Here is a 72,089-nt window from a genome sequence, read left to right as displayed (position 1 = left end):
ATTATATAACGGAGCATTATTGTATGGTGTTAAATACAATTGTAACTTTTTGAACTTTCTATTGTACTCTTAGTCGTATAGGTATGTGTCCACAACCTCTTTGATTAATCTACCTCCATATTGAGTTTTAAAAATTTTAATTCAAGAATAGATAAGCCCAAGCCAAAAATCTCAAAGGATTTACCTCAATCCCAATAAGCGACTACAGCTACTTTAAAAAAAAAAAAACTAAAATCGATCAATACTAGAACCAAAGAGGTAATAAGAGAAAATAGCAAATAAGAAAAAATACAAAATGGACAAAGATGAAAGATCAATCAATCACATGGTTGAATATTAGTATCGGAAGAAAAAGGAAGGTAAGCCAATTCTAAACAAAAATTCTAACAAATGCTTAACAATGTATACATTATTTAAATATGCAAAATTACTTTTATTTTTTTTTTGAAAATAAATTACTTTTAAACTTAGTCCATAGGCAGCACTGAAGGCATAAAAGTAAACAACTATAGCAACGAATAAATTATAAGAAAAATGAAGGTGAGGCAATTCTGAATAAAAATCCAATAGATGCAAGCTTAGACATTGAATACACTAATTAAATTAAATGCGCAAAATTAGTTTTAAATTGCAGTCCATAGATATTACTAAAGGTATAAAGGTAAATAACCATAGCCAAAGATTAATTTTTCATTTAACCCTGCAACATCGTTAAGTGTAGTTAAATCCAACAAAGGACAACAAAGTAATTTTGTCCAATTACCAAGCTTCCATGAGCTATACCAAACGCTGCAAGCAAAGCTCAATGTCTGGTAAATTCCAATACAAATCCCAAACTGTATGATTAAAATTCGGAGATGAATGTGACTAAAACTCATTATAAATATACGACACCATTTCTTTACAAAATTGGTGACATGTTTATTAACATATCTAGTTTATTGGGGAATGCCAATGTTTGCGATTGATTTCAATTGCTGATTTATTAAATATTTTTTGTTACTTTATTTTCTAAATTTTTATGTCTAATTATCAGCTATTTGAAAATGGCGCATCACTCTAAAAAAATGGTTTTTTCTTTCTTTGCAAAATGAGGGGGGAGACATTTAATTATTATTATCAAATTTTGAGAGGCCAATTTTTTTTTTATTCATTTGTCCGTGATTAATGTTTTTTTTCGATTGCCCATTGAATTACATTCAATATTTACTCCTTGAAATCTCCTCAAAATTAAATTACCTTTTTGTTGCTGTTGTCTAACAAAATAGGGCCCATTTGGCAAGTGAGTTTTTTGGGTGTTTGTGTAAAACTTTATTGTAACTTATTATAGAAGTTTTTAAAAATTTTTTGAAGTGTGCAAATTTTTGAATATTTTAAAATGTATAGTTTAAAAACTTTGAGAAGTTTTTTGAGGTTACTGTAGCTAAAATTTTTTTAAAAACTTGTTGCAGACAAACTTGGCAAAAAACTCAAGTGCCAAACACGTAATCATCAATTCTTCGCAAAAAGTTATATTAAAAAATTAGGTTTTTTTTAAGGGTGTCCAACAATTAATGTTCAATTGTCATTCCTTTCTACTTAATCGTTATTTGCATATTTAATTTTTTTCACCTATTATCCTTAATAGTTTATGTTTAATGGCCACCTGTTTAAGTTATTAGCTTTGTATTTTTTACTAACATGTTGCATTTGATTACCGTTTCTTTTTTTAGATTAACAACGACTTTGTTTCTACATAAGAAAATCATCCTTCCTTGGCTAATCTTTTGCAACTAATTGTTAATTGCTTAAATACTATACTGTCATTCTTTGGCTACCGAAATAATTTGAATAAGTTAACAAAGTTTTCCAATTATTTGTTAGTTGTTATGTGAGGAGATGTTGATATTGATCCTACTAAGAAATATGCTTCTTCTTATTCTTTTCTTTCATTCTTTTTCCTGCTATAACTTGACTTCTTATATTACTAATGTTAAGGTAGTTTGCAAAATAGGAAAGGTTTGCACCTTTTGAAGCACCTTTTCACAGTGAAACTGCATGTTCCTTTGAAAGATTACATGTGAACAGTTTCTAATAGTTTTCTAAGTGTTGTGGGTGTATAAATCAATGTGTTGAATACCAGAAAACTAACTTAAACATTTTTATTCTTGACTAGACAAATCCAAGAACTTGCTACTTGGTTGTCTAATTAGAATTCATTGTATCCTAGAGTTTTTGCCCAGATACCGGATTAGCAAGATAGTGGGGGCAATCAAACTTCAAGGAAAGTGATTACACGCCTTGAATTCATCAAGTCTTGATCCCCATTTGTGTAAACTTATTTCTACAGAATCCTCTCTTGAATTTTCTGGTTTGACTCAACACACTCTTGTACTTTTATATCATTTTTCTTACAATCTTGAAGTTTGATTGATTGACAAGAATGGAGTTTGCCCAAGAGAGTGCCATCAAAGTCATGAACCAAGATTTCGTTAAGTTGGACAAACTTGATGGAACCAGAACCAACTTCAACCGTTGGAAGGACAAACTTATGTTCTTCCTCACTGCATTGAAGGTGGCTTACATACTCAATTCGAATCTTCCAAAAATTCTTGCTCCTGCGGAGGGTGAGTCTGAGGAAGTGACAAATCAAAGGCAAAAGCGTGAAGAGGACGAGATCATTTGCCGAGGCCACATTCTCAACACCCTCTCGGATAGTTACTACGATATGTTCCAAGGAGTACGAAATCCAAGGGAAATCTGGGCTGCAATTGAGCGAGAGTATACAACCCAAAAGCAAGGCACAGATAAGTTTCTCATTAAGAAATATTTTGAGTTTAAGTTGGCTGATTCCTTTTCTCTTATGGACCAAATTCATAATCTTCAAGTGATAGTTTCTAAACTTAAAGATTATGGTGTTGAAGTTTCTGAATCTTTCCAAGTTGGTGCAATAATTGCTAAGTTGCCACCATTATGGAATGATTACCAAAAGAAGTTGCTTCACACTTCTGAAACTTTAACTTTATCTAGTGTTTTGAAACATCTTAGAATTGAAGAAGGGGCTAGAATACTTCAAAAACTAGAAGTTGACGATGCTCCTAAGACTAATATGGTTGAAGAGAAAATGAATTCTGGTAATAAGAGAAAGAGGCCTGAGAATACTAATTCAAAAGACAATAAGAAAAGAAGTAGAAATTGCTACAATTGTGGTAAGAAAGGCCATTATAAGGCCGAGTGCAAACTCAATAAGAAATAAAAAAAAATGTTGCTCCAAGTGCTAATCTTGTTGATGAGTGTGCAGAAATTGTAGCAATGATGACTCTTGGTACGGTGACTGAACTTCATATGACGACACCTACGCCTTCAAAGGATTGGTGGTATGATTCTGGTGCTGCAATTCATGTTTGCAACGATAAGAATCAGTTCAAGAGTTATGAACTTCTTGAAGGTCATGAAGTTGCCATGGCAAATGGAGTGAGAGCCAAGATTCATGGCAAAGGGGATATGCATCTTCAATTCACATCCGGTAAAAAGTTGGTCCTTACCAACGTACTTCATGTTCCCGATATTGTTAAGAATTTAATGATTGCGGACATTCTTAACAAGAAGGGATTGAAGGCTGTACTAGAGTCAAATAATGTAATTTTGTCAAAGAATGGTGTATTTGTAGGAAATGGCTATTCTTGTAATGGAATGTTCAAGTTGAGTATTAATAAAGTGAATGATATTTCTGTTTACTCTTTGGCTTCTACTTCTTCTACTTGTTCTTATTTTTTATGGCATGGTAGGTTAGGACATGTGAATCATAAGGTGTTGAAATTTATGTCTAAAGATGGCCTAAGTTCATATAATGACCTTGAAAATAAGAAATGTGAAACTTGTATTCAAGCCAAGATTACAAGGTTGCCTTTTCCTAAAGTTGAACGATAAACACAAATGCTTGATCTTGTGCATTCTGATGTGTGTGAGTTCAATGGTTTTCTAACTAGAGGTGGAAATAGATACTTTGTCACATTCATAGATGATTGTTCTAGGTTTGTGTATGTGTATCTTATGAAACACAAAGAAGAAGTATTTGGTATGTTTAAAACAGACAAGGCTTTAGTAGAAAATCAATTAAATAAGAAAATTAAAATTTTGAGAAGTGATAGAGGGGGTGAGTACTTCCCTAGTGAATTCTCAAAATTTTGTGAAGAAAGTGGAATTGTACACCAAACCAGTGCACCATACACACCACAACAAAATGGTTTGGCTAAAAGGAAAATCGAACTCTTGAAGATATGGTTAAATCCATGCTTGTGAGTTCAGGGTTGCCAAATAATTTGTGGGATGAAGCTTTGTTAGTTGCATGTCATGTTCATAATAGAATTCCTTCCTTAAAAAGTAGAAATTCTCCCTATGAAGTATGGAAAAATAGAAAACCAAATCTGTCTTATTTAAGGATTTGGGGCTGTATAGCCTACTATAGGGTCCCTGATAATAAAAGGACTAAATTGGGACCTAGAGCCCTTAAAAGTGTGTTCGTTGGCTATGCAAAAAATTCGAAAGCCTATAGACTACTTGATCTTGGTTCAAATATAATAGTTGAGTCAAGGGATGTTGAGTTCTTTGAAGATAAGTTTCTTAAAAACTCAATAGTCACTATAGGTCCATCCTCTCCAAATGCAGCCTCTTCTAGTGGTACAAAAAGGAAAGAAATTGATACTCCTAGTGAACTTAGGAGGAGTCAAAGACAAAGAAAAGAAAAACAATTGCCCCCCGACTTTGTGTCTCTTCAAGCTATTGTTTTTCTAGTAGAAGAAAATAGAGATTCTCTACTAAATAAAACTCCAATTTTGTTGAGTGTAAAGGATGATCCTAAGATATATGATGAAGCTATGAAATCAAGAGATGTTGCATTTTGGAAAGAGGCTGTGAATGATGAAATGGACTCAATATTGTCTAAAAATACTTGGGTTCTTGTCGACTTGCCTCAAGGTTCTAAACCTATTGGTTGTAAGTGGGTATTTCGCAAGAAATATGCCACCGATGGAACTATTCTTGCTTACAAGGCTAGATTAGTGGCTAAAGGCTATAGACAAAAGGAAGGAATAGACTATTTTGACACATATGCACCTGTGGCTAGGATAACCTCTGTTAGAGTACTACTAGATTTAACTTCTGTTTTTAGCCTTCATGTGCATCAAATGGATGTTAAAACAGCTTTCTTAAATGGTGATTTGAACGAGGAGGTGTACATGGAACAACTGGAAGGTTTTGTACTCCCGGGTAATGAACATAAGGTGTGTAAACTAGTGAAGTCTTTATATGGTTTGAAACATGCTCCAAAACAATGGCATGAGAAATTCGAATCTGTTTTACTCTCTAGTGGATTTAGGTACAATAATGCTGATAAGTGCATTTATTCTAAATCCAATAGTGAGTATAGTGTGATTCTTTGTTTGTATGTGGATGACATGCTAATTGTTAGTGCTACACTTAAAGGTGTAGTAGAAACTAAGAAGTATTTATCTTCTAAGTTCAAAATGAAAGATCTTGGTAAAGTATATACTATCTTGGGGATTAAAGTTAAAAGACATAGTGGGGGTTTTGCCCTGTCTCAATCACATTACGTTGAGAAAATATTAAAGAAGTATCAATATTTAAATGTGAAAGAAGTTGGCACCCCTTTTGATCCTAACTTTAAACTGTATGAGAATACCGGTAAACCAATAGCTCAACTAGAATATGCTAGTGTTATTGGTAGTCTTATGTATGCAATGAGTTGCACTAGGCCGGATATTTCATACTCCGTTTGTAAACTAGCTAGATACACTAAAAATCCAAGTAAAGATCATTGGAAAGCTATTTGTAGAGTGATTGGTTATTTTAAAAGAACCAAAGATCTTGGGCTCTTTTATGAGAAAAATACAGTTTTGGTACCTAAACTTTGACGCACGAGCGATTTTAGTCCCCAAATTTTGGACGAAAACAAATTTGGTACCCGAACTTTCAAATTTTGAGCACATTAAGTACCTTTGACGATTTTTTTTCAAATTGTTACCGGAAACAGCCATATGACTGTCACGTGTCTGGCCAAAATGGAATAAAAAAAGGTCAAAATGCAGTTTTGGTACCTAAACTTTGACGCACGAGCGGTTTTAGTCCCCAAATTTTGGACAAAAACAAATTTGGTACCCAAACTTTCAAATTTTGAGCACATTAAGTACCCTTGACGATTTTTTTCCAAATTGTTACCGAAAAAAGCCATATGACAATCGCGTGTCCGGCCATAATTGTATAAAAAAAAAGGCCAAAAAATGCCAAATGCCATTATAATACTAAGTATTAAATTTAAGGACTAATAGCGTAATAAAGAAAAAATTCAAGGACTAAATAACATCACATGAGTCAACAAAAACCAAGAACCGATACAAATGACATCCAATTCCAGTACATTAATCTAAGAATCAAGTCATAAAATTTGTGGCCTCATTTGTATCGGTTCTTGGGTTTTGTTGACTCATGTGATGTTATTTAGTCCTTAAATTTTTTCTTTATTATGCTATTATTCCTTAAATTTAATACTTAGTATTAGAATGGCATTTGACATTTTTTGGGCCTTTTTTTTTATACAATTGTGGCCAGACACGTGACTATCATATGGTTTTTTTCGATAATAATTTAAGAAAAATCATCAAGGGTACTTAATGTGTTCAAAATTTGAAAGTTCGGGTACCAAATTTATTTTCGTCAAAAATTTGGGGATTAAAACCGCTCGTGCGTCAAAGTTTAGGTACCAAAACTGCATTTTTAGCCTTTTTAAATTTTATTTTGGCCAAACACGTGACTGTCACATGGCTTTTTCCGGTAACAATTTGAAAAAAAATCATCAATGGTACTTAATGTGCTCAAAATTTAAAAGTTCAGGTACCAAATTTGTTTTCGTCCAAAATTTAGGGACTAAAACTGCTCGTGCGTCAAAATTTAGGTACCAAAATTGCATTTTTCTCCTCTTTTATAATAGTTTTCCTAGTGTTCTTGAGGGGTTTTCAGATGCTAGTTGGATTACTAGTTTTAGTGAGCAAAAATCGACTAGTGGTTGGATTTTTATGCTTGGTGGTGGAGCTATCTCATGGGTTTCAAAGAAGCAAACGGTGATAACTCATTCAACCATGGAAGCTGAATTTATTGCACTATCTTCAGCTTGTAAAGAGGCTGAGTGGCTAAGAGATCTTTTACTCGATATTGATTTTTGGCCTAAACCAATGCCTCCAACAACTATCTTTTGTGATAGTGAAGTTACTATGTCTAGAGCATTGAATAAAGTTTACAATGGTAAGTCTAGACATATAAGCTTGAGACATGCATTTATAAGACAAATACTTGCAAGTGATGTTGTCAGTATTGTGTTTGTAAGAACACACAAAAACTTGGCGGATCCGTTGACTAAACCTGTAACAAGAGAGTTAGTGAATGTAACAACATCCGGAATGGGATTAAAACCCTTATACTAAAATCACTTAACAATGGTAACCCAACCTTTCTTCTAGTACTGCCCCTAGTTTGGAAGGTTTAAAGGGTAATAACAAGTTGTTTCAAGTGATAGTGAACACTACATTTTTGTGTGTAGATCATTCCAATTAGTAGTGTTATGCGTTACTCTTAAGTGAGTAGGATGAGAAGTAACTCTTAATAAACATATTTCTTGTGTTTTATTTGTTAAAACTAGAAATATAGTTTACCTATATGGTCATAGAAGTGGTGCCGCTTCTAACAAGAGTTTTGGGTGATCTCTTATATATGATCATGAATAGGATGAGCACAGTGCTACTGATGGTTGTGAATATATAAATGCTACATGATTCATGTATGTGATATTTCTTAGTTTTGTGAATCTTGGTTTAAGCAATCTAGCGACCAAGGGTTTCACTTAAATGTGTATTTTGGTTTGGTGACTAGAAGACTCCTTAGGAGTTAAGCGTGCCCACGCTAAGTGATCACGCTTAAAGATCAGAGTTCCAGTTACAAATCAGAAGACTTCTATGAGTTAGACGTGCACACGTCTAATCCGGAACGAGTTAAGCGTGCCCACGCTAAGTGATCACGCTTAAAGATCAAAGTTTCAGTTACAAAACAGAAGACTTCCTATGAGTTAGACATGCCTACGTCTAATCCAGAACGACCAAATCAGATCGAAACTTAATTTTTCAGCAAGGGGAGTTTAAGACGAGAGTTACTTTCCTTGATGCATGAACTTTCAGTGTTAGTTTGACTTTCTATTTTGCAAATTAAGTGGGGGATTGTTAAGGTAGTTTGCAAAATAGGAAAGGTTTGCACCTTTTGAAGCACCTTTTCACAGTGAAACTGCATGTTCCTTTGAAAGGTTACATGTGAACAGTTTCTAACAGTTTTCTGAGTGTTGTGGGTGTATAAATCAATGTGTTGAACACCAGAAAACTAACTTAAGCATTTTTATTCTTGACTAGACAAATCCAAGAACTTGCTACTTGGTTGTCTAATTAGAATTCATTGTATTCTAGAGTTTTTGCCCAGAGACCGGATTAGCAAGATAGTGGGGGCAATCAAACTTCAAGGAAAGTGATTAAACGCCTTGAATTCATCAAGTCTTGATCCCCATTTGTGTAAACTTATTTCTATAGAATCCTCTCTTGAATTTTCTGGTTTGACTCAACACACTCTTGTACTTCTATATCATATTTCTTACAACTAATAATTGACTAATTTAGTCTATAGTCGGTATTTTGTTCATTCAATTCAAATGCATGCTTTCTCGATTTCCTACTCCACCGTATCCTCATATATTATTTGTCATTAGCCTTATTTTGGCGAAAAGTAGTTGTACCTGAGCTGAATAATGTATGCTTCATTTCACTATATTACCGATCCCTTGTGTGTGCATTTACGTTTACACTCAATAGCCTTGTAGTCTTTTTCTCCTTTACTTAAGGTTGTGTCTGTAAAGATGGAAAAACCGCCACCCTTCACTCTTGTCAACAATCACCTTTTTTTGCTGTCGTTGCTCGAGGTGGTTTTGTGTTTTGTTTGCATAATGGTTGTAGAGTTTATCTAGTTTTTCACGTAGGATTTTTTGCTGATTATCATCATGATCAGTGGTAAATGTGCACCTACTGCATTCTTTCTTCTGTTCTATTGCTCGTTTCTTTGCTAGACAGAAAGGACTATCTTATAAGCAGTGTTCTTCACTTCCTTTTGCTATCTTGACCCTTCATTCTTTCTAATTTATTGGTTTGGTTTTAGCTTGCACTGCTGCTGTTATTGCTGTTTGCTAGTGAGTACGTTGTTTTAGAGTTCACTTTACTTTCCTATTCTTTAATTGTTCAAGTATTTGAGAATTATTGTCTTGTTGATTTGTTATTTGTTTTCTTCCTTTATTTCTCTGCTTTCTCATGCACTGGTTCAACCATTTAAAATCTTTCCCTCCCTTCTAAATTATTATCACCAATTCATCTTCTCTTTTTCTTCCCTTTTTGTCCCCTTTTCTTATTACCTTTTATGTGATCATGGTTTCTTTGGTAGCTTTTGCTGTTATTCAGTTCTGCCGTGTGGAGTTTCTTCATACACACAGGTTAGTGATTCTGATTTTCTTCTTCTTTTCCTTTTTAATTTGTAACCTTTAATTTGAACATCTTTAATGTGCATTTTTTGGTGCATCGTTACTTGCATGCTGCTCCAGTTTTACTTCTTTCAGTTTGGAACTTTGCTTTCTTTATTTTTTTTATGATCCTTATTCATTGCATATAGGAGCTGCTATTTTGCTTCCGATACTGTTCTATTGCTACAAAAAATGCCTGTATCATGCACTATATTTACCTGCTTGATTATTTTTTTATTGTTATTTTTTTGTTCCTTGCTCAGTTGTTAACTGTTAACTCCTCTGACTCCCTGCTATTAGTTTGATTTTTACTCTCTATATTCTTCGTAAGTGTTCAGTTTAAATTTTTTGTTATTAAGTTAGATATCCTTTATTTATATCGAATGGGTAGAAATGTTACTCGCGGCAAAAGGTATGCAGAAATGCCATCGTTGAAAAAAATGGAACTTCTACAACGTCAAAGAGAGGATAGTGATGCCAAGAAAAAAAGATAAGCATTTACTCCCCGTCAGTGCTGTTAATCGAACCGAGCAGCTCGCGAGCCGAGCTCGACCCTGCTCGATAAGAGCTCGGCTCGGCTCGTTAACAGAGAGAAACGAGCCGAGCTCGAGCTCTAATAGGTACTCGTTTAATATACGAACCGAGCCTGTAAGCTCGGTAGGCTCGAAAAATAAGGGCATTTTTGTCATTTTAATGTGTATGGGTTACTCTAGTCAAAGGCATCTCCCGTCCGTCTGTAGCCCTAATTCATGCTTTCCTTCTTTGGTCTTTCATTTTCTCCTCCCACAGCCGTCACCCCGCAGCCTCCATTTTCACGCCACCGTACGCCGCATCCCTCAGCCTCCATTCTCACGCCGCATCCCTCAGCCTCCATTCTCACCACCGCCATTCTCACGTTCCACAGCCCTAATTTTTTATTTCCCCTTTCTGTCATCTATTTTTCCGTTCCACAGCCGCAGCTGCCATTCTCACGCCGCCGCACCCCGCAGCCTCCATTCTCACGCCGCACCCTGCAGACTTCATTCTCACTGCCAGGCGCCATCCCTAATTTTTGATTTCCCCTTTCTGTCATCTCTTTCCCGTTTCACAGCCGCAGCCACCATATGGAGCAGCGCCATACGGAGCCACCTGGGATGCCATGTTTATTTGTAGAGAGTCAAGTAAATTAAAGCAGGTGTCCATTTTGCACCAATTGCGGTTTTTTTAATTTTTGAAATGCAGATGGTTGCTGTTGCTGCGTTGTGCGTGCAATATGAAGCTGATTTCCGACCCAACATGAGCATCGTAGTCAAAGCATTGCAACCTCTGTTAAATACCAGGCCTGGAAATGCTGGTGAAACTAGTCAGACGTAGATCTGTGGCCAATTTTTGAGTTGCTAATGCTCCTCAGGCGAAAAATACAGGAGCTTGAGCAAAAGTCTCTCTTTCACTTTCACACTGGACAAGTGTCAAGTGTATATGATATATATACATATATATATATATATATGCAGCGAGAGAGATTTATTTCCAAGATTTTAAAGTAAATTTTGTACTGGAGAACATCCATCCGTGTTCCTTTCTTCTTCTTATCATTATTATTATGACCATCGTTGTTGTTGTTGCTGTTGCTACTGCTATTTTTGCCCCCTCCAGTCCCTGCTCTGCTCTGCTTACATTTGTTTGTTCATGTTCATAATAATGATAAAATGTAGCAGGATGTTGTACTCAAAATGTGGTTAATGACCCCCTCGACAAAGTGATTTACATAAAGCATATGTGGGTTTACTTTCTTTTTTTTTTTTTTGGCTTTTGTTTTAAATAAATAAATAATAATACTGCTGCTGCTACTAGTACTAAAATAGATTGGAGTGGTGCCAAGCCAAATTAAGAAGTTGAATGGCAAGCTCGAGTTCGAGCTTCGAGCTCGGCGGCTCGATTTCAAAACTCGAGCTCGAGCCCGAGCTCGATTTTCTATCAGTACATCGAGTCGAGTTCGAGCGCCTTGTAGAGCTCGAATTACTAATCGAGCGAGCTCGAGCTAGCTCGATTAGAGGTTCGAGTCGAGCTCGATTGTCCTATGCTCGAGCTCGACTCGGCTCGTTTAACAGCTCTACTCCCCGTATTCGTAAGGTTCCACTTGGTTACGTGGAATCGAGTGTTTCTTTTCCTGATACTCATCATAGAAAATTTTATAGTACGAATCAACCTTCTATGCACGGTGAGATGTTAAAATATGGGGGTTTTAAGAGCAGTCATGATAATGTCGATGTGATTACCGAGGCATTACAGTAGATGTGTCAAAATGGGTGATTTAGACGGGTTTGAATTGGTTAAAATGGGTAATGGATGTAAGTGAGTCAACCCATTTATATCCATTTAATTAGATGGGTATAGATGAGTAAGTCAAAAATTGAATTGGGTAACTCAATTAGCCATTTATAATCAATTTATTTTAACTTTTTGTAAACTCATTTAAATTCATTTTTGCAAACTAAAGTATCAATTTACTCCATATTTTGCACCCATCGTTAGTTTTAAATATTTACTTATAATATTCAATAAGGCTAATTACCAATTTTTTTTCATCTGTACTCTATGTCGTAAAATTACATAATATTTAATAATTGAACAATAAGAATATACATTGAACTAAGTACTATAAAAGTTAACATAAAAACTTAATTAAAAAATCTTGAAACTCTAGCATTTTTTTGTGTGTAAATTTAAAATTTTATTTTGGAAAGGTAAGAAAAAAGGCTAAAACTTGTCATAAATTGGTAATGTTGAAAAATAAGCAAGTTAACAAACTAAAATAAAATAAAATGATAAAATAAAACCAATAAACAATAATAATAATAATAATGAAACAAAAGTAGTTAACATCATAATAAAATTAAAAATCTGAAAAAAAAGGTGGGGGAAGAGAGGAGGTTTGATGGGTTACAATTCTAAATAGATTAATTGGATTTGATAGGTTACCCAATAATACCCATTTAATAAATGGTTATTATTGGGTAATCCATTTATGTCTATATATAAAAACTTAAGATACGCATGCCCATCTATTCATGGACGGATATGGATAAATTTAATTAAATGGATTTATTTGCCACCTATACAGTACATGTCCTCTCGTGAGCCTGCTTCTTTTGTTCCTCACAGCCATTCTATTTCCTCTCCTGCAAGAGCAAATTACATGCCAAATGCAAATATTCTTACAAGTGTTAGTTTTTAGAGCAACATCATTTCCTTACCTACTGGTTGCTGGTTCTATATTTCGATTCTTTAAAAATAAATGTGTCTTCATTGGTAACTCGCAGAGTTTCCACTAACTACTAAGGCTGATCTTAGGAGCTGTCAAGGAAAATTCCTTCTTGAAAAAGGAAAAAATTTGAACCTCCCTTCTTCTACTGTCGAGCCTGATTTTCGTGTGCCTAGGAGAAAGAATAGGAACTCTATACCTATAATGTTGCATAATCGATCAAGATATTGCTTCGATCGTTCTAATAAGGTCATCCAAACTCCTTACTCTGATAGAGAAGATTTACTTATGCATGATCATTTTGAAAATCCAATTGAATATTGTTCTTCAACTCATGTTTCTATAAACTCTAAAGAGTTGTATTCTCTCGTAACTACTGTTCATGCAAATCAATTTCTACAAAAAAAAAAAAAGATGTATCTTTTGAAAAGCAAAATTCTGGAATTGGAATTGCTCACTTTGTACCTATGGTGTTGGTTGACAAGACCAGCAGTTTTTCTCATCTTCCTGATAGGCCCGTGCAACCTTCTTGCATTGACAAAGATCTTTTCCTTGCTCATGAACATTTTGAAAATGTTTTAGAGTACTCTTCTTTGGCCAAGGCTTATATGAAGTCTGGTCAACTGCAGTCTTTCTTCAATGAAAGGCACAAACGATTACATTTGAAAAAAAAATCCCACCCTTTGAGAAACAAACTTCTGAAACAGCGTCTGCTTCTCAAGGTATGTCTTTTCAAACAACAAATATTCTTAGCACTAACTACCTGAATATTATTTAGTTCCCACCACATGTTAATTGTATACATTGAAATGGCATTAGCCCCTTTTGTTAGATTATTCCTTTATACAGTTGTAGAAACCTCCTCTGTTCAGGAGAGGGAGTCTATTGAATGTCTTGAGAAAAGTGGTTCTATGAGGAAAGCAAAAAGAATTGACCACTCTTCTCATTTCTCATATAAAGATCAACCTTTTGGTCAAAGTCGTTGTTCTTGTCAGCATGTGAGAAGCAGACTTCATGTTGGCATTTTATTTCTCAATAGTTTTTTGACCCTTTTTAGATGCTATTATTAATTATCCTGATAAGGGCACAGTTTAGTTCACTTTTCAGCTGGAATTTCAAAATAAATGTAGCTACTCCTAAAATAGGGAGGCAGTGGCATATTTTTCAAATTGATGAAATCCCTCATGAAGCATTGACTCTCGCAGATGCTCCTGATTGTGAGCATTGTGGAGCCAAGAGATTCCATTTGAAACCTCCTAACTTTTGCTGCTCTAGAGGATACATCTCTATTGTAGCTTCGTCAATGCCTTATGATCTTAAATGTCTTTTATTAAAAATGATGAGGAAATGCTCATTTCAAAAATAATTTTCGATCCTATGATCCAGAACTAACCAAGAACATAAAAGGTGTTTATACTTTCCATGTTCAAGGTCAAGTTTACCACTTTCTTAACAGTTTGATGCAATCAAGTGAAAAACCATCAGGAATTCAATTCTACTCTTTTCATATTGATGAAGAATTAGCACAAAGGACTGGAAGTTCTGATAAGTTGCATGAAAGCACTTTAAGATTGTTCATACGTACCCTTTCGAACAATCCTTTTGCTATTCTTTAAGGATCTTAGAAATGTCCCAAACATTGACAGCTATAAAATTGTGCTCAATTGTTATCCTAGTTTGGACTAGCGCATCTATAATCTGCCTACTACTTTGCAAGTCGTTATCATATGGACTCAGAATGATGATGAATTAGCAGACAGAAATGCTCATATTCAAGTTTATACTCACTCAAATACCAGCCATAGAGTTAAGCATTACTATGGTTGTTATGATCCTTTGCAATACCTTATTTTCTTTTCTCAAGTTGAATGTGGATGGCACCATGGTACTTTGCAAGAGGAAGAGAAATGGGGATTCTTCAGAGGATGATTTATATGTTGATCCTTGTTTTCTTGACAACCCCTCACATTTGCTTGATTTGGAATGCAGCTGCTTGTAGCTATTAGGTGTGAACATTATAACCTTTTCTACTTTAGTTTGATAGTTTTCTTTTGTTCTATACAATTCTCGATCGTGGAAAGAATGAAGAGGACACAGTATCAGCTAGAGAGTATTTTTGTTATAGGTTTCAAATGAGAGATAGTGATGAGTCAATGCTGCTGCACTACCTTAAACTATTACAATAGTTTTCGGTTGATTCCTATGTCAAGATAGAAACTTCTAGGCTAGACTTTCATAGATATTGATAAAATATAGTTAGGTCAGAAATTCTTCAAGAGATATTGGACAGTGTCTCTTTAGGCTAAATTAAAGATTCTAAAGTTGGTCATAGTGACACAGTCCGCACATCAACCGCAAGCGACCGTATCTGGCCGGCCCAGCCATGCATTGTCGTATATAGTGTCTTGGCAGAAAAACTAGGGCTGCTAGTAGACCCACACTCTATTCCCCCAAATACTTGGCAAGCCATGGGGGTTTATCCAAAGCATGGAGGCTACTCCAAACACTAGTAGAAGTGTGTAGCAAGTCTTAGAGGCTTCCAGATTGCTCTTGGAGAAGTCTTGAGTTTTTACATAAGAATGTATGCATGTATAGAAGTTTCTAGAGACTAAATGTAGGAAGACTTAGTGTAGTGATTTTTAGAACTTTGTATGGCTTTCTTGGCTTGCCTATAAAAAGGTCAAGCCCCCTCATTTGTAAGACACCTTGTAACATTTGTTCAAGAGCAATACAAGTTTTCCTTAGCCTCCAACACTTCTCTCTTTGTCTACTACTTTTACGCTTCCACACAACTCTCATGCACGTAGGCGTTTAGGTTGAACTAGCAAGGCGTTCATAGCTAGAGTCTTGGACAACTGCTAGTACCGTACAAAGTGAGTGCTTATAGGAATTTAAGCAGCCTATGATAAATGGTATCAGAGCTTGATACCATCACAAAGTCATGGAATGATGGCAACAGCTTCAGACGTCACAAAGGAACCGCATGAGGAGCATGTCGCGAGAAAATTAGATAAAGCCGCTCCTACTCGTGGTAAGGGCAAGAGAGACAAGTTGGCCATACCAGACTCAATGACAGCTCTGGAATCAAGGTTAGTAAGAGGGGAGCTAACCGTAACTGATCATCACGACCGGTGGGACGAGCTAGACCAATGCAAGGAGCAGCTGGACGGTGAGGGCATGCAAGGTGTACTCAATGAGGCCATAGACCAACTAGTGAAGGGGAACGATACTATTTGGGACTTAGTTGAGTTTTTACATGAGAAGATCGTCCAACTCAAGGGTGAGTTGGAGTCGTACAAGACTCAACTAGCATAGGGTGTTAGGGTGCCCATGGGAGAGTCATCAGCCATTTGGTAGGAGTTTACCAAGTTAAGGGCCAAGGTTGACGTGTTACAGCGTAAGGGATAGTAGGTGCGACCGTAACTGCACCAAGGATAGACGTCCACATCTAGAAGCTTAAAAAGAGAGAGGAAGGCGTGAGAAATCGAGAATTTTCTCTACGTGTTTGAGCAGTACTTCGAGGCTCTAGGTATCATGAGGGATGATGCTTGCTTGAGGATGACTCGGTTATATCTTAAAGATTTCGCACTGATATGGTGGAAACGGAAGTGCAACAAAGGGTAACATGGGGACGATGCCATTACTGTATGGGGCATATTCAAGGCCGAGTTGAAGGTCGAATTTGATCCGGTCAATGTCAAGCATGAGACAAGGGCCAAATTCTGTCATTTCCAACATAAGGACGAGCATATGAAGGAGTATATCGATAAATTCTCCAACTTGTTGTTGGAAATTCCTAACATGGCACTAAAAAACGAGCTGTTCATGTTTCTAGATGACCTAAGGCCATAGGCTAAACAACAGGTGGAAGACAAGGATCCATAGAATGTCTCCCAAGTCATAAAAAACTGCCTAAAGGCTGATAGAGTTTCAACAGAAGGAACCAGCCAAGGACAAAGGCAAGAAACTGAACAACATAAAGAGTGGGAGAGACAAGCTAAGATTTGCCCAGAGATCAGGTAACATCAACAACAACAAGTCACAAAAGAGAAAGCACGTGAATAACTATAAGTTGGGGAAAAATTTTGAAAGGTGCTTCATCTGCGAGAGTAAGGAGCACTATGCTTATGAATGCCTAAGTCGTGGCAATTTAGTAGCCATCACACAAGAAGCAGGCCCGATAGAGATACAAAGGGTCGCGTACACATGGCTACTGGGAGTCATGCATGCCAAAGTCAACGATCAAGATAAAGAGTGTATGTACATAGACGCTAACATCAATAGGCATTAAGTGATGATATTGATTGATACGGGAGCATACGTCAACCATATGAGCCAAGACGTCGAATGCAAGATGGGGCTTACATGGGCGCTAGCGTCAAGTCATTTCAAAGGTGTGAACAGGGAGTAGACATCGCTTGTGGGTGAAATCAAGGAAGTACCCATTAGCATGGGTTAATGGACAAGTATGGCCAACTTCTATATTGTCCTGATTGACGATTATAAGGTATTCTTTTACATGCGTTTCATAGACTACTTGAAACCAATAATGGTGCCGCATGAAGATACAATACTCATTAAGTAAGAAGGCCAACCATGCATAGCAAACGTATGTCATAAGAAGGAGTTGAATTCCCTCAATTTAAGAGGGGCTTGCGAATGAGTGAACCGATGATTGCGGCCATCCTTAGTGAAGAAAACTCGCCGACATGTGAGTCTAAAGAAACGGTGCCAATTTTACTCGAAATCGAGAAAGTCTTAGCGAAATTTGAAAACGTGATGCTCGAGGACCTATCAAAAGAGGTTCCTCTAGTTTGCTGTGGATCACGCTATAAAATTGGTGAAAGACACTAAACCGGTCTCCTATTTGACATATCGCATGTCGCTCGAGAAGTTAGAGGAGTTACAGAAGTAATTTGGAGAACTTTTGGAGTCTAATGCTATACCTTTCAAGAGCCCCGTTGGTATACCCGTACTCTTTCAATGCAAAAAAGACGGCACCTTGCATATGTATAGCTATTATCGAGCACTCAACAAGATAATGGTGAAAAACAAGTATCCCGTACCCCTAATCATGGACTTATTCGACCGTCTACAATCATTGAAAATCATGTCCAAACTTGACCTATGCAAGGGATATTATCAAGTGAGGATTAAAGTAGAGGACGAGTCCAAAACGACTATCATCACCAGGTATGGGTCGTACGAGTTCAACGTGATGTCGTTCGGATTGACAAATGCAGCAGCCATATCATGCAAAAGGTACTAAAGGAGTTTTTAGACAAGTTCGTCGTGGTCTATCTCGACGACATCGTCATCTATATATTAATAGATTGGAAGAGCATGTTCGCCACTTGAGACAAGTGTTCACAGCATTATGGGTCAACAAATTGTATGTGAGGAACGAGAAATGCAAGTTTGGCCTACGTCAAATCTCCTTCTTAGGGCATATCGTGAGGCACGGACGGATCCGTATGGATTCCCAAAAGATCAAAGCCATCGTGGATTAGGAGGCACCAAAGACATCCACGGATTTGTAATCATTTCTTAGGCTAGTGAACTACTACCCACAGTTCATCGCAAGGTTCTTAGCTATTGCTGCTTCACTAACCGATCTTCTACGTAAAGACAAAACATGGACATGGACACCCGAGTACCAAGCAGCATTCAAGAAGTTGAAGGATGCTGTGATGAAAGAGATGGTGTTAACACTGCCCAATTTTGACAAATCGTTTGAGATACACACTGAAGCATCCGACTTAGCCGTTAGTGGTGTATTGATGCAGGATGATCACCTTATTACTTATGAGAATCATATGTTTAGCGACGTTGAAAAACGGTGGCCGACGCATGAGAAGGAAATATTAGAGGTCGTGTATTGTTTATGAATTTGGGAGCACTATCTCAAGGCTGTCACACCATTCAAGATCAAAATGGATAATAAGACGATGAACTACCATCAATTGTAAAAGAAGCTCTCAAACAAGTAAGTAAAATGGTTGTTATCTACTAGAATTCAAATACGAGCTCAAGTGTAGCCCAGGCAAAACAAATGTCATGACCAATGCCCTAAATCACAAAAGCGTTGTCACACCTACATACACGACTGAAAAACTGCTCGTGGAGCATATCAAGGAGGGACTGTAGCATGACGATTGGGCGCAAGCACTCATAAAGCTAGCAAATGAGGGGAAAACGAAGAGATTTTGGATGGAGGATGGGGTCCTCTATACTAAGGGCCAGTGGATTTACGAGTCTAATTGGGAACACTTGAGAAGGGACATCAAGAAATATCACAATAATCGGTATTCTGGTCATCCAAACACTCATCGCATTTGCCTCTAGTACGAGAATGTTATTATTGGCCAAATCTAAGAGACGATGTCGACGAGTACCTACAGACTTGTCTAGTGTGCCAATAAGATAAGGTAGAAAACGAGCTGCCAGCTCGACTATTGCAACCGCTGCCAATCCCAAGGAACATATGGGAGAGCATTTCGATGAATTTTATAGTCGAATTGTCGAAATCATAGGGGTGTACTAGCATATTCATGATTATGGATTGGTTATTCAAATATACTACGTTCGTTCCCGTCCTAAAAGAGCACATGACTGAAGTAATGATGAAATTCTTTATGGGCCATGTCATCAAGTATTGGGGCTTGCAGGCAATAATCGTTAGCGATCGGGATTAGCGGTTTATGGGCAGGTTCTGGATGGAGTTATCCCGTTTGCTTGGTTCGAGACTCAACATGTCAATAATAATGCATCCACAAATGGATGGATAGACGGAACGTGTAAACAATATGCTAGAGATCTACCTCTGGCATTATGTGACGGTGAACCAAGCGGATTAGGTTAAACTGTTGGACGTTGCCCAATTCTACTTTAATTTGCAAAAAAATGAGAGCACTGACAAGAGTCTGTTTGAGATCGTGCATGGATTTCAGCGATGACCCCGAAGGATATTGTTGGTAGCTACAAGGATGCGAGTCCTCCCGCATACCGGTTTGCTATAGATTGACAAAAATGCATGAAAATAGCCAAGTTTTTCTTGAAAAAGCCCAGCAGCATATGAAAATGTTGGCCGACCGTAAATATAGGTTCCGCGAGTTCAAGGAGGGGGATCAAGTGTTGGTGAAACTCTATCAATATGGACGTATTCGTGGGGTGCACAAGGGTCTAATATGACGATGAAAAACCGTTACAGTGTTAAAGAGGATAGGAAACGTGGCCTACAAGATGGAGTTGTTCAATGCCCTATCCCAACTTCAATCGATCTTTCATGTGAGCCTATTCAATCCATTCTATCAAAACTCACACGATTTTCCAAACAGCGTGTCAACGAGGGCACCCGCGCACTACAAGGGAGGAATACAATAAGGTTGCCGAGGAGATCGTTGCCAATTATATCATTCGACACAATAATCGCGCACCATCTAAAGAGTATTTGGTGCGATAGCGTGGGTTATTCGAGGCTAAGATTAGTTGGGAACTGACTAAAAAATTGTGATAATTTAAAAACGTCCTACGGGTATATGAGGATAGCTAGGCATCGGGGACGATGGCTGTGACGCCCCGAAAATTAGGAGATTGTTTGTAAATAAGATACTAAAGTGTATTTCTTTGGGTTTGATTTAAAACCTTATTTTGTTTTAAAAAGATTAGAAACCCTAAAATTTTAATCAAAAACCCTAGTTTACTTGTGATTAACTGGTTTCCTTCAATATCTCATCTTTTAATAGAAACTCTAAATTCAATTTATGGAATTGGAAAATCCCTCATGTTATTTTAAAAATGTCCCTTTATTTGGAAATTATTATTTTTATTAAGGCTTGCTACCCCATTTATTCCACGATAAGTGTAAATAAACCTAGAAAGTAGGTTTTCACCTTTGGTTTTAAGATCGGAGTAAAATTAGGGTTTTCGCAATTTTTCACCGGATGAATTTTCGGTACAAAGTAAGGATTAAATTTGGAGATTAAAAGTGACTTTTAAGTGAGAAATAATATGTGAGTAGTAGCAATGATATAAGGTTAGTGAATGGGAAGAAAAAAAAACAGTAGTACGTGAGTTTTTAAGAAAAACGGCGCGAACCGACGGGTCCCGCGCACTACCGATTGAACGCACCACTTGCCTACCATTTTTCTTACCAAACAAACTTATTGACTCTTGGATAAAATATCTCCTTAATTAACATCAGATTTGACCAAGAAATTGAAGTTAGAAAATGCAAGGAAGAAAGAGAAAATTTTGTGGTTGAGATTAAACCAAGTGTTAGCCAAACTTGTGGCTAGAATTAATTCTTATCTTTCCATCTTCTTATAAGACAAACTTAGCTTCATTTCCTTCCATTTCTGCATCATTCCAGCCGACCAAGAGAGAGAGAGAAGTGAGAGCTTGAGCAACCACATTCCTTCTTGATTCACACCAACCAAGTGCTAAGCTAGAAATCTAAACCGATTGATTGCAAGTTTGGAAGCTTGGGAAGCTAAGGAACCAAGAAATTTCAAAGGAAGTGAACTATAACTCATCCAAGCCTTGTTTTTGAGGTATTCAATCTGATCATGGTCCTTGATCTTTTAAATCTTGTGTTAAGATGTTATTTAGCTTAAGTTTTGGCTTGATTTCAAGATGAGCAAGTGATTGTGATGATTATTGGATGAAATAATCAAATCAGGGTTTTGGGGATTTGCTGCCAAACTTGATGTGTGACTCACATATGTTGTAATTAAGGTTATATAAAGGGTTTTGGTAGTGATTAGAACAAGAAATTGAGGAAAGTTACATTAAAAACTGAAAATCCCAGAAATCTGGAAAATTGTTCTTCCATTCTGCCCGTTTTTGTAGCCCTATGTTAGAGGCCGAATTGGCCTTTGGTCAAAACATGAAAGTTGTTCAGAATGGTATTTTATAGGTGCTCACAAAATTTCATCTCATTTGGAGCATCGTAGCTTGTGAAAAGACGAAAATACCCTCGCTGATCTAGGTCACTTTCCAGAATTCCGCGTGGACAGTTCAGTCCTTTTGATTGAGTTTATTCACTATGATCCGTTTAGATTTAGCCTTTCACCGAAACATTAAAGTTTTAGTACCCTGTCTTAGCTTCGTAACGCCTCCAAGAACACCTTAATTGGATCTTGGTAGACTGAGATATGGTAATTTGAGTGAAATGCGGCTGATTAGCCGAATAGTTGAAACCAGGTTACATGAGTTGGGAATTTGATCAGGTTACATTGAAAATTTGACTGAGTGCTCTTCATGAAAGTTGTAGTGTTCTGAAGTAGCTTTAAAATTCCTCTAAGAACACCTGAATTGGATTTTTGTACACTGAGTTATGTTCATTACAGTGTTCTGCGTTTAAACAGCCGACGAATTGGTTTCTGGTTTAGTAATTCGAGAATTTGACCAAGTTACATTAGAAACTGGACTAAGTGACCTTCATGAATATTGTAGCTCTGTATCTTAGCTTCGAAACGGCATAGGTTTCATTTTAATCCGATAAGCGTAGCCTCAGATATGTTATTTCCGCATTTGTACGTCAAATCTGTTTTGAACTAAATTGAATTTCTGCACTTGTACTTAATACGATTCTTGTTATTATGATATTGTGAGCCTATGGAACGGCTCTTGACATGAATTGCTGATATGTATAATGTTGGGTTGTGTTTGAGAAAAACAATGAAGCCTAAAAGGCTGGAAAATTAGGTAAACACAAAGGGCATGCTGCCCGAATTTTTACTATATTAGCGACTATATTAGCGACTTGAGTGACGGTTAAGTATTTATCACTTGAACTAGTAAAGACCTTTGCTACTATGTTTCTTGAGTGTTATATGTTAAGACTTGGTCGAGCTCGTACCTTGAGGAAAAGACTTAATGGCCAATGTAAACTTGTATTTCCATGTACTTTCAACTCAAGTGTTATTTCCAAGTATTTATGCTACAAAACCTTATGATTTGAAAAGCGAGCAAGTGTTTCGCGAGTGTCTTTCAAATGAATTTCAATTGGTCGATTTTTAATGAATGGAATGTTAACGTTTCGAATTCGACTCGTGTTTCAAAGTTCTCAAACTGGAATTTTTATCGCAGATCTGGACTCCAAGCCTGGAGTGTAATTGAACGTGAATACTTGAAGCACTATATCTTTTGGTGAGTGCTTTCAAATACTGAATTGAACTTGATACTTGTACTTGATACGTGCCAATATGATTACATGTCACATGCGTGAATTGTTAGGGCAAGAGTGTACTTTATCGCACTTGCCCTTACATGATATACACTTGTTTATTGTTGCAATTGACTTGACATACTTGTTATGATGCGCGCACTTCCTGGAATTCCAGAAACCCTGCGGCAAGTTACTTGAGTCGAGCCGGCAAGGGCTTGGTCGATTGGGTAACGAACCTTGGGTCTCTTGTTTTGTCGAGTGGAGTGATATCTCCTCGGCTAAACGGTATACTCGAGTATTACCACACGTGTTTATTGAGGATTTTGGGCCCAGTAGGGGGTGAACGGTGGACGGAGAGTCGTGTAAGTGGTGTTCTACTGGATTGGTTACCTACTTGAAAGTTGACGGAGTGTCAACTGTTACTTGATCAAGCTCTGGAGATGCAATGGAAATTTGGCTCCTGAGAGCCTTCCGTATCCTTATACTTGAAAGTGATTATTGCTTATTGGATTGCTGTTCCTTTTGAAAATCGAAAAAAGCACTTTATACGTGCTCATTTGGAAATTTGCTACTTGAAATATTATTGTCCACTCTTATGAGTTTTGATGCCGTTAACTTGCTACATGGATATTCATACTTTTAAAATGGGTAATTTGTTATTTGAAACCTCACTGGGCTTTTAGCTCATTCCACGCTATTTGTTTTCCTTACAGGAATACGAGTGAGGCGTGAGTCGTGAACAGACTAGCGTAGTCTAGTTGCTCTTGAAATTGTTTTGACTTTTGACTTGTACTCGCGCTATTCCTCGAATGGAACATGTTGTACTTGGATTGTATACATTTTGAACTAGTTTGGTGTATTGAGGCTTTGTACCTCGATTTCTATCAATGTAAATTATAAGCTTGAATTGTGAATGTTATTTATGGTTCATGGATGTGTGTACATGACTCGATTGAGATAGTGAGTGAGTCCTGGCGAGAGCTGGGCAGGCGGTCCGCCGAACCCTTTGGTACGCCTTAGGTGGAGGTGGGGTCGTCACAGATGGTATCAGAGCTCCTATTGAGCTCGTGCCGGGAGAAGGTTCTCGGACTGTGGGGATTGACTTGTTAAGTGTGGAACGATTGTCTATTGTTGGAGATTTTAGATATGTATGCTGGGTAGGAATCTCTAATTCGGGTGATTTACTCTTGGGACCGGCCGGCTCGAGTTGTGAATTACCTTATTGTGGATTCTTGTCCCCGAATACCAAAGAGTGACACCTTTACGATAAGCTGAGATCTCACGTAATATTGAGATAAATTTGGATTGTGAAAGCAAAGGCACGGGGAATGTGAATAGTATGGACGTGAAATATATTGAAGATATTCATGGGATTTGGGATCCTTCTTATCCACGTGTTACGAGCCTTGATTAAGTGTAGTACCTGAGTGATACGTAAGATTAATGCTCTATAAGTTATGCGACTTGTTTTGATTAAATGTGTTATATTGCCTATGATTTAGAAGGGTCTAAGTCAAGAGTGCCAGCTAGAATGTACTCCCTGGATCAACAGGCTTTACCTGAACCATTGGAGATAGTAGAAGGTACGATTCGTGTTTACTATTGTTTAACCAAATATTGACTATAGTGAAACCTGAGAGCTGGAAATGAATATATAAGGAAAATACCCTACATTATTTCGAGGTGCATGTATGAATTTCGAGGACGAAATTCTTTTAAGGAGGGGAGAGTGTGACGCCCCGAAATTTAGGAGATTGTTTGTAAATAAGATACTAAAGTGTATTTCTTTGGGTTTGATTTAAAACCTTATTTTGTTTTAAAAAGATTAGAAACCCTAAAATTTTAATCAAAAACCCTAGTTTACTTGTGATTAACTGGTTTCCTTCAATATCTCATCTTTTAATAGAAACTCTAAATTCAATTTATGGAATTGGAAAATCCCTCATGTTATTTTAAAAATGTCCCTTTATTTGGAAATTATTATTTTTATTAAGGCTTGCTACCCCATTTATTCCACGATAAGTGTAAATAAACCTAGAAAGTAGGTTTTCACCTTTGGTTTTAAGATCGGAGTAAAATTAGGGTTTTCGCAATTTTTCACCGGATGAATTTTCGGTACAAAGTAAGGATTAAATTTGGAGATTAAAAGTGACTTTTAAGTGAGAAATAATATGTGAGTAGTAGCAATGATATAAGGTTAGTGAATGGGAAGAAAAAAAAACAGTAGTACGTGAGTTTTTAAGAAAAACGGCGCGAACCGACGGGTCCCGCGCACTACCGATTGAACGCACCACTTGCCTACCATTTTTCTTACCAAACAAACTTATTGACTCTTGGATAAAATATCTCCTTAATTAACATCAGATTTGACCAAGAAATTGAAGTTAGAAAATGCAAGGAAGAAAGAGAAAATTTTGTGGTTGAGATTAAACCAAGTGTTAGCCAAACTTGTGGCTAGAATTAATTCTTATCTTTCCATCTTCTTATAAGACAAACTTAGCTTCATTTCCTTCCATTTCTGCATCATTCCAGCCGACCAAGAGAGAGAGAGAAGTGAGAGCTTGAGCAACCACATTCCTTCTTGATTCACACCAACCAAGTGCTAAGCTAGAAATCTAAACCGATTGATTGCAAGTTTGGAAGCTTGGGAAGCTAAGGAACCAAGAAATTTCAAAGGAAGTGAACTATCACTCATCCAAGCCTTGTTTTTGAGGTATTCAATCTGATCATGGTCCTTGATCTTTTAAATCTTGTGTTAAGATGTTATTTAGCTTAAGTTTTGGCTTGATTTCACGATGAGCAAGTGATTGTGATGATTATTGGATGAAATAATCAAATCAGGGTTTTGGGGATTTGCTGCCAAACTTGATGTGTGACTCACATATGTTGTAATTAAGGTTATATAAAGGGTTTTGGTAGTGATTAGAACAAGAAATTGAGGAAAGTTACATTAAAAACTGAAAATCCCAGAAATCTGGAAAATTGTTCTTCCATTCTGCCCGTTTTTGTAGCCCTATGTTAGAGGCCGAATTGGCCTTTGGTCAAAACATGAAAGTTGTTCATAATGGTATTTTATAGGTGTCCACAAAATTTCAGCTCATTTGGAGCATCGTAGCTTGTGAAAAGACGAAAATACCCTCGCTGATCTAGGTCACTTTCCAGAATTCCGCGTGGACAGTTCAGTCCTTTTGATTGAGTTTATTCACTATGATCCGTTTAGATTTAGCCTTTCACCGAAACATTAAAGTTTTAGTACCCTGTCTTAGCTTCGTAACGCCTCCAAGAACACCTTAATTGGATCTTGGTAGACTGAGATATGGTCATTTGAGTGAAATGCGGCTGATTAGCCGAATAGTTGAAACCAGGTTACATGAGTTGGGAATTTGATCAGGTTACATTGAAAATTTGACTGAGTGCTCTTCATGAAAGTTGTAGTGTTCTGAAGTAGCTTTAAAATTCCTCTAAGAACACCTGAATTGGATTTTTGTACACTGAGTTATGTTCATTACAGTGTTCTGCGTTTAAACAGCCGACGAATTGGTTTCTGGTTTAGTAATTCGAGAATTTGACCAAGTTACATTAGAAACTGGACTAAGTGACCTTCATGAATATTGTAGCTCTGTATCTTAGCTTCGAAACGGCATAGGTTTCATTTTAATCCGATAAGCGTAGCCTCAGATATGTTATTTCCGCATTTGTACGTCAAATCTGTTTTGAACTAAATTGAATTTCTGCACTTGTACTTAATACGATTCTTGTTATTATGATATTGTGAGCCTATGGAACGGCTCTTGACATGAATTGCTGATATGTATAATGTTGGGTTGTGTTTGAGAAAAACAATGAAGCCTAAAAGGCTGGAAAATTAGGTAAACACAAAGGGCATGCTGCCCGAATTTTTACTATATTAGCGACTATATTAGCGACTTGAGTGACGGTTAAGTATTTATCACTTGAACTAGTAAAGACCTTTGCTACTATGTTTCTTGAGTGTTATATGTTAAGACTTGGTCGAGCTCGTACCTTGAGGAAAAGACTTAATGGCCAATGTAAACTTGTATTTCCATGTACTTTCAACTCAAGTGTTATTTCCAAGTATTTATGCTACAAAACCTTATGATTTGAAAAGCGAGCAAGTGTTTCGCGAGTGTCTTTCAAATGAATTTCAATTGGTCGATTTTTAATGAATGGAATGTTAACGTTTCGAATTCGACTCGTGTTTCAAAGTTCTCAAACTGGAATTTTTATCGCAGATCTGGACTCCAAGCCTGGAGTGTAATTGAACGTGAATACTTGAAGCACTATATCTTTTGGTGAGTGCTTTCAAATACTGAATTGAACTTGATACTTGTACTTGATACGTGCCAATATGATTACATGTCACATGCGTGAATTGTTAGGGCAAGAGTGTACTTTATCGCACTTGCCCTTACATGATATACACTTGTTTATTGTTGCAATTGACTTGACATACTTGTTATGATGCGCGCACTTCCTGGAATTCCAGAAACCCTGCGGCAAGTTACTTGAGTCGAGCCGGCAAGGGCTTGGTCGATTGGGTAACGAACCTTGGGTCTCTTGTTTTGTCGAGTGGAGTGATATCTCCTCGGCTAAACGGTATACTCGAGTATTACCACACGTGTTTATTGAGGATTTTGGGCCCAGTAGGGGGTGAACGGTGGACGGAGAGTCGTGTAAGTGGTGTTCTACTGGATTGGTTACCTACTTGAAAGTTGACGGAGTGTCAACTGTTACTTGATCAAGCTCTGGAGATGCAATGGAAATTTGGCTCCTGAGAGCCTTCCGTATCCTTATACTTGAAAGTGATTATTGCTTATTGGATTGCTGTTCCTTTTGAAAATCGAAAAAAGCACTTTATACGTGCTCATTTGGAAATTTGCTACTTGAAATATTATTGTCCACTCTTATGAGTTTTGATGCCGTTAACTTGCTACATGGATATTCATACTTTTAAAATGGGCAATTTGTTATTTGAAACCTCACTGGGCTTTTAGCTCATTCCACGCTATTTGTTTTCCTTACAGGAATACGAGTGAGGCGTGAGTCGTGAACAGACTAGCGTAGTCTAGTTGCTCTTGAAATTGTTTTGACTTTTGACTTGTACTCGCGCTATTCCTCGAATGGAACATGTTGTACTTGGATTGTATACATTTTGAACTAGTTTGGTGTATTGAGGCTTTGTACCTCGATTTCTATCAATGTAAATTATAAGCTTGAATTGTGAATGTTATTTATGGTTCATGGATGTGTGTACATGACTCGATTGAGATAGTGAGTGAGTCCTGGCGAGAGATGGGCAGGCGGTCCGCCGAACCCTTTGGTACGCCTTAGGTGGAGGTGGGGTCGTCACAATGGCTCGTTCAAGTGGAGGAGGATGACATTATCCGCATATTAACTGCGCGCGACCGTGCCTTACTGACCCAACCATGCACTACCGTATATAATGTCCTGACAGAAAAATTAGGACCGTTATTAGACCCATACCCTGTTCCGTCAAGTATTTGGAAAGCCACAGGGCTTACCCAAAGTATGGAGGCTACTCCAAATAATAGTAGAAGCGTGTAGCAAGCCTTAGAGGCTTCCAAATTGCTCTAGGAGAAGTCTAGAGCTTGTACATAATAACATAGGTTTGTATAGAAACTTCTAAAGACTAAGTGTAGGAAGATATGTGTAGAGCTTTTTAGGATTTTGTATGACTTTCTTGGCCTGCCTATAAAAAGGCCAAACCTCTTCATTTGTAAAATACTTTGTAACATTTGTTCAAGAAAAATACAAGCTTTCCTTAACCTCCAACACTTCTCTCTTTGTCTACTACTTTTACACTTCTGCACAACTCTCCCGCATTTAGGTATTTAGGCTGAACTAGCAAGACCTTCATAGCTAGAGTCTTGGACAACTGCTAGTGCTACATGTGCGAGTGCTTATAGGAATTTATGCAACCTGTGACAACAGGATAGTGTTACCTGCTTTCTTTGTAAGTGGTCCCAGGGACATGAGGCGCCGCTATCTTGATGCAATGACACTGATACAAAAATATGATAAATTAAAAATTTTTCTTACCATGATCTACAATCAAGCATGAAAAGAAATTCAATCCAATCTGAAATATCATAAGAAGCCATAGGATAGACCCGATCTTTTAGTTAGTGTTTTTAGAGTTAAATTTGAAATGCTTAAGTATGAACTTTTGAATAAGCAGATTTTTGGTGAGCTGCCAACATGTGTCTATGTCATTGAGTTTTAAAAATGGGGATTTTTCACATGCTCATTTGCTGCTCCTTTTAAAGCCTCAATTTAAGTTACTTAATCAAGAGTCATATGACAGAATGGTTTGTGTTGAATTACTTGATCGTATTCAATAGTCTCTCATGTACTCTTTTGTTGTAAAACATATGATCCACGGTCCTTGTGGAGACATGGATAAAACTTGTCCTTGTATGAAAGACGGTGCCTGCAAGAATCACTCTCTAAAAAATTTTTGCCCCTGTACAAATCATATTGAACATAGTAACTCATATTATAGAAGAAGGAATGATGACAGGAGAGGGAAAGTGCACAGATTTACCCTTGATAATTGGTGGGTGGTGCCTTACAACCCTTATCTTCTTACTGTATTTGATTGGCACATGAACGTGGGATTTCTTCTATCATTAAGCTTGTCAAGCACTTGTATAAGTATGTATTTAAAGAGCATGATTTGATCTGCTTTAGAATCTGATAGATGATAACACTGTTAATATTCATGAGATTAAAGAGTTCTAGAAAGGTAGATATGTTTCACCTCCAAAAGCATTTTGATGAATCTATGAGTTCTGTTTTAATGACATGACCCCAATCTATTTATGCTTTTGAAGTTCACTTTTCAAGTCAGCAACTTGTGTCTTTTGACGTGAACTCAGATTTGCTGCAATTGTTAGAAAAAGCAGATTCTTCAAAAATCATGTTAATTGAGTTTTTCAAAATGAATACAACCAATGCAACAACTAAAAAGCTTAAATGCTTTTATAGAGATTTCCTCAGCATTTTGTTTGATCTTCTAAATATAAGCTCTGGACCGAAAGAAAGTGTTGAAAGGTAATAGGTAGACTTGTTAGTGTTAATCCAAAGAGAGAAAGAGGTACTATCTAAGACTTCTCTTAACTTATATTCTTGGACCGACTTCATTCGATGATCTCTTAACTGTCAACGATAGAAAGATGAAGTCATTCAGAGAGGCTACTCTAGCACTTGGACTATTGCAATCTAATATATATATAGAAGAAACACTTGTGGAAGCCGCTGCATTTCAGATGCCATGTTCACTCAGATTGTTATTTGCTACTTTTTTGGTTCATTGTTCTCCAATTGATCCCATAATGTTATGAAAAAATTTTGAATTTGACTTCTCTAGAGACTATGAGCGGCATAGACAATATTGTGATTACCCTCCCACTGAAATTAGGGTATTGGTTCTAGCTGATATTAATAGATCGCTTCAGCAGATGAGTACAAGCATTGCTACCTATCAATTACCATCAGATGATCTTGTAAATGTATATCAAGCACACCTAACAAAGAAGATAGAAGCTGAAAGAAACATAGACATACGGTCGAAAGATCTACTGATGTCATTGAAATTCAATTCCCAGCAAAAGTATGCTTATGACTTGATCCTACAAGTATGTTTCTCTTCATAAGGACATTTTTTTTTTAACATTTTATATCGGTTGTTGCTTGCTACTTTGATATCGCAATGTCATATAGCCATTGCAGTGGCGACCTTTGAAATTCTAGCATCTATTCTTCTTCGAGGAAGAACTTTACACTCAAGATTTAAGATACCCCTTGATTTTTAAAGAACAAAACTTGCAAGCTTAGTAAGGCATGTTGCAAAGCTGCTCTTAGAGTTTAAACTAATCTTATGGGATGAGGCTTTCATGGCTAAACAAGAAATTGTTAAGGCACATGATGATTTACTTAGAGATATAATGGAATCTAATCTACCTACTGGAGGCAAAGTTGTTGTACTTGGTAGGGATTTTCAGCAGACACTACCTATGATTGAGCAAGCAACAAAGGAAGTCCTTTTGCAGTCATGCTTTCTCAATTCTCCGTTGTGGTCTAAGCTTCATAAACTGAAGTTGACAGAAAATATGTGGGCTATATGATATCCTCAATTTTCTGAATTCTCTTTAAGACTTGGTGAAGAAAATTAACCTGTTGACTTGAACGGTGAAATAACTTTGTCCAGAGATTTAGTCATTCCTTATTACGATAGAGAAGAAACTTTATATACGTTAAATGACTTAATATTGCCTTGTTTTATATGTCTAACCTTTAACTTGTACAATTTCTAATTTAACCTCTTTATTAATAGGTTATTACACTGTGTTTTTCTAGATTTAGCTCTCTATTCCCAAAATCCATATACTATGATCAATAGATGTATTCTTGACCTTAAAAGTAGTTCAGTTGATGAGCTCAATAATATAATGATTTGAAGGTTTCCTGGAAAGCTTCACACTTATATTAGTTTAGACAAAACTGTTGATCCGCGGCACTAGGGTGATTATGAAGATTTCTTTAATTCTCAGAATCCAAAAGGGTTTCCTCCTCACAGGTTAATGTTAAAAGAAAACTGTCCAATTAGACTGATGAGGAATCTAAATCCTCTTGAAGGCCTGTGCAATGGCACAAGGTTCATATGTAGAGAGCTTGGCCAACACACTATTTCTGCTGAAATTGTCTTCAACCAGCATCGAGAAAAGAGATTTCTTATTTAAAAATACCCTTACAAATTACTGACAATCAAAAGAAATCCATTGCATTCAAAAGGACTCGGTTTCCTATTCGACCTTATTTTGCATTGACCATTAATAAGGCTCAAAGATAGACTCTCGACTATGTGGCATTTACTTATGTGAGCTTGCCTTTTCTCATGGACAGCTATACGTAGCCTTGTCCATAGTTAGAAATTTAAGTGAGTTGAAAATACTTATTGTGCCAGGAAATTTTGATGATATAAAAACAAACTACAAAACTAGAAATATCATGCTCAATAAAGTTTTTGAATTAAGCCAATAGTAGAATTTTCTTTTATCACTGCGTTTACTTATCGCTAAGGCATTATCTATAGATAAGCTTGTAAATTATGAACTTTGTTCCCTTTTTGGAGGATGTCTAGCTTGTTGATTGGGGATGTCATGCCTAATTTGAAAAACTGGTCTTGTATCATCACAGTTGAAGAGAAGCAACAAGTCACAGATTCTATGGGAATACCAACTAAAAAACAAAAGTTTATCTTCCATGATTCAGAGGTTGCATTTTAGAACACGAAACAGTGATCAATTATTTGATCTTTTATTTGTTTGTTAATCATGTTAGTTATGTGTAAACCTTTCTTCTTCTAATGGGGCCCTAAAGTTGAAGGGATAATCTTCAATACTAACACAAAAATGAGTCCTAGGTTGCAAGTTTATAGAAAAATATAAGTTCTCAAATACTGATGTCAGGTCTATTCTGACAAAGTTTCAAACTCCTGAATTAACCAAATAGTAGGTGATCATTACTAAAACTGTCATTGAAAAGGTCAATGATGATGAAGACATTATGCTAGTTAAATTTGGTTTCACTAGATTTGCTGATTTGGCTGTATACATGGATGGTAGAAGCAAGTCCGTCAGTGAGTATCTAAACAATCTATCATTCTTCTTTTTATTCCCCAATCATTGTTTTTTCAAACTTTCTTCTCCTTCGCAGATATGCTCGAAGTGGTGATCAGTTCATTAGCCAAGAAAACGATCACTAGAAACTCTAAGCAGTCCAATGTTCAAAAATTTTGTCCTCCTTAATAAAGAGTACATGATCTCTTTTTAATAATGATGCACACTTTTGACTAGTCGTATCTCCTTTTTCCTATAGTCTCATATCATTTTAGTCCTAACTTCTATGTCAATATTAGGTCCCAAACGGTCCTGCTATCTTTATGGGATGATTTTCTAAACAATGAAGTTCAAGTTTTGTTAAATAACATACAAAACAATCCTGTTATCATTAGTTGACGGCTGAAAGTTTACAACTATAATGGTCTGTTGAAATGCTGTCATTTTTTGTATTATAGTCTTTATTTGTATATCAAATTTGTTACTCATAACTCAAATTTTATGCTGTTGTTTATTGTATAGGTATTGCGCTCTCTATTTGGTTTGATTCTACAGCTCTTGTTGATCCACCTATATAGGAAGCAAGAGAGCTGAAGAATTGGTACAATGACTCTAATAACATTTTTTTAATGTAGTACAATATCAACTGTATCATTTTTTCCTTATTTTTCTTATTTCATCATTCTTTTTGTAGGGCAATGAGGTATGCTAAGTTGATTGCAGAAATCATTGATACAAAGAGTTACATTAAGTACAATCCTACACTTTCTTTAAGAATAGACCAAAAAACTACTCTAGCTTGCAATGTTATGCCGTCACAGAAGATGATTAAATAATATACTGTTGTGTAATCTTATAGCTTGTTCATATATGTTTAGCCTTTCATCTAATATTTGTTTATCTTTTAGATTGCTTGGGTCAAGGCATGGCTCTCCTTTGAACACATCTTCCAAAAATATTGGTACATAAGTTGCACAAAATGTTATCAAACTATTGCAACAGACTATGGAATTGAGTTTACTTGTAATTCATGCAAAGAGAAGGGCTCTGCTATGCCTAGGTCCTATATCAATAAATCATCAACTTTAAATTTACTACTGAATTGCTTTTAATCTCAATGTCATATAACGTATCACCTAAGGACCTATATACTTATCTTTCCGGTGCAGTTTTGACATTAATTTGAGCGATGACAGTGGAGTTATACTAGCTTCCATCTTTGGAGACCTAATAGAAAAGATTCTCACCTTTACTACTCTTAAAGCAATTGATCATATGAATCAGGTTATTTTAATTTATCAAATTTGATAATAAATATACTGTTTACTTGCCACCCCTTATATCCTCTGTGTTTCTTATAGAATCTTGAACTTCCACTTGAGTTTGTTCACACTTAGCTTAAAGCAAAGATAATTCTGGTTCACATTAAATCAGTCTAGATGCGTATATCAAAGTTCTTGCCAAGTTTTCAAAAATGAACTGAAATCCCCTATCCTAGACATCTTGAGGATCTTAACAGATATCTTTTGAGTTATAATCTATATAATTTGGGATTCCTTTTCATTTATTTATATTTTTTTAGACAAAATTATTATTATCAGCTTTCAACCTTCCAGCTTTGTATGTGATGCAAACATGATGAACCCGTGCCCCTTCAAAAGAGTTGCAATCTACCCAATTCACATTGATTACTTTGCTCCAACTTATTGAGTCAAACTATTAGTAGTTTCATTAGTAATTTCCATAGTAATTAAAGTCGTTTGCTTAGTGTTGTTAAGCAAGGGTTTTATTGCCATTATCCTTGCTATAGGGAGTCGTTTGGTTAAAGTTCAAAGTCGGCCAGCACCTTGTCTTGCTCTAACCGAAGTTACTTAGGTCATTAGATTACTAGTTTAAGTGAATCCAATTCACTTTAAGTCTTCTAGTTTTGTATGGCTATATATAGCCCAAGTAAGAGACCTTCAGGATCAGTTTTTGATCAATAAAATTTCGTGAGTTATTCACTTTTCTCTTTCCAAGAGAGATTCTTTGAATATTTGAGAATCTTTCTCAAGTTATTCAAGTGAACTTATCAATCAAGTATCTCCTTGGTTGTGGCGTTCTATTACCTATAGTTTGGTTCGCTAATTCGTTAAATCGCGGGTTGAGATAGTATCAATATTGTTCACTATTTCGAGAATTAGATTAGGTCAAATTTTCGCTGCCAAACCATCGATGTTCGTTGCAACTTGTAAGGTTGAAGATGATCAATGGTTGGAAGATTTAATTTCTTAACCATGATAGCACTTGTAAGATTGACTTCACAACTTCTATCAATGGCCAAGTTACAAATCTTATCCTTGACTCCACAATGAGTATAGAACCAACCATGCGGCTTTGATTTGATGATGTCCAATTGCTCATCTGCACCGCGTAACACCACATATTCAACTCCTTTAGATCAGGTAGATGATGTAAGGTAGTTGCCATATGTCTTTTATCCTCCATGATGTTTGAGAGGACCTACAAAAAGTTAGTAAAAGAAATATTTTTCCTCACCCCACAAGTTCACGTGTATGCACTCATCACTCATGTATCACTCAAGTGTATCACTCTAATGTTCTTACCAATCATGTCTCAAATCTCTTGATTGCTTTCTTTGAAGAAATCAGAATTTTCTCAAAAAAGCTCAATCAAATTTTCATCAAGATCACACACAAGATGGTGGCGTCTTTGATGCTGAATTTTTTTGGGAGTGAAATAGATGAATGTGGCTTAGAAAGGATGCAAATGAAAGGCTGGAAAAATTGACAAATTATTGCCCGAACAATTTATTCCAAAAAAAATAGGAAAGTACATGTTTGAATCTTGACTCAAGACGGAAACTAGTGACTAGGAACAAGACAAAGTTGAATTGGACTTGTCTAAGGACTCTTTAGATATGAGTTAATGTTGGGAAAAAAAGACTTCTAACAAAAGAAGGACAAAACTATAGATTATACATTTGACTCAAACAAGGAAGACAAAATCGCGGAAGTTTCCAAATCCTAAAGGAACTCTACCCCAATTACACTTGGTCGAAAATTTAGGAGTTGTAACCAAGATGTCTTCGTTGTTTGTGGACTGTTTAGTGGCTAAATTTCTGGTTCTAAAAGATACCAATCAGAATTTGGAAGTTTGAATGCAACTAGAACTTGTTTTGCAAGCCCAATCAACCTAGTTTCCCAATTCTAGTTGGTTTCTTTTTTCTTGAGAGTCCGAAACTGTTTTTGACTCTTTTTTTCTTGCATTTTTTCTTTCTTTTCTTTTTTTTTTTTGTAACACAAGTCAGATTCTTTTTTTTCTTTCTTCTCAAATTGGATCACTCTCCAAGAACAAGAACTTGTTTCGGTTTGTTTTACTCAAGATCAACCCTTAATTTTCAAGAATCAAGAACTAGGGGTTTTGCACAAGTTCAAGATTTGATCTTCTTGATTTCAAGAATCCAAGAAACCCTAACTTTCTACCCCAAAAGTTCAAGAATTATACTCAAGAAATTCCAGAAATTCAAGATTCTTTATCAAGAATTTCAAGAATTTCAGAACAATACAATCCAACCACAATCTTGATACAAAACACAAGAAACAACATCGAATTTCCAAGAACAACCATGATTAGAATTTTTGTGACTTTAGATGAATTCAAGATTCAAGAAACACAACAATAAGAGACAAGACAACGTATCCAAAAAAATTATTTTTTCGTATGAACAGTAACAGCGGATGAACAGTAACCATGAACAATGACGATTTATTTATTTTTTTTTGAAGACACACGAAATCAGATTTGAAAAGACAAGACTATATGATTCGATACAAAAGAAAAGAAGGATATAATCTGGTGGTTGTCAACTAGCTCTGATACCAACTGTGAATCCAATTCACTTTAGGTCTTCTAGTTTTGTATGACAATACATAACCCAAGTAAGAGACCTTCAGGATCAGTTTTTGATCAATAAAATTTCGTGAGTTATTCATTTTTTTCTTTCCAAAAGAGTTTCTTTGAATATTTGAGAATCTTTCTCAAATTATTCAAGTGAACTTATCAATCAAGTATCTCCTTGGTTGTGACGTTCTACTACCTATAGTTTAAACGATTAATAGTTTCATTAGTAATTTCCGTAGTTATTAAAGTCGTTTGCTTAGTGTTGTTAAGCAAGGGTTTTATTGTCATTATCCTTGCTATAGGGAGTCGTTTGGTTAAAGTTCAAATTCGGCTAGCATCTTGTCTTGCTCTTTTGGAGGGGCACGGGTTCATCATGTTTGCATCAGTATAGATGCTTCTTGATTTGTTGTGACAACCAAAATCTTTGACATATAAGACTTGTATATTTAGCTTCTGTTACTTATATGTCAAATTATTGGTTACCTATATATACAGTAAACATGACAAGTACACTGTGAATTATAAATTTGCTATCAGACCATAGAACATTACAAATGCACATTGGATTATAACTTTACATGCAGTCAGTTGACAACTCGCACTTAATGTTTGCCATTGTATTGTCTTTTTTATTCATTGATCCTTACCTCCTCTACTACTACTAATAAATCTTTGCACTCATGGTAGGAAAACACTTGCACTTAGCATTAAAAGCAATGAAAAATATATACTATTTTACAATAATGTATTCTTCATATATAAGCTCTTTACCATTTACAGAATCATCAATCAAAATTGAACACCAGACACTTTCACTAATGCCTTTTCTTCATAAGAACTTGGTAACAAGTAAGCTGCATTTCTTTTGGTATTTCCAGCCTCATCAGATAATACGGCCTTGTCTCACATTTTCTATTAACTAAGTACTTTTTTGTTTTTTCATTTCTTCATCTTTCCTCCTATTAGTTCAATGGTAGAAACGATCTCTATGTCTCCAACAAATTTTCATCTCGCAAATAACAGCTTACTAGCCTGCTGTTTTGTCCTCAAATGCATCCACAAAGGATAGGTTAACTTTTTGTTCAAGTTCATCTACATTATAGCATTTAGAGTTGTACAGCATGGTTTTGCTTCACATTGTTTGTCCTACCTCATTTTTCCAAGGTATTACCTACTTAGTTTGAAACCTTGCTTCATCAACACTGATGCAATATAATTATTCTAAGATTTGGATTGCGACAATGGCCTATCACAGCTACTACTCATTCATTCGGAGAAGGATGGGACGCTTTTTATGAATACAACATTGTTAGAAGACATGACGTTCTACTACTTCGCCATGCTGGAAATCTAATATTTGATGTCATTCATATTCGTGAGCTACAAAAACAGGTTCCTTTTGTGACGATCCTACCTCCCTTTAGGGCGTACCCCAAGGTTTGACAGACTGTCTGCCTAACTTTTGTCAGAACTCACTCACAACAACACCAAAAGCAACAACAAACTCAAGTCGGAACCGACAAAGTTAAGAAGTGCACCAGGAAAATTGATAAAAGATTTAGACAAAATTCCAGTCAACTCACACGTTCTCATTCTCGCCTCTTGTAAGGAAAACAAATTAATGGAATGAGTTTTCATCCAGTGAGGTTCCAAGATAACATGCAAATGAAGTAGTAAACTGGCAATTACATATATCACAATTCAAAGTGAAGAAAGTAGACGTTCACAAGACAAGTCATTGATATTTCAAATAATAAGTCAAATAAACAATTAATACTTTCACGCATAAAGACACAGTTTGCTCTTGCGAGTTAGTTGGGCAACAACTTGTCCAGAATCCGTTGACACTCCATCAACCATGTGGACATAGTAACAAGTTCAATAGAGCACTGTTTATCTCCAATTTCCATTCACCGATCAGCCCCCTGTTGGATCCGAACTCCAAAAATAATAGTAGAGGTAAAATTCGAGTATACCGATTCCAAAGGAATAAACAATAAACACTACCTATGGTTCGTCAATCTCCTCGACCAAACCCTTGCTGGCTCGATTTGACTAACTAGCTGATGGGATTTGGGATCCCAAACAGTTACTTTCAAGTCACGCACATGAACATCCATTCACTCGCAAATAGTGCACAGTACTTTAGTTCAGTTAAGGCAAATGCAATAAAGTACGCACTTGTCCAACCACAAGTCAAGAGAATTGCAATAACATTCACTCAATCAACGATTTCATGACAATTATTGATCAATTACATCAAAAGAATATTTCAATCAAGTAACAAGTTCTATCATACAATTGGTACACTCACCAACTAATTAAGATCTATCAATGTCAAGCACAGACTCTGATGAGCGCAGAGTATACATATAATAATTAGCTCATCTACAGTCAAGTTTCACATTTATAACATTTTAAATATCCCATACGCGATTTTTTGCGAGTATATGAGTCGAGAGCGAGTATAAGATATTAAGGATCGAACCCATAGAAAAGATTATCAATTACCAATAATTTTCAAATTTCTTTATTATTTAGACTATCATAAGTGCAAAAAATTAAATCTACACTATAAATATAAGATAAAAGTAACAAAAATAACAATATAAAACTCCTAGAGATATAGAATTCCTTACTACTCTTACAAATGAAATTACGGGTTAATTGTATGTTATTATCTTGACTAATTATGATGTAATTTCCTAATATATGTGAAATCTATTCTCGTAGTAAATCAACTATACTTAGAACTAAGTCATACCTACTTTCGTGGTTATGAAATTAGTTACAAACTCATTTCTTTTATGAAATTACATGAAACAGGTCACCAAAATCATATAGGTGTATCTCTACTCACGTGAGTATACTTGTTAGGTTTAACATTTCCTTGAACTAGTGTTAAATTTTAATTTTTATTGTAAATCTAACACCTTAAAATTATCGCAATTAATGGCCTATTAATCATGAGAAAAGCAAAAGTGATAAATAACTTGTTCAAAATAATATCATCAAATAACGAAATAAATATCACTAATAAGATATAGAAAGTTCATCCATAAGTTTAGGCATAAATTTTAGCAAAACATGAAAAACAAAATCCAAACTTGTATTATAGTTAAACATTAATTCAAATATACAAGAGCAAGTGATAGGAGAGAAGTCACCCTTATCACATTAGTTTCAATTTCTCCATCTTTTCTCCTCAAATTTTCATCCAAATCTAACTACAAATACAAGAAAGATAAACTACATTAACTATACTAATCTACCATAACTAATGAACTAAGAAAATTTTAGTGAAAACTACATTTTTGTGGAGTTTCTCTAACCTTCGAAAGTTTTCAAAATGTTCTCCAAAGTCCTCTATTTATAAAGGAATTTCACAACCTCAAAAACACGACCTAAGGTCGTGCTCTATTTTTGCACTAATTTTCCTTGATATTTTCTCGATGATAGAAGTTGAACTAACTCTTGTACAAAGCATAAAAGTTGTAACCCTTTGAGTTACTTTCCAATGCATCAAGAATCATCCAATTTAGATTGAGAAATAACCAAAATAACCTTGACTAGTCAATCCCCTGTTTTAGCTTTCCACAACAAAACTGCACTTCTGTATTTTGATTTTTTGAAAATGAAACGACTAAATTGGACTTCGATTCTTCATACCAAATGCAGATATATCTCTTAGTTTTAAAATAGTATAAGAATCACTTCAATCCAATGCTTGTAACTCAAGATATGGGTGAGATACTATAAGGTGTCAAACCTGTAAAACTTCCTTTCTTTATTCTTGGTTGCATTTCCTTTTTTGCACTTCATATTCTCTATTTATCATTTGAAACCATCATCAATTATCCAAATTTCTTCTTAAGTCACTCCATTTGATTCTTGAATCATTAATTAAACCTACAAAAATATGAAAATTTCACCATTAAAATTTATAGAAATGCAATTTTTACCACTTAAACCATAAAATGCATATTTTCAGTAGAAACTTAGTTCATAAACTATAAATGTAATTAAAACATACCAAAACCAATTAACAAAATACACTTAAAACATTTAAAATACATACTTATCAAGCTCTGCTTCCTGGCCACTCTTGAAATCTGCGATTATATATAATAGAACAAAAAACCATCAAAATTCTAATATAGGTTTTCAAAAATCACACCTTTTACATGTGAAAATCAAACAAAAATCACATATATGGTAGCTTAATGCCTCAAGCATAGGATGGAGCAAAACTATGTTAATTATAGGCAAGAATTTTGAAGAAAAGTAACAAGAGTCTTGAGGTTCAAAGCTGAAAATTTCCAACTATAAAACTTTTAGGGGCAAACATCATTTTCCTCTTCTTAAATCACTTCATTTTGGCTCAAATCCAACCTATATGTGAAAATCAAGGGTTTCTCAAGTAACTCGAGTAAAGGTAGATCAAAATCACCTTAAACTTTTCAACTCTCACTCTCTCATGTGACCAATCAAGAAAGAAATTGCAGCAATATAACCCCAAGTTCCTCTAGTTAGCCCTTCCAATTTTTAACCCTATTTTCATGACAAATCCACTATCAATCAAGATAACATGTCATAGGGTGAATGATACATATTCTAGACAAAGAAATCTATCAAAATTTCACATATATATAAAGTTCTAACCTAAACTACATATATCTTGCACCAAAATTGAAAAATTACAATCCAACTTGACAAAAAATGAAATCTTCCATAAACATCCTCTCTTTACCTTCTATCACTTCATATATCATATAAATGTAGAGATAAGAGATGAAAGAGAAGTTTTCTAACAAATTACCTTAAAACCTAGTATTTGAAGCAAATCAAGAGCCTCTTTCCTCCAAGAATTTCACCAAAAGCTTCTTTCCGCATTTGCCTCAAGTATCTACGGAGTAGATTAGGGTTTCACTCTTGTTGTCTCACCAAATAAACAAGAAATCAAGGCTTGAAATTAAGTTGATTTCTCTCTTTTTTTCTCCTCAAGAGTTTGGCCAAGACAAGGGAAGGATAAAGGGAATTTTGTGGTAAAATGAAAGCAAAGCTTAGATAAAATACAAAGCTAATCTTGGTCAAAGGATACCTAGAAAGGTTAATATCTATCTATTTGTCTCTCTATTTGTCTTTAATCACTAACATATCTTGTGTTCCTTTAATTAAATCTTAACACTTCTTGTCACATAATCCACTTTGCACAAAACTCCTTCTTGTCTATCAAATTTATTGCGTACATCTCATTAGTTGGTCATACTTACATAATGCACTACAAGACTCAACATACACCAAATTAAATTAGACAAAAGGATAAAAATCGTGACTTAACCATTAAAACAACCAAGAATTTAAAGCAAGTAATATAAAAATAAATAATTAGATAAATAAAATGTGAAAATGACTTTCGAGTTCTCACACCTTTGCCCTAGACAGTACCATTACCAGACTTTTTGCATATGAATATCATTGCTTCACAAGGTAAAAATACCAGTGTATCTATCATATATTTTCATCTATACCGTATATTACTTTTAATCAAACACACAGTCGCTGATTACAGATGATAGCCATTTAGCCATTAGACAACAGTAGGTTGCTTCCTCATTAAGGCTAGATTTCTATCAATATCTATCTGATTCAGTTTGCTTTTATCAAATCTTTAACTCTGCGACTCCGAACAATTTGGTGAGCAATTCCATCTTCACTTATATTCTCTTAGCCATCTCATATTCTTTGCAAGCAATTTCTTTTTTGCTTCTACATACATTCTAATCTTCAGCTGTAGCTAGAAAATTTCACACTTTGTTGATCAATTCATCAATGGTACTAGGACTCCCATGTTACTTATCAATACTAGACACAAAAGTACTCAGATCGGTGTAAAACATAAACAACTTCAGCGAAATTGGAGAGATTTCGTTATTAAGCATCACCTGCAGCACAATAAAACCTTTGTCTTTGTTCCAGAATCAAAAACTATATTTACAGTTTTAATCTTTGATCATACTGGAGTTGAAAAGATTTTTCCTTGGTATCACACATTCAATGTTTATTTAGATGCTCCACAAATTTAGCTAAAGTATGCAATGTAGTTTACCTATGAATTTAATAACGACATTCTATTAATTTTCACTAACTTCACAATCGTGCTTTTGTATCAAAGTATGGTGTAAATTATTCTATACATTCTAATTACATATCTAAATGCATAGTAACCTATCAAATACGATATTATCTACAACTAGAGCTGTTAAATGAATCGAGCTGTTTGGCAACTCGGGTTATTTTGATTCGTTCGTGTTCGTGAAAGACTCGTTCAAAACCTTAAATGAACCGAATTTGAACAAATTGTTTTGTTCGATTAATAATCGAATGAACATGAGCATGTTTGCGAGTTTTGACAAACGTTCGCGAATATGGACATTGTGACGCCCACACTTCTCCCAAAGGAGAACCCAAGGGTATCAGTGGAACGCCTGCCCAACTCTCATCAGGACTCACTACAATCCATAATTCAAAAGCTAGTAATACTTCAAATAATTCCAATATATAATTAAAGTACTCCAAAATATTTCATACTTACAATTAGTTAACTTTCAAACTTAAATATAATCCAAAAGAATAGGTACTACAGCCATCCGCTATAATACAACTTAAGGTCTTCAAAAGAAAATAATTTAATACTATTCGCGAGCACTCTCGATCTTGAACCCTGTTAAGGAAAACAAAAACGTGGAATGAACTAAACAATTCAGTGAGGTTCTAAGACACTCTAACAGTTCTAATAAATCAAATAAGTTAAGCATGATACATAAATGGTTTAAGATTTCACATTGGCACATTTACAACGAGACAGTTATCATTGTACAGAAATAAACACACATTGAAGGATACGGTGTTCCAGTGGAACCATTTCGATCAACTTCACCTTATATTTCCAGTAATTCCCTCGGTTGTCTGGCCATCACCTTATCCCTCCAGTGGTAATACTCGAGTATACCGAAACGGTAGTCTAGGGTTTCAACCTACCCGACCGAACCCAATTCTGCCTCGAGCAGGTTAGTAACCAAGCACAGGATCCAGTTCAGTTTAGAGCTTATAACATGCGTAAGTAATCAAATAGATCGGTAAACGGTAAGTAATCAAATAAATCGGTAAACGGTAAGTAGTTCACGGTTAATGGTAGAAATTTATCATTTTAGTAGGTCTAGTAAGATAAAATACACACTCGCCTTAAAACGGTGAAAAAATTCATAGGAGCAATTATCGGTAGCACTTAATAGTTAAACACATAATGACCATAGAGTAAACATATCGTAAAACTATTCAAGTCACGTACTCTTATATGAAACACTCACCAATTCAAAACAAGTGTTTAGGCGTCCGCTTTGAGTTCCTCTTGAAGGTCCCCTTGAGCGACTGAGCAAATAATAAATGGGCTATCACACATTATTGTTTATAATCCCCTCGTTAACAAAGAAGATTGTACACTTGTACAATACTAAAAAAATGTCATGAAAAGAACCTTAATTACTCGTAAATCGAGACTCAAAAGTGGGGTTTAAATAATACAAGAAAAATTGATTTCCTTCATGAAATCGAGTTTAAAACGATCAATTAACATCAAGAGAGAATAACGAGTTCTCAAAATTTCATTTTCTAAGAAATCGGTAAATTTCAGCTTTGCGCGTCAAACTTAGAAAAATCAGATCTTGCACTCAATAGGTCCAAAATTGGAAAAATTTATATTGTTGGAATCTCGTTTCAAATTACTAAAAGTTCCGGGAAGATACTTTTCCAAGATTCAAATCAGAAGACAATCATTTTTCAGCTCAAAGAAGCTAATCTGAACAGGCAGACAGTTTTAGTCATATTTTTCGGCAAAGTTTGGAAATTCGAAAAAATTCACAGAAAGTGAACTAGCCTCCGAAATTTGTAATAAAACACAAGTTATTAACAAAGTTTCAAATACAATAAACAGAATAAAATTTGGAGTTTCGAACGTCGAGATATAGCAGCTCAAAGTTGGCCAAAAATGAACACCATTTGGTCAATTTTTCAGTTTTGAAGAACAAATTTGGCACATCATTTGTATATCAAAATGGTCTTAGATTGACACCAATTTTGGTACAATTAAACTTCCATATGAGGAATACTCCCCTATTAAATTTCATGTAAAATATTGTATGGGAAGGTAGTTAACAAAATTACCAAAGTTTAGGAAATTTCCAAGACAAATATGTCTTCTTGCTTCCTTTTTCTTTTTCAAATATTTTGCATAATGAAATCAACTCCAATCTGGCTCATTTGTGAAACCAAGGCCAAAGAAACATTTTACAACCAATTGATAGTTGATTGATATCAAAATTTCGAAATAAAACTTTTCACAAACGACTAAACCAATCGGCCAGCAAAAGGAAGGATTTTCCAGCTTTGCTGCAGTTTGAAAATTTAACCATATCTCACTCAATACAACTTAAAATTGAGAATGGTTGGTGGCGTTGAAAACTAGATTCAAAAGGCTAAATCTCATAAGAAGAGGTCATTTTAAAAATCAGGTTGCAAGTAGTTCAAATTCAAGCCACAAGTTACAGCTTCACACTGCCATTCGAGCAGAATAGTAGAACAGGATAGGAGACTTTGATCAATCACTATAGATGACTCAATTTGAATTAGAAGGTTTATTTTACACCGTTAGAAAACTACGGATGTCTAGTTTTGAATGCCACTGACGGCACTCAATTCCAACTTCTGTACGCAGAGATATGTTCATTTAAAAAACACTGCTAAAAGACCTTTGCTATACGAATTTCCAGATTTGTTCTTGCACAAAACTCAACTTTTTCTCAACCAAATCAAATAATTTTTTGCAGAAAATTTCTACAGATCACACACAACATATAAACATAAGTTTCAAAGTCATTTGAGCATCAAAAATTTGAGGTAAAGTCACGGCAAAATAGGACAGATTTCGGTCAGCTTTCCAAGCGAAATTTTCCTTCGATTCTCTATCCATAATCAACTAAATCAACACTTAAACAACTCAAAACAACCATTAGATCATCATATTAGCACATATACCCAAGGTGGGAATTCATAGAGCCCACTTCAACCATTCCAATCCAAGCAACAAAAACAATAAGGAAGCTACAAGCTTCAAAACCAAGAAATGCAACATGAAAGCAAGAGTTGTGGTTACTTCCCTAGTTCTTGAAGAAACCAGAAATTTTGGTGTGAAAAACCCCTTAAAAAAGCCCCTATCCAGCCGTCCCCATCACTTCCTTTCAAGCTAGAGCAAGAATCCAAAAAGTTTGATGGTTGGAGGATGAAGAACAAGCAAGCTTGAAGGCAAAGAAATGGAGTTTTCCTTCTTATTTTCTTCCTATAGCTGCCAACCAAGAGAGAGAGTGAGGGAGTGGTTTGTGATTTGGTTTTCTTGTTCCTTTTCTTGTCTTGAGGTTGACCGAGAGTGAGGAGAGAGATGAGGGAGTTTGGTGGTTTAGCTTTCTTAGAGGAAAAGAATGAAATAGTAGCATGTCTTGGGCAAAAAGTCAATCCTTCACTAGTGTTCAATAGGGTTTCGTACCATTGTTTTCTCTCGGGTTTGTTTCAATTGTGCACTAAACCTTCAATGTAATTCCTTTAACACTGTAATTATTCACCCTTAGTAGTCTAATATTAGTTTCTTCAATCTCCACTTAGCCGTTCCGGCTCGATTTACGCGAACTTTCAATTTGAGCGCGTTAAAGCGAAATTGAAAAGAAATTCTTATAACGATAATATAATTAACCACTACTAAGGTATATAATTATAAAAATAACTATTTTAGAAATAAAAACACTAGTCCCCACATGTATTAATTCTCCAAATCTCCAATTAGTTTGTACCGGCGCGACTTTCGAAAAACTTTTGACGCGTGCACTGTATAAGCTTAAATTTAAACTCACTCACATCTAATCCCTCAATTAACTTTTCTTAGTCTATTTTTAATCATCCTTAGTTATCCAAGACTAATATACTCTCGAATCAAATTTAACTCGAAAAAACGTTTATTCGCTATTTCTCGTTAAACGAACCGTAGAAAAATTAAATTTACTAACGAAAAGTTTTAAAATTATAAAAGTGGCATTTTTGCATACCAATGGACTTGAAATGGATGAAATAAATTATTTGGAATAAACCGGTAAATAAATAATTAAATAAGCCATAAAAATAAGAAAAAATTCGGGTCCTCACAGACATAATTGTCGTTTGATAAATTTTAGGATTAATTTTATGCTAGACTTTTATATTTGGAGGGCAAATTGCTTTGTTTTATTTTTTATTTTTATTTTAATGTTAGTTATATAGTTAATGAATAATACAATTTAGTCACTTAGCACTTTAATTATTTTTGAGGATGATTAATGATTTGTGTAGCATATTTAAGACTTAAAATAATTTGGATTCGAGCTTTTCGAGCATGTTCACGAATGACTCATTAATATTAAACGAGCCGAATATGAACTCAAACTTAAACATGAAATTTGCTTAATGAGTCGAACATGAACACTTGTTTGAAGTTCGAAAGTTAATGAATGAACATGAACCTTGTTTGAATCACTTCAAACATGTGATACTCGATTCGATTCGACTCGTTTACAGCTCTATCTACAATCATGTTTTTAATGATACTTAGTTTTGGTAAGTGCTTAGTTTTCTTTTATCTCAACCTGACTTCATAGTTGGGTGAACCTCATATTATAGTTCTCTGTTCTTAATATTCTTCATTTCTTTCACAAGCAATTGGGTGCAACCAAATATCACTTTCATGCAAATTAGTGTAGATTTATTAGTTCACAGTGAATACATTATGTTCTTCTTTTAAATTTACAAATTTTAATAGTTTACTTCTCATCCAATGTTAAAAACATTTTAAACACTACTGTGCCTTATATTGTATTTGGCATACATTCAATCCGCTCACCTAAATTATATGTATCCTTATGTATTATACTCTGTACAATTATTCTACAAAAAAACTGCATCAAAAATATTTATATCCATTATCATATTAAAGACAATTAGAACATGTCAAGTTACTTTATAAAATATTTATACAACACCTAATATAACACAAAATTCAAAAAATTTATCAAATCTTCGCCCAATATTAAGTTGTGTACCTATTAATTCCACCTACTTTTCCTGACTATATTTTTTCATAGATAACACCATAGCTTTCACCTCTTTTACCATTGTATTTCTGTATTTTCTACCTAATCACATACTTCCTAAAACAACGATGCTTAATACATTACTTCTTGTTAGAATTAACGAATATTCGGAGGATTTTTTTTTGAGATGATTTCTATCAATATTGCTAGGGTTTGCAACTGCTAGGGTTTGCGATTGCTATGGCTACGGGTATCCGATCTCTCTACCATGGCTGGCCAGTTGGCCCTCCAGCAATGCTCGCGTCTCCATCCACCAAATCATTTGTTGAAATCTTAACACAACTTCCGAAACCAGTGACGCGAGAGGTATCCAGTTCGTTTGCTCCGCTTTCGGCTTTGGTTGAAGTGGCGAAGGAACCCCATTCTTCAAGGGTAAGCCTGTCGTGTTCTTCTCAGATAAGGATGTCATGACATTCTCAGCACCATTCAAGCTCACGCTGGTAGGCAAATTCTCCAAGGGCTGGCCGAGCATGGAGGAGCTCCGGCAGTTTTTTCGGGCTGTGGGTTTCAAGGATGTATATTGCCTTGGGTTGCTTGATCCTAGGCATGTCTTGATCAGGTTCACCTTGGAGGAGGACTACTTGCGGTGCTGGCTTCGTGAGGTGTGGAATTTCCAAGGTTTTATTATGCGCATCTTTAAATGGTCACCCGCTTTCTCGTTCTCTATAGAATCCCCTATTGCACCAGTTTGGGTTTCTCTTCCAAGTTTACCGGTTCACTATTTTGCCAAAGGGTCTTTGTTTTCAATTACGGTTTGATTGGGGAACCACTTAAAGTGGATGCTTCTACGGTTGCTTTGGTGAGACTGAGCATGGCACAAGTTTTCGTGGAGGTCAATCTGCAGCAGGAGCTTCCAGATAAACTCTGGATTGGTAATGGGTCTGTGAGTGGTTTTTGGCAACGAGTGAAGTATGAGAATCTTCCAGATTTCTGTTCCACTTGCTCCAAAGTTGGACACAGGGCACAAGCTTGTCGGATGGGAACGGGGAAGGATTTGGGGGTTAGGCATCAAGCAGAACTTCAACGCCAAACCTAGGCTCCTAAGGCGGCTGTTGCTCCAGAGGGGGACATAGCTACAGTGGGGTATAGGGAGTTGGTTGGGATAGGTACGCATGATGCTGCTAGGGGGAAATGGCCATTGGGGGAGGACGTCTTCACGAAGGATTCGCCGACAAGTGGGCAGGAGCAAGCGACGAACAGTGAACAACAGGCCTCACCACCATTGGAAGCATAGCTGCTGGGTTTAGGTCAGGCGTGCTCTACCTCTGCCAAGGTGTTGTCACCCATTGAGGATCAGGATGCTGAGGACACAGTGTTGATTCCTTTACCTGCTATGGAGTCACTTCAAATGGAGTCGGGATAGCATTCTCCAATGCGTGTTGCACAGGGCAGCAGATTGGAAGAACCCATGGGAGTTGCTTTGGTTATGGTTAACTGTGTGGAGGTGCGAATAGGTGGAAGTGCAGCTCGGAACATGGAAGGCTCCCCAGGAGAACTGGATGGGGCGGAAGGTATGCACGCGCAAGTTGTGTATGTGGTAGCAGCGGGTAACCTTTCCCCACGGGGTACTGCACTGAAGGATGGGATGGGTGATGTTGAGGTTGGACAGGCGTCTGAATAGCTCCGTTAGGTTGTCGATGATTCCTTCAAGGTAGTCACGGTTAAGTCCAAGGGCGTGCGCGTGAAGTTTCCATCATATAGGGAACTGCGTTCCACGGTAAGGGCTTCGTAAAATTCATTCCAGCCTTTATCTCATGATTAATATTTTTGAATATCAGGGGTATGGCTAAGGCTTCCCATTTTGGAGATTACGAAAGTTAGTTGTGTCTCATAAAATCCAAATGCTAGTAGTGTGTGAAATGCATGTTCACATGTCATTGGCAGAGGAGTTTCGGGCTAGATTAAAGTTTGATTTTGTAATTTCTCATTCTAATGGTTTGTTGTGGATTTTCTATAATACTCCATTTAGTTGTTGAATTGTGGGCAAGGGTGCTCAGTTTTCATCTTTGTTTATTCAACATCCATATTTGGTAAGCTCGATATCCTTTTTGGCTGTACATGCTGCTACCACTGGGGAGGAAAGAAAGGCTCTTTGGGCTGGTTTGCTTCAATGCAAACCGTTGCACGGCTCTTGGCTGATGTGTGGTGATTTTAATGTTGTTGTTGGGGAAGAGAAAAGGAAAGGGGGACGACCATTCACAGTTACTGAAGCAGCTGATTTCGTGGCTTTCATGAGTTCCGTTGGTTTGGTTGATGACGAGTTCTCAGGTTCTAACTTTACCTGGTGCAATAATCGCCACGGCCGATCCAGGATTTGAAAACGTTTGGACCGTTTGTTGCTGAATGTGGAGTGTTTTGATGCTGGTTTATCGTTTGGTGTTGCTCATTTGAAGCTCCATCTTTCCGATCATGCGTCATGGTTAATTTCCACTGCTACAAGGATGGATGGTAAACTCCAACCGTTTCACTTAATCAATGCTTGGACAAATCATAAGGATTTTTTGGGAGTGGTGAAAGAGTCATGATAGCAAGAGTGTGCTGGGTCCCCGATGCAAGTTTTTTGCTCTAAGTTACAGTGGTTAAAGAGGCATCTTCAATTATGGAACAAGGATCACGTGGGAAACTTTTCGGACAATGTACAAAAGGTGGAAGAGAAGGTTGGAAGGTTAGGAAGATGTTTAGAGAAAGGGGGGTATGAGGAGGTGCATTCGGAGTTGCAACAGGCCCAAGCATCTTTAAGACGGGCATTAGCCATGGAGGAGTCGCTGTAGAGGCAAAGATCTCGAGTCAAATAGCTGGCTTTAGGAGATTGTAACACTAAATTCTACCACTCGGTGGTAAAGCAATAATGTATGCAATCGGTAATTCATCGCATTAAGAAGTCTAATGGTGAATGGGTGAATGAGGATGCGCTCATTGGAGTGGAGGCGGTTCGATATTTTTCGTTCTTATTCTCATTGGAGGATGCCCCTGGTATGATGGGTGTGACTGATGTCATCCCTCGGCTGGTATCATTGGAGGACTATGAGCAGTTGGAGGAGGTTTCGTCCTTGGAGGAAGTGCGGTAGACTGTATGTGAAATGGATGCTAATAGTACAACAGGGCCTGACGGTTTCACTAGTAGATTCTTCTCCGTTGTCTGAGAGATAGTTGGTGGTAATGTGTATAATGCGGTATAAAGTTTCTTTTGTGGTGTTGAGCTTCCAGGGCGAATTACTGCTACCTCCATCATTTTGCTGCCCAAAGTTTAGCAGCCAAAGGAGTTTTCCTAGTTTCGTCCTATCAATCTATGTAACTTTATGAACAAGATTTTTTAAAGATTCTAGCACTCCGTTTAGCTTCTATCTTACCTAAAATTATCTTGATGAATCAAAGTGAGTTTGTTTAGGGTCGGTCGATTTCAGACAATTACCTACTAGCTCAGGAGATGATTACGGGCATCAAGAGGAAAGCGCGCGGGAGAAATGTAGTGTTCAAACTTGATATGACGAAAGCTTATGATAGAATGATGTGGCCGTTCTTGATAAAGGTACTACGCGCATTTGGTTTCGAAGAACGTTGGATTGATATGATTTGGTGAATTATCTCTAATGTTTGGTTCTCCGTAATTATAAATGGGTCACTCTGTGATTTTTTTTAAGTCAGCTCGAGAGCTTTGTCAGGGGGATCCATTGTCTCCTGCTTTATTTATCATCGGGGCAGAAGTATTGTCTCATTCTTTAAATCAGTTAGTCACTCAACGTGGGTTCCAAGGATTTAAGGTTCCACGAGATTGCCCGACTATTACGCATTTGAGTTATGCTGATGATGTGCTGATTTTCTCTAGTGCAACTGTGGCTTCTTTCAGGATAGTGATGAGGGTGCTGGATGGTTATGAGGCAGTTTCTAACTAGTTGATCAATAAAAAGAAGCGTTATTTTTTGGTACATGCTAAATTAGGTAGGACAAGGAGGATGAAGATCCAACAGGTAACGGGTTTCACTTTTAGGCCATTCCCCATCAAATATTTAGCGTATCCTCTATATTACGGGAAGTGAAAAAAAGAGTACTTTTTCGGACTATACCAGGTAGTGGTGAGTAAAGTTGAGTCTTGGAGAAACAGGTTATTGTCTTCTGAGGGTAGGATTGTGCTGTTGAAGCACGTCCTCTCAGCATTGCCGGTTTATCTGTTAATGGCTACATCACCTCCAAAATCAGTATTTAAAGAGACTAAAAGGAGATTCTCAAATTTTCTCTGGGGTGACTCCGAAAGGGGTCATAAGTTGTATTGGATTAGGTAGAGGGACCTGTGTGTGCCAGGTGACGTGGGAGGTGACGTGGGAGGCATGGAATTTCGGCGATTAGAGGATATTCATAGTACATTTTGTATCAAGTTATGGTGGAGCTTTCGATCCCTGTCATCTCTTTGGGTGACTTTTATGAAGACTAAGTTTTGTGCAGAGGTGCATCCTAATATGGTATATCGAGATGGGGGTTCGCAGGTATAGAGAAGGATGATGGCGGTGCTCCATCTTGCAGAGCAACACATTGGATGGATTGGGCGATCTAGTAGATCGAATTTCTAATTTGATAATTGGCTAGGGAATGGAGCATTGGCTTCGAGATTGGATAGTGTGTCGAATCATCTGGTTGCTGATTTTGTTACGGATGGATCTTGGAACTTACAGCTTATTCAACAATGGGTACCGGCTGGGATCGTCAGCGAGGTTGCTCGGATTGCTCTGCCGGTGGGTCAGCTTCCTGATTTGATGGTATGGAGACCGTCACATATGGGCGGTTCACCCTATGGTCTGCATTTCAACTGGTGCGACAACATGCCAATAACTCCTTCATGTTTCGAAGAATATGGCATCCGTTGTTATCCTTGAAAATCTCATTCTTCTTATTATGATTGTTACGTGGTCGACTATCGGTGGATTGTTGTCTGTGGAATTTGGGATTCAGGAGCCCTCCAGGTGTGAGTGTTGTCATTCCCCGAATATCAAAATGGTAGATCATGTGTTTGCTAGAGGTGATATAGCGTCACGGGTTTGGCATTTCATTGGGGATGAAGTGGGGATATTTTGGATTGGTTCGTCATTTCGTGTGTGTATGGCAGCCTGGTGATATGGGAAAAGGGGCAATCGGTATCTGGAATTGGTCCATCATTTTCTTCCGCTTCTATTTGTTAGCACCTATGGAAATTCAGGAATTCCAGGAAATATGAGGGGATCCAAATAGGGTTTGACATGCTTTCCAATTTAGTCATCACTGATCTCCTGGAGTTGTTTGCATTATTCTTTTAGAGACGCAGGTTCTTCCCAGCAACTTGGGTGCCCTTTTATATCGAGATTTTCGGGTGGTCTCCACGAGTTACCTATAAGCTTGTGAGGTGGTTTCAGCCTTCCTATGATGATAACAAACTCAATACAGATGGGTGCTCCAAGGGCAATCCTGGTGTTGGTGGGGGAGGAGGGATCCATCGGGATGGCGGCTGCAGGTTGCGCTTGGCGTTCTCCTGTCATTTTGGATGGGCTACTAGTTTACATGCCGGAGCTCAAGCTCTACTTTTTGGAGTAGAGCTGTGCGTACAAAAAGGTTTTGGCAGGTTTGAAGTTGAACTAGACTCGCTCTTATTAGTCCACATTTTAATTGGAAAGGTTGGTTGTCCATGGAGTGTCTATAAGGAGATGCAGTAGCTTTTTGCCTTGAGGATAATTTTCTACGAGTAAGACATTGTCTCCGCCAAGCGAACCGAGTTGCTGATGCTTTATCGAATGTAAGGTGCTCTCGTGGGGGAGAGGAGATTTACACTTCCACGTCAGCATTACCTCTGGCAGCTAGAGGAGCCATGTGCCTAGATAGGATAGGGATTCCATCAGTTAGGAGCATTCTACACGACCAGATAGGGGAGTAGAGGCCGGTCCCTTTGTGACATCATCTTTTGTTTCCACCCAAGTTATATAGTAAATAAATGGGGGTAGCGTCCCTCCCTGTACTCAGGGTTAGCCAAAAAAAAATTAATAGTGAAAAGAATCAAATTTAAATTAGGCTTTACTTGATATAATTACATTCATGCACTGTGCATCGAACGGTGATCTCCTCCTAGTCTTGGATAACTGGCTATCTTATCAATCTCCCTCATTACTTTTTTCTTCTCTAGGCAATTGTTAGGTATCTCTTGATTCTCCAAAAAATTGGCTTGAAATATTCAACCTATCAAGACCAAATAGTGCTACCAGAACCACCGAAGCTGTTGTATTCTTTTGGTGGCTCTAGACCCCAAAATTCAAAACTAGCCTTCTTGTAAAACTCTAGTCCTGGGTCAAGGTTATGTATTGATTGAAATTTAAATGTGTTGGAATCCTGACGTAGAATACATGATTATTGAAATTATCAAATAAAATACATATTTTTAAACCACACAACTACAAAAAATCTTGCACCAATAAAACTAGTAAGTAAATAAATAAATAGAAACTTTTAGGTTTGGTTTATTTTGCCAACATGAAGAAGTTGTTCGTGATAGCTGTGAGAAATTTGTTTTTGCTTATTTTTGTAATTCTGGTCTGGCTTCATCCATTCAAGTTGAAGCTCGTGCAATTTTGTTTGGAGTGCGACTTTGTGTTGAATGCGGGATTACCTTTTTTCATATTGAGGTTGATTCATAGTTTTTGGTATGAATTCTTCAGGGGCATTTTGTGTGTCCATGGGTGATCAAGCTAGAAGTAGAAATCCTTTTACGTTGGTCAAGTTCATTTGCAAAAATCACTCACTGCTTTCCCGAGGCCAATGTGGTAGATGATTTACTTGCCAATGAGGGCTGCTCTTAGGAGTATTTTACGATTTACACTTCGAAATCGGATCTACCACATCTTGTTGAAGGGGATATGCGAGACAATAGACTAGGTTTTCCTTCATTTCATAAAGTTAGGGCTTGAATTTATAATGAAAAAACTTCCCTTTATTTTTGATAGGCACTTTCATGTGCTTCTTTTAGGTGAGGTTGGCATCCCTCTCTGTTTTATATCTTTATTAACAAAATTGAGAAAATTGTAGTCACGGTATCAAAGTTTGGGGTATCAGTGATTTTGGCAAATTGTTAATGGAATTCAATCACATCAGTAGAAAGTACTAGCAACTAGATTTTAAAAAAATTATAAAAAGGAAAAAAATGTTGGTGGTCATAATATGTATTTAAAGGCACTACTTAGTTGCATACTAAGTAATTAGTCTTTAGCTATATGACTACTTTGCATGTAAGTAATGCCCTTTAATTGCAGAACATGACCACCAACAGTTTTTCCTTTTTATCTATTTTTTTTCAAAATTTGCCCCCATCACTTACGACTGATGTGACCAAATTCCAATGATATTTTTTTCAAAACCAATTAATTGGAATAAACGTACTTAAAATTTGAAATATTTAGAATTAGATTTACTTTTGTTCAAACTTTAAACCCCTCAAACATTTGGTACCAAAACTATAATTTTCTCAATAAAACTAAAAGGCAATGTTTCTAGTGTCACGGGTTGCTTGTTTTTTTACAAGCCAACACACCGTGTGGTACTAGCAAATGTTCAAGATTTAAACTATGAACGATCGGCTAGTTTAGCTTGAACACAAACTATGTAGAAATTATGCAGAAGCGTAAGAATAATAGGCAAGTAGTAAAGTATGGGTGGCAAAGAAAAACTTATATTACACTCAAAACTTCTTGTACCAGATTTTTACAAATGGAAAGGATTTGGCCTATTTATAGGCAAGTCAAAACACTAAACATCTCTAAAGAACTCTACAAAGTGTATATCTAAGCATATTTTCTAGAAATCTCTACACAGTGTATGTACACTTGGACCCTAAAAATATCTACACAAGTCTTACCTTATCCACAAGGTTCTAGACCATTCCACAAAGTTCTTGGATAGCTTAGAATGTTTCACAAGCTTCTAGCATATGCTACACAATTCTAACAATTTATGGCACAACCTCCATGTCTTAGTCAAGCTCACAAGATTCAGCACTTATTTGGGTGAGTGTGTGACACCCCCGCTTCTCCCAAGAGCGAACCCTAGGGTATCGGCGGAACGCCTGCCTAGCTCGCGACAGGACTCAAAATTTCAAAACGATGAAACTAGATAAACCAAAAGCGTACTATTCACAATATAACCAATTCCAAAAGAGTTCTATTTACATCCCCAAAAGTAGCTATTCAGACCACTGTATTACGTTATGATAACAACTAGCAGAGAGTGGACTCTAAGGAGGGTCCTTATACAAACCACCAAAACAAAATGAATATCTTAATTGTCCAACTATTACAAGCACACCTAACTATACTAGTGAATGTGCCAAAGAGATCTCCGCGTCGTCCCCTGCTAAGGAAAACAAAAGGAAAGGGGTAAATTATATGCTTAGTAAGTAAACAGGGGTAAACACGTAAATTTCACATTAAAATAAACAATTATGTCACAAAATGTCAAATCAAAAGATATAAATAACAACACACAAGTAAGGATATAGGTTGGCTCCAAAGCCAAGTCATTGGCCATGTGTGACCTCCTGCCGACACTCCATCGACCACATATAAGGTCCGTAGAACTCCACTTGTACTCCCACCTATCACCTTATCACCCTCACTGGCCAGTCACCTCACAAACTTGCTCGAGTGAACGAAATCACAAACTTGACCTTGAGTCACAAGCTCGGGTCACAAACTTGGTTCACAACTGGAACCTACGAACTTGGTGACCTCAAGACTAGGTTGGACTAGCTTCGACCAAACCCCGGCCGGCTCGAATAGTCCGTCTAGGTCTTGAGATCGGGCCCACAACTTCATCGTATTTCACAAATTCACGAAAGTCACCCCGAGCTCCAAGCTCAAGGGGTTCAGCACCAAAATAATTCATGTATACACATCTCATGAAGAAACATAGATACAAACTAGGGTTTAGGTCGAGTGTGATAAAGTACACTCTCGCCTAAGTCCCCCTTTTATTCACATCAAAACACATCAAAACACATAAGCAGTTTATATACATAAACGGCTTGAATACTTACTCCAAAGGTACGTACAGCAAAAATGCAAGGATCACGTCACGTATACAGCTAGTAGGCCCCACCGGCACCGTCTAACCCGTCACCGTCTGAAATAAAAAATTGCATCACAATATATCACAAACGGCCACTAACATGCATAACTCAAGTAAAACGGCAAAATTGGCACATGCAAGTGCTGAAACGGCACACGGAAATGGAGACGGACACGGAAACGGAAACGCCCAGATTTGCTATCCCAAACCGTTTTAATCAAAAGTTAGGCTAGGAATGTCGGATCAAGATGGGTGAGACACCGTTTTGAAGCTACGAGGAAGGGCTACAACTTTTATTTAAACATCTCAACCCAGATCTCAATAGGTATTGGTCAAAATGCACAAAATAGTTCCAGCCATTTCATTTCGGGTTACCAAACAGGCCCTGTTTGAAAGATCGTAACTCACAACTCAGAAATCAAAATCAAGAAATTCTAGAAGCATTAGAAAGCTCATTCATAAGGCTATAACTTTCATGTTTGGACCAAAAGCTGAATCAATACAGAGCATGGGGAAAAAGGGGTCCAAACGTCCCTGTCAGAACTGTCCAAATTCGAAGGCAGTTCTGACAACCGATCTTGTTTTGGTCATAACTGGAGCTACGAAACTCGGATTTGGATGCAATTTACACCGTTTCGAAGCTAAGACCAAGATCTACATTTATTATGAAGGAATCAATACCCAGTTTGCACATTATCTAGGCGAACCGAGCATGGTCAGAGGCCAAATCGAGAAACGCAGCAAAATTCTGGGTTTAGAATAAAAATGACTATTTTGGCCATAACTCAGGCTACATAGATCCGTTTGACCTGAAATTTTGTAGGAACACAAAGGACTCCAAAAGCTACAACTTTCATGTTTTGAAAAAACTCTGAATCAATACATAGTATCAATAAAAATGGAGCTCAAGTTCAGGTGCTGGGCTGCCCTGTTTACCCGTTTTGCCGGTTTCAAATGTCGCAAACGCATGGTTCATTTCTATGGTTCTTATGCAAGGTTTCCAATCAAATTCATACCAAATAAACACACATATACTAACTTCTAAATGACCTACAAATGGTCCGAAACTTCCCCTCTAAGTCACTACAAAATTGCCCAAAAACTAACCATAATCCCTAACCTAACTTTATTTGCATCACTAAACTTAATCTATCAACCTACTAACCAAACCCTAACTCACTAAACATTAACCAAGCTAAACTAACCTAAGGAAGCCTAGGGTTTCTTAACCCAAATCAGTTTTTACCATTCACTCACCAAACCAATGAAGCCAATTATCAAACACAACCACTACAAGTTCAATAACACAAGATTAGAGCTAACTAGAATGCTTAGCAAGAAACCCTAATCTTCCATAGCCTTAACCGAAATTTTTACAGCAATAGACCACTAAAATAAACCATCAACCAACACAATAATCACCACATGAACCTTACAAGTTCATAATCACAACAAAAAATTCACTTTCATGACTTCAAGATTAAAACCCCAAAATTTAACTTTCAAAAGAGGTGATTTACCTTCAATCCAACCTTGTTGATGATTAACCCACAACAATCAAGTAGCAAAGATGTTGTCTTAAACTCCAAGACCAAGATGGAAGCTAGAAGTTGAAGAATTTTGAAGAAAATCTCTTTCCCTCTCTTGCTCTCTTTCTCGGCCTCTCTCTCTCTTTTTCTCTTTAGTTTTTGTTTTGTTTGTCTTACAAATGACTTAGTTATGTCTCTTGAGACTAATATATGGTGCAAGACCACTTAGGAAAGATATTTACCATTCAACCAATCAAATAAAAGCTTGTTTATTGCCTCTTAACCCTTACACCTTTACTTTCTCTTTCTTACTCCTTTTCCCCCAAACATTTGATAATCTTTCAATTAACTCCATAGGTTATAACTTAATCTAGTCCAAAACATGTAATCACACTTAATTGCTTCACTAATCATCTTCCTATCTTAATCACCTATACTTAATCATACTTAATCCCACATAAAAGCAATTAAACAACAACCTTTTTGTCATGGGTAGTATTAAGGGTTTTAAACCCAATTTAGAATTCTAACAAATCATATCACTAGAAACTTTTCTAGTTTAAGGTTTTCCTAACTTTTAAACTCACTTAACCTATCTAAAATGGATCAAATCTTATACTTACCTGTACTAAAACACACACTAGCATAACTAGCTTTAATCACCACTCGAACTTATAAATAATACAAAAACTAGGGTTTAGTAAGAACCCAAATTAGGGTTTTCATAGTATATAGATGAAATAACCTTTTAAAGTATTACCACCAACCTTAAAACCAAATTTTATAGCAAAATAGCGATAATACTCCTTATTCAAATAATATCAAAATTAAGGACCAACCGGGGTCTCACAGAGTGCGGTATGGGTCTATTAATGGTCCCAATTTTTGTGTTAGGACTACTATGTATAGTGATGCGGAACTGGCCTCTGGGCATAGGTCGCGCGCAGTTAAACAAGGATAGGCATGGTTACATGCGAGTTGAGTGCGATCCGTGTCATTCTCCTCCACTTGAACAAGGCATCGACCTAATGCCTTAACTTGCCTCATATGCCTGTATGAGGTCTTCAAATTGCCCCAATTTCTCGACCGATTCCCAACTAATCTCTACTTCAGGTAGCCCACACCAACGCACCAAATACTTTATTGATGGTGCGAGATTTCTGTGTCAGATGGTACGGTCGGCCACGATCTCCTCCGCAACTTTATCGTACTCGCCTCTCATACCTGCAGATGCTCTTGCCGACACGTTCCTTGACGGATCATATGGATCTTTGATAAAACTGCTTGAGTAGGTTGACATGAAAGACCTGGTGGAGTTGGAACAAAGCATCAGGCAACTCCAACTTGTACGCTATGTTGCCAATCTTCTTAGGCACAGGAAACAACCCTTTATATCGATTCCCTTGTGCACTCTGCGGGCTCGGACACGTCCGTGTTGATAAAATTTCACCAACACTTGATCTGCCTCTTTGAACTACTGAAACGATGGTTTGCAGTTGGCTCATTTCTTCATCCGCTGTTAGGTTTTCTCCAAAATACAGCTTGGCTGTTTCCCCCTGTTCTTGCCAATCCTTGACAAAATAGTACGCAGGAGGACTTGCCCCTTTGTAGTTCTCAACGATGTCCTTCGAGGTTATCAATTAGAATCCTAGAACGACCTGGAATGAACTCTTACTAGTACTTTCATTCTTCCGTAGATTGAAACAAAATTGCACGACATCCAGCAACTTTGCCCAATCGCACTGGTTCACCGTCACATAGTGCCGAAAATATACTAGTTTACTCGTTTTGTTTGCCTGTTTATCTGCGGGTGCATGGTTGTTGACATATTAAGTTCAGAACCAAGCAAACAGAACAACTCTTGCCAAAACCTATCCATAAATCGTGAATCATGATCGCTCACGATCGTTGCCGGTAGCCCCTAGTATTTGATGACATGGCTCATGAAGAGATTGGGCATCACCTCTATAATACACTCCTTTGGGATTGGGATGAATGTAACATACTTGGATAACCGGTCCACTATAACAAAGGTGCTTGTGCATCGCTCAGACTTAGGCAACCTAATTATAAAGTCTATTGAGACGCTTTCCTGGACATATTCCGATATTTGTAACAATTGCAACAATCTCACGAGTGGTTCATGTTCCACCTTGTCTTGCTGGCTCACAAGACAAGTATGCACGTATTCATCGACGTCATCCCTCAAGTTCAGCCAGTAGTAACATTCTGGCACGAGGGACAGTATACGATGCATGCCAAAATGACCAATAGAATGACTATCATGACATTCTTTAAGAAAGTCTACTGTCATGACATTCCTTAAGAATGTCCCTCCTCAAGTGTTTCCAGTTGAGTACATAAATTCGCTGGCTCTTGGCATAAAAGACCTCGTCCTCAAGTCAAAATCACTTTTTTCTTTCATTTATTAGCTAGTTCCATGAACGCCTATACCCGGTTGTCATGCTGAAGTCCTTCCTTGATGCGCTTAAGGAGTAGCTCTTCTGTTGTGTAAACGGGTGTAATGACGTTCTTGCGACTAAGAACGTCGATCACAATATTTGTCTTGCCCTGACTATATTTAAGCTCGTACTTGAATTCAACAAAGTAGTATAGCTACCGTGCATGCTTGCTCAAGAGTATGCTTGCTCGAGAGTTTCTTCTGCGATTGATGGTAACTCACTGCCCTACTGTCCTTTTTTATCTTGAATGGCGTGGCGATTTTGAGATAGTGATCCCAAATCTGCAAGCAATGCACGACTGCTAGCATCTCCTTCTCGTGCGTCGGCCACCATCTCTCAACATCGCTTAGCTTATGACTTTCATAAGCAATAGGGTGACCGTCCTGCTTTAAAACACCATCAACGGCAATGTCAGATGCATTAACGTACACTTCAAATGACTTGGCAAAATTGGGCAATGTTGAGACCGACTCTTTTGTTATTACATTCTTCAGTGCCTCAAATACTTCCTGACAAGCCATTTTCAATGTCCATGTCTTGCCCTTGCGTAGCAAGTCCGTTAGCGAAACGGTAATAGTTGAGTGCCCCGCAATAGAACAATGATAATAGTTTACCAACCCAAAAAATAACTGAAGTTCCATGGGCGAAGTCGAAGCCGGCTGCTCCACAATGGCCTTCGTTTTCTGCGGATCCATGAGAATCTTGCCGCCCCCTATAATGTGGCACAAGAAGCAGATTTCGCGCAAGCCGAACTCACACTTCTCTTTCCGTACGTACAACTTGTTGGCTCTCAAAGCAGCGAGCACTTGCCTTAAGTGTCCAACATGTTCCTCCATACTGCTGCTATAAATGGCAATGCCATCGAGATAAATCACAACGAACTTGTCTAAAAATGCCTTCAATACTTCTTGTATCAACGTGCAAAATGTAGCTGGTGTATAGTCAACTCAAAAGGCATCACATTAAACTCATATGAACCATACCTTGTGGTGATTGTCGTTTTGAGCTCGTCTCCCGCCTTGATTCTCACTTGATAGTAGCCGTTGCGTTGATCAAACTTTGATAAAATCTTCATCAGTTATAAGTGATCGAATAAGTCTACGATACTTGTTCTTGACCGTTATCTTGTTGAGCGCATAATAGTCGTTACATATACGCAAGGTACCGTTCTTTTTGTGTTGAAAGAGTATGGGTGCACCAAAAGGACTCTTAGAGGGATAGATAGATTTTGACCCCAAAAACTCCCCAAATTGCTTTCACAACTTCTCCAACTCTTCGAGCAACATTCGGTATGATGACCCGGAGACTGATTTTAGCTCCTTTCACCAGCTTTATGGCATGATCAATGGCACACCTAGGGAAAGTTCTTTTGGTAGTTCTTCCGGCAGCACGTCTTTAAACTCTACCAAGACTACCTCAATTTCTTGGAGAATCAGCACCGACTCCTTAGCTCACACACTAGCTGGTCCTCTTCACTAAGAATGGCCACAAACATTGGCTCAACCTTTCATAGTCCCTTCTCCAACTGACGGGGACTAAGTTCTATATCTCGACATACATTCACTATGCAGGGTTTGTCTCCTTGCGTAAACAATATAGTATTTTCGTGTGCCACCATGCTTAGTCTCAAATGATCAAGGAAACGCATATCAAAGAATACTTCATACTCGTCGATCGAGGCAACGGAGAAGCTAGTTGTACCCGTCCATTGCCCCAGGCTTGCGGGTACCTCCTTGAACTCTCCTACCAGTTGCGTCCATTCGAAATTAACACCCTTGAAACGCCTTGATGCCAGCACCTATGCAAGCCCTATCTTACGTGCAGTGTCTTCACTCATATAGTTGACATCCGCCCCGATGTCTAGCAAAGCCATCACTTGGTGCCCATTAATGTTGGTATCGACGTATATGTGATCCCGATCGTTTGTTTCCTACACGACTTTAACGTGTTGCACACATGCGACCTTCCGTTCCTCCATTGGGCTAGCCTATTGCACGATTTCAACAAAGCTGCCACAACTTGGGTAATTACAATCATAATACTCTTTTATTTAGCAGAAGGCACACCCCTTGAAATTTTTCCCTAGCTTGCTATTGCTGGGGCTTTTTCCCTTTTGCTGCTTCTTATTGGTTTTCGATCGTTGGGTTTGTTTTGGTCTGTCTCCCCCACTCTTTCCATTGCCTGGCCTTTTGTCCTTGTCCTTCGCAGGTTCCTTCCATTGGAACTCAATAAGCTCCTTGGCAACTTTCATTGCTTGGGAGACATTTTGAGGTCTTTATCCTCCACCCGTTGCTTAGTCCACAGTCGTAGTCGTCAAGAAACATAAATAATGCATATTCGAGTGCCATATTTGGTATCTATAGGAACAAGTTAGAGAATTCATCTATGTACTTCTTCATGTGGCTGTCCTTGTACTGGAGACAGCAGAGCTTGGCCCTTGCCTCATGTTCGGCATTGATTAGTTCGAATTCGGCCTTAAACGCAGTCTAAGTGGTGATGGTGTCTTCACCAAGGTGTCCTTCATCACACTTCCGTCTCCACCATATCAAGACAGAATCCTTACGATATAGCGGAGCCATTCTCAAGCGAGCATCGTCACTTACTATGCCAAGGACATCGAAGTATTGCTCGAGCCTGTGAGGAAATTCTCAATTTCCCTCGCTTTCCTTGCACCACCGTAGGCCTCTCGACACAGAACCTCCACTCTAGGTGCGGTCGCAGTCGTACCTCCTATCCCTTGTGCCCATACCGCATTAACCTCGGCTTTGAACTTTTCAAGCTCATCCCGAACGGCTGACGGTTCACCAGCGATCAGGCTAGCACCCTGTGCTAGTTGGGCCTTGCAAGTTTCCATCTCCCCATTGAGTTGGACGACTTCAATGCGTAGAGACTAGATTAACTCCCGAATAGCATCATTTCCCTTTAGTAGCTGATCCACGGCCTCATTGAGCGCACCTTGCATGTTCTCGCGTAGCTCCGCACCGTCAAGTTACTCCATGCATTGGTCCAGGTCGTTCCAACAATTGTGATGATTGGCTACGGTTAGCTCCACTAGTGCTAACCTTGATTTAAGGACTGTTATCGGGTCTGGCATGGTCGACTTGTCGCGTTTGCCTTTGCCGCGAGTAGGAACTGTCGCGCCCCATTTTTTATAAGAAAAAAATAAATGACGAGTTTCGAAAAATGGATTTTTGATTCAATTTTTTTGGTTGGAAAATGAATGATTTTTTAAAAAAAAGAAAATGGAGACCATGGGTCTAAATAGGACTTGAAAATGCGACGTTTTGACCAAAAATAATAGTTTAAAAAGGGTTTTTGAATAAAAATCGGAGTCGCCACTTGATATTGATTTGAGGTGTACCAAATCACCTAAAAATGAATTTTTAAAGAAAAAACGTAGAAAAACCCTTTTTAAACGACTCCAAATCTACAAAAATCAAAGAAACGTATTCGGGAGTCACATTTGAAGAAAAGGAAGGCAATGATAAAATCCAAGGCACCCTTTCAACCTAGCCAAGGTTAGTTGCGTGATTTAGTCAAAGATTTTTCTTATTTTAATCTAAAAATTTATCACATTTGGATGTACTATATGAATGCAAACCCTAGACCTAAGAGGGTATCAGGGGGTCAAAATTTCTCTTCAAAGCTCAATTGGTGCAAATCACATTAAGTGTGATGCCCAATGCGGACTCTTTGGAGAGGTCACGAATAATGTAAAAATATGAGACTCCAAAAAAAGAAAATAAAAATAAAAATAAAAATAATTATACAAATATACGTGACCCAAAGGAATGCATCATGTCAGGTACGGGGGACTAATGTTCGTGACTCAATTTTCCCTTCAATAGAGGGAATACGAGCGTGCTAAGGTTAGAAAGCCAAACTCGTCCATATCCCATATCCAAGGGGTTTTCCTAATTTAAGCAAGCAAATGATCTAACCTAGTTTCTAATTCTTAAATGGGAATGCAAGTCTAATGTCATGTTTTCATACAAAGGGGTAAAGAATATACATATAAGGGAAAATACGGAATAAGGGATACAAATAGAAGGGAATATGGAATAAAGGTTGTTCATATATAAGAAAGTGTCATGCCACATGGCAAAAACCCTAAAAAAAGTGAAAAAACATGCATGAAATGTAGTGATTCACACAAACATGATCTAACGCGTAGACGGTCCCTAAGGGTCTAGCGTTGGACTAGCCCATGTCTATGAATCCCTACTAGCATTGGACTAGTGAAAAATCGAAAAAAAAAAGGGTCTCAACTAGCATTGGACTAGCGAGCAATTATAAAAAGGGACCACAACTAGCGTTGGACTAGTGTGGTGACAACATGTATTTATTATAGTCTAATAAATCAGATAAAGCATAATAAAGCAAATAAACACATAAATCACATAAAGCACATAGCACATAGGCATGATATCTAGATGCAAGACCCTAAGAAAGCGATTAAACACATAGGCAGACAAACATGCAAGCAAAAATGAAACAAACAAACAAATGAAGACCTATCTATTACATTGGGGAGGCCCTACTACAATCTAAGAGAGGGAAAAGGAATAAAATGATTAAATAACCTAGCTATTACAACCTTGGCATTAAATCGCCTTTCACAAATAATTACAAATTTAATTAAAATAAAATAGACAAAGATTGAAACAAAATAAAGCGAATAAAATAATCATAAAAAAACATTCAAAAGGCATGCAATTAAACTCATGTAGTCACGTAAGTGCGCACATAGGGTCAAATAAAGTAAAATAAGGGATAGAAATTACTTCCCTTGCAATGGTAATCAAATGAAAGAAAGATTAGCTTCAAAACAATAAAAGGGTCAAGGCACCAATTAAGTAGTAAAATATAAACAAAATCACCAAATCCCTTTCAATTGCAACTTAAATGAAATCAAATAATGCATAATTTCCAAGAAAGTAAATTATTGATCAAATTTCTAAAATAGAAAAACTACCAAGGACCCAATTGTAAATATTAACCAAGCACTCAAGCCCAAATAAAACATTTTTAGGAACTTCAAGGGTTCAAGAGCAAAGAAAGGGTCAAATAATGATTGAAATTGCAATTACTTTAGGACATAATTGCAAGAAATTAGAATATGATTGGGCCTTTGTAGCATAGATAGAAGCTAAGAGGAATGAAGTGCAATTTTTGAAAGCTATTTTTTGCATGCAAGTTCCATGCAACTACGTAAAGGCTTAAGCTTCTGCAACTAAAAAAAAAAAGAAGCCTGCTGCCTTTTGTTTCCAAGCTTACTGCAATTTTCCAGCTGCGACTCTCCATCCATTTCATCATGCAAACAGGTTCATCAAATAGCAGGATTCTACCTATTCATCATCGACTAAACATGCAACTTCATTGCAGGATTGAAACAAAGAATTGGAGCTGACCATCAAGGGTAAAAAACTAACAGCAAAAGAAGGAAGAAGAAAAAGTGCAGCAAGGTTTTCTGCAATTTTACAAGGAAGCTCTCTTCCTTGCTTCAACTTCGCAACATACTTGCTGTATTTCCTTAGCAGCTTATTGAATACAGGCATTCATGCAAAACTCCAAACAGAATCCATGAATTGTTCAATTAAAACCCAACAAAGCATTCTAAACTCAACTTTAGTGATAAAAACGCAAAAAGGGAGAACAAGGAAAACTTTATGATCTGCTGCAATTTGGCCATTTCTGCTCATGACTTATTGCACAGCAACAGCAAGGGAAGAAACAATAATATGGCATTTTGACAAAATGAGACAATCCCATCTCTAGCATCAGGAATAGGAGCTAAGCTTCCCCCACTGTGATATACCAAGCTTCCAGTACAAGAGCATGCAAGGCAGGAGAGAACCAAAGGAACAAGAGAAAGGGAAAACAAACATGCATAGCTGAGAAAACAACCCCAACGACTTAGGTTGATAGGATCCAGACATAACAAAACATCGAAACCTCAGGCTTCTCAAACTTACTCATTGCTGTACTCATCCATTTCTGTACTCACCCATTTCCAACTGAACTCACCCATTTCCAACTGAACCTAAGGTAAAAGAATAGAGAGAGACTATACACATGCTAAAATCGAGGCTACGCCCAGAATCAACTTCAGTTAGAACGACTGAAGCAGCTTTGAAATGAAGAGTAATCTATGGAAGCAACGTACACATTGCTGCTTTAAGTTGCAGCAAGTATAAACACAGCATCACCAACACACAGTAAGCAAACCCAATCAGAAAACCAAATTAAAACTTTAGTCACCCAAAGAAATCATTTCACCGACATTTTTTTCAACAAAGTTGAGCTTTTTGACCTTGTTGCAGCGAATTTATGTGCAAACAATCAATCAAACATCATCTGAACTTAAACATTCAAATCTTCAAACATTTTGCTACTTCACAAACATAAAACCTTTAGGTTTAAGCATAAGAAAAATCAGAACAAGAAAACATGCAAGGGTGGGAACTCTCGTCTTCCACAACTGAAGAACGCTTCGGCAACCTCTAAAAACTTAGAGTTTTCAGTGACCTTGCACAACCAGCACATACCAGGCTATACTTCGATACAAAAAACAACAGTAAAAATAAAGGGAACCAGCCCCCCAAAAAAAATCCTAGGTTTCGGCATGAAGAAGATCCGATGATTACCCCAAAAAGAATCAGAAACAACAAGAAGTTCAACTTTTCAACTCAATCAACCCATGAAGCATATACACTCAGCATTCAGAGATAATCAACAGGAAATTGCCATAAGTAGAGTTACAGACCCCATGCCTTGAAAGCTTCAAGATCTGATCTTTGGAGAGAAAACCAGACTTGAAAGAAAAGATAACTTACGATGCTTTCTTTCTCTTTCGTAGGCGATGTCAGTGGAATGACATAGAGACGATTTCTACTCCTCGTGATAGGTAGCAACTTCAATGGCTCCTTCGTCTCTTCAAGAACAACACCCGACTAGCTTTCTCCTCTTCTCCCTTTTGCCCTCTGAAAACTCCCTCTCGATTTCTCTCCCTCAAACCCTTTTCCAGCCGTCACTCGTTCCTTTCTTGCTCTTTTCACTCAACTTTTCTTCAACCCTCTCGGTCCTTTGCTCTCAGCCTTCACCCCTATTTCCAAAACTTCAGCCGCCGTACCTCACTCTTAGCTCACCTTCCTTTGCTGGTTTTTCTTTCTTCCGTCACACACACACTCCCTCTCGCTCCGTCCCCTTCTTGGCTGCGGCTATTCCTTTTATAGGAACCCATAACCCCTAAACCCTCACCTCAAAAGTGAGGATGAAGGGTTGGTTTCTACCAAAAACTTCAGCCATCCGATCCATTGGGAGAAAAGAAAGAACCAGAAAAATCTCCCGTGGAAAAAAATAGGTAGTGAAAATGATTTTTTTTTTCATGCTGCTGCATGTGCGCTTCCTTTTTCCTTTTTTTTTTGAAATAATAATTTAATAAAAATGAAAATAATATTAAGTAAAGAAAAACAACAATTTAAATAAAATCGGATAAAATGAACAAAACTAGGAATAAAAGACAACAAAGCTAAGATTTTTTCTTTTTTTTCTTTTTTTTTTTTGAGTAAATAACAGTAAACTCAAATCTAAAAGAAATAAAGCATATTTTTTGTGAATGATTTTTCTTTTTTTCAATAAATTCTATGCTAAAATGACTTAAAAATAAAAATAAAAGACTAAAAGTAAATAAAAACTAACATAAAAATAATAAAAATAATAGTAAACAAAAATACCCTAAAAATTTGGTGTCTACAGGAACAACCCTCTATGGTTCCCTCACGACTTGCTCCTCTTGTGGTTCCTTAATGACATCCGAATCTGTGGCCATCGTTACCAAGACTTAACAATGGTATCAAACTCTGATACCACTTGTCACAGGTTGCTTGTTTTCTTACAAGCCAACACACCGTGCAGCAATAGCAAATGTTCAAGACTTAAGTTATGAATGGTCAGTTAGTTCAACCTGAACACAAAGTATGTGGAAGCGTAAGAGTAGTATGCAAGAGGGAAAATATGGGTGGCAAAGAAAAACTTATATTACACTCAAAACTTTTTGTACTAGGTTGTTACAAATGGAAAGGGTTAGGCCTAATTATAGGTAAGCCAAAACACTACACATCTCTAGAAAATTCTACAAAGTGTCCATCTAAGCATATTTTCTAGAAATCTCTACATAAAGTGTATGTACACTTGGACCCTAGAAATATCTACACAAGTCTCGCCTTATTCACAAGGTTCTAAACCATTCCACAAGGCTCTTGGATAGCCTAGAACGTTTCACAAGTTTCTAGCATATGCTACACAATTCTAGCAACTTATGGCACAACCTCCATGCTTTAGTCAAGCCCACAAGGTTTGGCATTTAGTTGGAGGAATGAGGTGTAAGTGTGCTAACAGTCCCAACTTTTGTGCTTGAACTACTATATACAGTGCTGCAGAACTGGCCATCTGGGCACAAGTCGCGCGCTGGGTGCGATCCGTGTCACTAAGAATGGCAACGAGGCGGGTCGTCCCTCGCCCCATTGCCCACTACTTCTCCTCGCCCCTGCCCCGCCCCACTTCCCCAGTGGGATTAATAAAAATTTGTCATATAATTTTATTGGAGTCAAATTTTAACAAATAATTAATTACTAAAATGTCAACACATCACCAACTCATTATCTATTGTAATTTTACAATTAAAACCCATAAAAATAGTCAAACAAAAACTATTTGAATACAATATAACATGATGAAACAAATACAACTAAAGTAGTCAAGTTTTCACTTTTGTAATAAATACACTCATTAAGTTATTATTGTATTTGTTTTTTAGAAAAAAATGTTATTGTGTTAAGTGTAATTATGAAATTAGTATAAATGTATTAGTAAATTTAGTATAACTAATTAATAATTTCTATTGGTAGATATGTATAATTATTTGTATAATTGATAATATTATTATATTACATATACTAATATATATTATATAATTCTTATAACTAATAATATTATTATTATAAATTTGTAACTAATTAAATTAAATATTATCTATACATACATACATATATATATATTTTTTTTTAATGGGTGGCAAGGCGGGGGAGCCACCCCATTAGCCCTCTACGGGGCAGGTGCCTACAGGCATCCGTCCCAATTACTATCCCTAAATGTTCTTACCCTATGTATAGGGATCTCTATAAAATATAATAAACTAAAATAAAATATTTTTATATGCTAAATTGGTTTAATGGTGTGTAAAGTTATAAAAAATAATATTAAGAGATAAGTGATAGTAATATGTAGTTTAAGAAGGTAAAATAATAATAATCTTAAACTAAACATATTTTTCTCTTGAATTAACGAACACACCATTATATCTGATTATTAGTTTTAGGAGTAAAATGACTAAAAATAAAGTTAAAGGAAAATTTGATAGTAGCACAAAACAAAACATTAGGGAGGTAAAGTGATGAAACTCCTTTTGCTAATGAGGCATTGGTCTAAGGTTGAGGTCTCTGCTTATTAATTCCCATCCATTCCCTATTAGAAAAAGAGAGGTAAATTACTTTTTGTCTTCTTGTGGTTCAGTATTTTATCACATAACTCCTCTATGATTTAAAATCCTACATATATTCCCCTCATAATTTGAACTAAAGTATCATAGTTAGTTTTTTTTATTAAAACTAATAGTCAATAGTAAAACTAATAAATTGACAAATTCATCCTTTCACTACTTTTTTTCCTTTTTCCTTTTCTTTCTCTCTTCTTTTTTTTGGAAAGAGAAAAGATAATTTTGAAAACCTATATTTTGACCTACAAAATCTTAATCTTCTCCAAACAAAAGATATGGAAAGGAAATAAATAAATAAATAAGAAACAAAAAAGATGGAAGGGAAACATAAAACAAATAAACAAGAAATAAAAATACCAAATCTTTTTTTACTACAAATATCATTATAGGTTTTTAAACTAATTCTTTAATGGTATTTTTCTAGTTATTATCTATTTATTTTTTATTTCAATTTCTTCTTTTTTATGTTTGGAGGAAAAAAAGAAATAAAATGGTAAATTTATCAATTTATTAGTTTGATTTTTGACTTTTTACTAATGACCATTAGTTTTAACGAAAAAAATTAGCGATGACACTTTAACCCTAACTATTAGGAGGATATATATAGGTTTTTAAACCATAGGAGAGTTATGTGGTAAGGCACTAAAAAACAATGGGATAAAAGATAATTTATCCAAAAAAATTTATTAAAAAAACCTTCTATTAATCATATGCTAGTCCAAGGAAACTTTATACTATAAAAGGAAATGAGAGGAAAATTGTATAACTGGAAATTTTTTAATAAAAAACCCTGCTTTTTATCATACACTAATACAAAGAAACTTTGTACTCCTATAAAAGGAAACATGAGGAAATTTGACTGTAACAAGAAATAACTGAGTTAAATATGTTGTGGGGGCACATTTCATTGTTTAAGTTTAAATACCACAATACCTATTACTTTCCAAAAAAATAAAAGTTTGGGCGGAGTGGGAGAGGGAAGGCATGGTGGCAGCCTCCCTTCTCCTTGGATTCATCCTCATCATCTGTATATATATGTGAGGGGATATTCATGGACTCGATAACCAATTCATTTACAATTTCGCTGACCCTAACTGTATTTACTGGTTTAGCAAAATTGCATTTCATACCCTAATCCGATTCAATCAATTAACCAGTGCACGGTTAACTTGTGAGATAAGGTCAGCCGCTAGTCAGGTATACACCCTAACCTCCTTCTACTTATAAGGGAAAAAAATTAGATTAACAAATCAAAGAATACAACATTTTTCCAAATCAATATGAATATTTAATCCTGCAACCCTAGAAAACTGTCATTAAAATAGAAAATCAAAGCACATTAGATAATTAAAACATTGAATATTCTGAACTTTTGCATTTATTTCCTCTGTTTTGTGAAAGCTATCAATTTTTTTTTAATAAGGATGATGGCTTACTCCACAACCAAACATGTAAGCTTTAAATATTAAAAACAAAATAATTAGTCCAGTGATAAAGTGGATAGAAGTTATGAAAAATGAAAAGAAGTTTTGAAAAAAAAAATAGCAGAGTAAATGAAATTAGTGGCAACGAATCTAAAACGTGAAAAAAAGTAACTGGGAGTTGAGATAAGGTGGATAAATTATAAGTTCTGAAAAATAAAATGTATAATGGTCCTCCTAACTCAA

This window comes from Coffea arabica, chromosome 7e (assembly GCF_036785885.1).
Source record: "Coffea arabica cultivar ET-39 chromosome 7e, Coffea Arabica ET-39 HiFi, whole genome shotgun sequence".
NCBI lineage: Eukaryota > Viridiplantae > Streptophyta > Magnoliopsida > Gentianales > Rubiaceae > Coffea > Coffea arabica.
This window is presented reverse-complemented; position numbering follows the sequence as displayed.